The sequence below is a fragment of the Sorex araneus genome, chromosome 2 (genome assembly GCF_027595985.1).
Source record: "Sorex araneus isolate mSorAra2 chromosome 2, mSorAra2.pri, whole genome shotgun sequence".
Taxonomy (NCBI): domain Eukaryota; kingdom Metazoa; phylum Chordata; class Mammalia; order Eulipotyphla; family Soricidae; genus Sorex; species Sorex araneus.
The window spans coordinates 264403642-264475730 of NC_073303.1; the positions used below are offsets into that span (position 1 = coordinate 264403642).

Genomic DNA, 72089 nt, shown 5'->3' on the forward strand with positions numbered 1-72089 from the left:
ACCAACAATGATCTTATATAAAGTGTGGTCTTCTTTATAGAGCTTCTCCAGTTCCATGTAGAACTTCTCAATTTCTTCTTCATTGTAGTTGGAAGTTGGTGCGTAGATGACAAAGATAGAAACTGCAGGCAGTGAGCCACATCTATTCAAGTGTAATCATCCAATTCGGGTTGTTAGGCATTCGAATGAATCGATGCTCATCTCCAAGTTCGTGTTGACAAGGACACCAACGCCACCAACGCCTTTATTGTCGCATGTTCCAAGGAAGAATTCTTCTCCAGTGTCGAAAATGGCGTGATGTGATTGATGTCTCCTCGTTTCGGTCAGACCAATGATGTCATACTTGATCTTCTGCGCTTGCAACCATCAGGTCCTCGATGGATGCTTCTGATGCCAGTGTCTGTGAGTTGAAAGTATAGAGAATCATTTTAGTCTTTTTTTGTTTTGGCAGTCTAGTTCGTCCCCGAGATTTTTTCAGCCTCTCTTTGCTCATCTTTCTTAACGCTGCCGCTGCCATATTGGGGACTCTTTCAGTGACAGGTGAGTGAGGCCAATTGTTGTTACTGTTTTTGGCACATCGAATATGCGACAGGTAGCTTGCTAGGCTCTGCCATGTGGGCTCAATACTCTCGGTACCTTGCCGGGCTCTCTGAGATGGACGGAGGCTTTTAGGGCAGCCTCCAATCGACCTTAGAGGTGTTACCATGGTTCACACCAAATTTGAAACCTAGCAAATATGGTGTGGGAATAATAGATATTAAGTGTTTTATGGCTTCACGGCCGTGTGGTCCAGAGAGCAACCTGGAGTGTGGCGGTGGCTGGATAGTGGATGTAGTGGGGGTCTGCCACTGAGGTATTTATCTTGGGTAGGGTGGGGCGTCTGGGTTGGACCCCTCCCTCAGATGCCAGAGATTGGAGGAGGCAGAGGATCTTGTTTCCAGGTCTCGTTGAATATAGAGCTAAGGTCGCAAAGTTCTGCTTACCTGGCTTTACAGGGCTTCACTCCTGCGTGAGGTTCGGCCTAAGTATCTGGAGAGCAACCTTGAGGGTGGCGGTGGCTGGGTAGTGGATGTCAAGACCAAGATGACTGCCCTCTGACGTCCCGATGAATCTATCACATCCTCCAGAAAGGCAATGGAGAAAATTATTCACGACTTCTACTCAGATCTCTTTGACAGCCATGTCCACCTGCCCACATACCAAATTCCGCAGGATGGATATGTCATTCCCAACATTTTCCCTTCTGAAATCCGACATGCCATTTTGCTGGTAAAGATGCATACAGCACCTGGTCCGGACAAGGTCAGACCCGAACACCTGAAGAATCTGCGGCCAGTACTCATCAATACACTGGCCTGACTCTTCACACGCTACCTGTCTGAATGCAAGGTTCCGTCCCAGTGGAAAACCAGCAGGACAATTCTGTTGTACAAGAAGTGAGACATTCACGACATCAGCAACTATCGCCCAATCTGCCTGCTGTCTGTCGTCTACAAATTGTTCACTCATATCATCCAGAACAGAATAGGCAGAACACTAGATGAAGGACAACAATGCGAGCAAGCCGAGTTCCGAAGGGGATTCAGCACAATAGTTTATATCCACACAGTGACCAAACTCATTGAAGTTTCTCGAGAGTTCAAGATGCTGCTCTGTCTAACGTTTATCAACTTAAAGAAGGCCTTCGATTCTGTTGAGACTTAGTTATTTCTTCGTAAAATCCCTGACTGAACGTTTTCAGGCTCTTCCTATTCCTGGAGCAAGCAGACATCATTGGGCTGCACTAGCACGCGAAAGGGACAAATGGAGACGTTACTGGCGCCCACTCGAGCAAATCAAAGATCAACAGGACTACAAGTGATACAAGTGATAAGGTCTTTGAAATGCTACAACTTATCAGACTAGTATCCGTGGCCCTTTGTAGGATCTAGCAAGGTCATGCTGGGACCACCTCTGGGTGAGGGACCCCCTCTTCCTCTCATAGAGCTCTGTTGAGCTTCTCTTCACATCAACTGCCGTGCGTGATTGAACCCTGGCTAAAAGCCTGTGTACTGGCCTCCAAGACCTTCTTGTCACTTCCACATGTGTGTATTTTTATTTTACAAAGTTTATCTTGCTGTTACACAGTTGCTATGCACCCAAGTTCTGCCAGAGCTAGTTCCCTGCATTCTTCTCTCCGAATTCCTACTGCTCAACAATCTCTTCTCCCAGGGCCACGACCCCAGGCCCTCCTGTCACCCTCTCTAATCTGAATCCCTTGTGAGGCTAGAGACAGGGAAATACCAAAGTGGCTGGGTGGGGGTGCTGGGTGTCATTTTCACTTTGCAAGTATCAGAAGTGAATGTGATTTGGAAATCACAGAACTTCGCATGTTCATGACTGTGCATGGGAGAGGGAGGTGCCGCTCCCCATGTCCGTTTTCTTAGATCCTCCTATTATGGTTAAGTTCTGCACTGTGTCCCAAGGTGAAGACTAACCAATCCTTAGACATCCTGCCTTAAAAAATGTTCTCAAGTTGTTAGCTGCCACCCCAGACCACACAGGTATGAGAATGAGGGTAAACTGAGGCATTCGGTGGGAGCGTGTCTCAGCACTTCCCTGCAGGGGAGAACAGACAAGTGGGAATCAGCTGCAGGAATAGATCAGGTGAACCGAGGCTCTCGGTTTCCAAGCTGCGTGTAAGAATGTTCCACAGGATTTCTTTATTGAGCTTTACACCCCACAGTACAAGGAGGGTTTTGGAGAGAAGGCAGAACGAATGATTAGCGATGCTGTCGGCCAGTTTCTGGCAGGAATGTAAGGTGAAGGGATGATTATCCAGTCCAGAAGTGAGCAGGCCCTTCTCCTCAGGCTGCTGTGCAGTGGGGAGTGCATCTGAGTTCAAAGTATGTACTTGCGACAAGAGCTAAAATCTAAAACCTGTGTTTTTTTGGGACATATGGAGCAGCTTGATTTGGGTCATTAGAGAATCACAGAAAACACCACCTAGAAAGTCAAGTCCTTGTTGGCCTGGCTCTCAAGCTCATAATATACCTCTGGACATCATCTTAGCACACCAACATCTCTGGTCCAGAGACTCCCAGTTGAATCCCAAAATGAATTAGGCCATACAGAAATGTCTAGAACCCAACCATTTACAATCTAGGTTCAGAAGTGCGCGGCCGAGGTACCCATCATTTTAAAAATGAGCAATGGACAATAAATGGTGGAGAAATGGATGTTCGATCAAATGGCTGAATCTTGAACATGAAAGCTTTGTAACTGTATCTCACTGATTAGCTTGTATTACTTGTAGTGCCGTTGGATCTTCGATTTGCACGAGCGGGTGCCAGTAACGTCTCCATTTGTCCCTGTCGCGTGCTAGTGCAGCCCAATAATATCTGCTTGCTCCAGGAACAGAAAGAGCCTCAAATAATTCATTCAGGGATTTGACGAAGAAATCTGACCACCTAGTTGGTGGGCGGCCACGAGGTCTTATGACGTCCCGTGGAATCTAATCAGTAACATCTCTAGTCCAGCGGTCGTCTCTGAATCGCATTACATGACCGGCCCATCTGATTTTTGATGTCATGGCAAACAAGAGAGCATCCCTAATTATTGACCGTCGACGGAGGTCAGAACACCAGATTCCTTCTCTCACTTGAGTGAAACATGATACTCCCAGCATAGCTTTCGATTCCTTTTTGGGACACCCTAACAGCATTCTCATTCTGTTTGCATAGGGCCCAGGTCTCTGAGGCATATATTAGTGCAGGAAGAACAGTGGAATCGAAAAGATGTGCCCAGAGTCAGAGGTTCTTTGCTCTCTTAACCACCTCTTCAACGTTCTTGAATGCATTCCACGCTGCTCTCTTCCTCCTGAGCAGTTCTGGCAGCAAGTTGTTCTTCATGTTGATTTCTCGACCAAGGTATACATTGCTGCTGCATTTGGAGATGTTCGTTCCATTGAGAGCAAATGGAGCTTCATGGACAAGTTCATTTTTCATGAACATCGTCTTGTTGAGATTCATTCAGCTGCAATCCGACCTTTCCACACTCATGGTCGAAGTTGGCCAGCATTTGTGGCGCTTGGCTAATGTTTGATGTTATGAGAACGATGTCATCAGCGAAGAGGAGGTGGTGTAATGCTGACCATCTATATTCACTCTCATTCCTTCCCATTCCAGTCATCACATGATGTTCCCCAGGGCAGCACTGAAGAGTTTAGGTGAAATGGTATTACCCTGCCGCACCCCTCTATTTACATCAATGATCACTTCCTTGTAGAATGGTGAGATCCTGGTGGTGAATCCATAATACAGCTCGCGGAGGATTTTGATATAGTGAGTTTGAACGCCCTGTTTGGCCAGGGCTTCGATAACCACCTCAGTCTCAACAGAATAAAAGGACTTCTTTAAGTCGATGAACGTTAGACAGAGTGGCATCTTGAACTCTCGAGAAACGTCAATGAGTTTGGTCACTGTGTGGATATGGTCTATCGTGATGAGTCACCTTTGGAACCCGGCTTGCTTGCATGGTTATCCTTCGTCTAGTGTTCTGCCTATTCTATTCAGGATGACATGAGTGAACAACTTGTAGAGGACAGAAAACAGGCAGATTGGGCGGTAGTTTCCAATGTTGCGGGTGTCTCCCTTCTTGTACAAAAGAACGGTTCTACTGGTTTTCCACTGAGACAGAACCTTGCATTCAGACAGGTAGTGTGTGAAGAGTCGGGTAGCATGTGAAGACCTTATATCCCAAGGGAAATATAGGTCCTAAAACAGTAGCATTAACACAGTCATGAAGAAGGCTAATTCTGATTCACGGAATTAACACTGACCCAGAATATGAAATGTGCCCTCCCCCACTCCTCACACAGGGCTGACCTCTGGGCCATGGGAACTGTGCACAGGGACTGTGTAAACAGCTTTGGAGAAATGGCTGTCTGTTGATTTGGAATACCCCGCTGATTTGTTATAGATCTGAAAGTTCCTCTGCTTTACTGCCAAGTGTGGCCCAAGGCCATCGTGGTGAGGAGGAGGCTGACCAGAGGTGACCTGGGCTCAGCTGAGGACAGGGGTAAGCCACGGGGCACAGAGAAGACAGCCACGACCTGGGATAACATGATCACAGGCAGGGACCTGCCACACTGTCCGTGCACGTACAGAGAGTGTGGGCTGGCTGGTGGCTCTTACCCAGAAGCCACCTGGAGCTCAGCACTGACTGCGTTTTCCCTGTGAAGTCCCGAGGACAGCACTCTGGAGCCCTGAGCTGCCGAAGCTTCATCACCCTCCACCCCAGGACCTGCAAGTGTCTACCAGGAGCTCTAGGACAGAGGACAATGGAGGGACAGGCCTTATCTCTAATTGCGAAACTCCTGACTCAATAACTTGCCACCCAAACCTTCCTGAAAACCCCTTTGGAAATGTTCCCTTGATAATTTCCTGTTGCTATCCTGCCAATTACTCAAGTTGCAAGCTAAAGTCTACTTTTTCAATGTCAGGTGGAGATAATACCCTCTACTGTATTGCCATATCATGAGCAAACCAGATATTTAAATACAATTGTCAGATGTTGCATCAGAAGTTCTGAGCGTCTGACAATTGTGAGCTTTGTACGAATGGAAACTTCCACAGCTGAAGAATGTGTCTGATGGATTAAAATAAAATTGAGTGAATGTATTGCTTACTCCAGCAAATCACTAGTCTTCATGTGCTGAGCACTGAACATGTCATACGTGTGTTTACACTGAAAGCCTCCTGCCATGGGCCCACCTCTGATGGCCTGAGCTCCAAGGGGGCTTCCTGGGTTCCTGTGACTGCCTCTCTTCATTCCTATCCTATCCGCTCTTCATTCCTATTCCTATCCTGTCCAGGATAGAAATGAAGAGAGGCAGTCACAGGAACACATATGATATCATCCTACCTGCCCCCTCCCGCTCCCCCGCTACAGATGATATCATCCTTTCTGTCCCCCCACCCACAGATTCTCTCAGAGGTTGGCTTTAATTTCTCTGGGAAACAATATTTGGAAACTTTGTGCCCCTAATTCTCTGGGTACAATTCTTGCTGCTATAGAAGAGGAGGCAGACTTGGTCTGTTTAGGTTGAATCAATCCTCTTTGCGTGATCTCTTTGCATCACCTTCATAACTTGTCTTGTCTTGACCTTCATGTCTTGACTAAGGTTACGAAGGTCACACAAAAAATTATTGAGATATTGACTCACCTAATATTTAGGAATTGACACTTTACAAAATATACTGAAAGCAGAGTGTGATAAAAACTTCAGATACAACTATTAAAACTAGAGTAGACAAATCTAGCTAACATATCAGTTGTGGTCAAATTCACAGCTAGGATCTTCCTAGGTATCGGACAATGAAGAGACTGGAAAGCCCTGAAGACCATGTTCGGCATTTCAAGGGGGAAGCTGTCACAGGATAGAAATAAAGTATTGATATTTAAATGAGGGCTCCTATATAGCCCAGTATCTCAAAAATGACATATTTACAGTGACTTCCTGGAGTACTGTGCTACGAATATTACAAGGTAAGAGCTGGGTTCAGCAGAAACTAAAGAACCAGTGATGACCAATTCCTACCACAGACTCAGTGCATTGTAGGCAGCCCCCTGTCTTATTTTCATCTGCAACGCAGTCCCCCTATTTGTTGCAAATAAGAAATAAAATTAATCTAAATTAAATTAAAAGCTATTGATTAAATTTTTTCTTAATCCTTTCCATGCTTACTAGTAATAATTAGGACTGCTATAATCTTGAGTGTTTGTGCATTATGTGATGGTTTTGATCTAACAGAAAGATCAAATCGGATTATGTTACAGTGTATGTCAGCTTAGACTCATGTAAAATTAGTGATTCTATCTGACAGAAAGTTTTAGAGGTATCACTTGCATCACTTGTTATCCCGTTGATCTTTGATTTGCTCGAGCGGGCACCAGTAATGTCTCCATTTGTCCCTGTCTCGTGCTACTATAGCTCAATGGTATCTGCTTGCTCGAGGAACACGAAGAGCCTCAAAGCCTTTACTCAGGGTTTTGACAATGATGCCTGACCATCTCAAAAGTGGGTAGCTACGCGTTCTTTTGTTGTCTTGTAGAATCCAGTCCGTAACAGCACTAGTCCAGCAGTCATCTCTAAATCGCATTACATGTCCGGACCATCTGAGTTTTGATGCTTTGGGAAATGAGACAGCGTCCCTGAGTTCCTTTTTCTTGATCGTCGATGGAGGTCAGAACTCCAGATTCCTTCTCTCACTTGAGTGAAACATGATACTCCTAGCATGGCTCTTTTGATTCCTCTTTGGGATACCAGAATAGCGTTCTCATCCTGTTTTCATAGGGCATAGGTCTCTGAGGTGTATGTTATAGCAGGAAGAACGGTAGAATCAAAAAAATGTGCCTGGAGGTGGAGGTTCTTCATCCTCTTAACCACTTCTTCGGATGCTCTTGAAGGCGTTCCATGCTGCTCTCTTCCTCCTGCGCAGTTCTGATGCCAAGTCGTTCCTCATGTTGAGTTCTCGACCCGAGTACACATAGCTGCTGCATTCGGAGATGTTCGTTCCATTGAGAGAAAATGGAACCTCAGGGACTAGTTCATTTTTCATGAACATTGTTTTGGTGAGATTTAGCTGCAGTCCGACCTTTTCACACTCGCACTCGAAGTTGGCCAGCATTTGTGCCTCTTGGCTAATGTTTGGTGTTATGAAAACGATGTCATCAGCGAAGCAGAGGTGGTGTAGTTGCCGAGCGTCTATCTCAATCCCATTCCTTCCCATTCCATTCATCGCATGACATTCTTGAGTGTGGCACTGAAGAGTTTCGGTGAAATGGTATCACCTTGCCAAAGCCCTCTCTTTACGTCAATGATCACTTCCTTGTAGAATGGTGAGATCCTGGTGGTGAATCCGTAATACAGCTCGCAGAGGATCTTGATGTCCTGAGTTTGAACGCCCTGTTTGGCTAGGGCTTCCATGACTGCTTCAATCTCAACAGAATCAAAGGCCTTCTTTAAATAATCAATGTCAGACATAGCTGCATCTTAAACTCTTGTGAAATTTTGATTAGTTTGGTCACTGTGTGGATATGGTCGATCGTGCTGAATCCTTTTTGGAACCCAGCTTGCTCGCATGGTTGTCCTTCGTCTAGTGTTCTGCCTATTCTATTCAGGATGACTCGAGTGAACAACTTGCAGAAGAAGGATAACTGGCAGATATGGCGATAGTTGACAATGTCGTGGATATCTCCCTTCTTGTGAATTCCCTTCCCTTCCCACTGGGGAAGGGAATTGAGGAGTAAGTCAACGAGCTCATGAGGAAATGAACTAAAGAGCAAGCAAATGTAGAACCCTCAGGAGTGACCTCATGAACCCCTGTGAGAAGGAGTGAGGAATGAACACTTGAGGGAACAACCACAGAGCGACTCGTCCCTCATCAGGCAGCCCACCTATCTCCCCATGCTGCATTAGCTTTTAGCTGCTGGTTTCTGTGGTGCTGGGTCTCACACAGAGAGACGGTGGGCTGAGCTCTGCTTGTTGAAGACCTTCCTCACATTTGAGCAGACCACGGTGGTCAGTGCTCAGAAGTGGACCCATAGCTGGCCTCCTATTCTTGCCTGAAATCACCCACGCTTCCTCCCGGGCCGTGCTTCTGCTTCGCTTCCTCGGCTGCAGTGCTCTCCGCTCTTCTCTGCTCACTGTTTCCCTGGCCTGGAGGCTGGAGACCCCCGGACCTTTCTACCTGCTCTGGCAGCTTCCTTGATGAGGCCTAGGACGGGCAGAGAGAGAGGGTCGCCGCCAGGGGGCGGGGCTGCAGCCCAAGAGATGCCCTGGGGCCTTCCAGTCAGCCCACCTCAGGGAGACACTGCACCTGGACTCTGCAGCGTGGCCTGCATTTCGGCTGCTGCAGCTGTTCCATCCAAAAGCCTTCGGGTTGCGGCGGGGAGTGGTGGGCTTCACTCACCAAGCCCCAGGATTGGGTGGTCTGAGTTTTCGCCACTCCCTTGCGGTCTTGACACTCAACACAGAGGACGTGGAAATGGGTCCAGTGACTGTGGGCTCAGAGGGCGGGTGGGGCCAAGGGGGACCCAGGGTGTCTGGAAAGCAGGACCCCAACTACACAGAGGCCGGGCAGGGAGGCCCTCCCTTGGGACACAGCTCTGAGGTTTGGGGGGGGGAGGGTCTGGCCCAAACCTCACGGGAACCAAACAGGGTTTCATTCTCTTCCCACTGGATTCATCATAAATGACCCAAGAAATGCTGCACCAACAATCCAACAGTGGGAACACGTGTGCGTTGAGTTAGTCACAGACCAAAATCAGATTTATCCTCACGGGGACCAACCACCACACGACTCCAGTCATTTCCCTCCCCTGTGAGTCTGCCCCATCCTGCCCCTGTGAGTACTACCCTTTTTCTCCCCTGAGAGTACTGCCCTGTCCCTCCCCTGTGAGTACTGTCCCTTCCCTCCCCTGTGAGTACTGTCCCTTCCCTCCCCTGTGAGTACTGCCCTGTCCCTCCCCTGTGAGTCTGACCGTCCTGCCCCTGTGATTACTGCCCCTTCTCTCCCCCTCCCCTGTGAGTACTGCCCCTTCCCTCCCCTGTGAGTACTGTCCCTTCCCTCCCCTGTGAGTAGTGCCCTGTTCCTGCCCTGTGAGTACTGCCCCATCCCTCCCCTGTGAGTACTGTCCCTTCCCTCCCCTGTGAGTACTGCCCTGTTCCTGCCCCTGTGATTACTGCCCCTTCTCTCCCCCTCCCCTGTGAGTACTGCCCCTTCCCTCCCCTGTGAGTACTGTCCCTTCCCTCCCCTGTGAGTACTGCCCTGTTCCTGCCCTGTGAGTACTGCCCCATCTCTCCCCTGCGTGTACTGCCCCTTTCCTCCTCCCTGAGTACTGCCCTTCCCTCCCCTGTGAGTACTGCCCCTTCCCTCCCCTGTAAGTACTGCCCTGTCCCTCACCTCTGAGTACTACCCCTTCCCTCCCCTGTGAGTATAGCCCCATCCCTCCCCTGTAAGTACTGCCCTGTCCCTCACCTCTGAGTACTGCCCCTTCCCTCCTCTGAGTACTGCCCTGTTCCTCCCCTGTGAGTACTGCCCCATCCCTCCCCTGTAAGTACTGCCCTGTCCCTCCCCTGTGAGTACTACCCCATCCCTTCCCTACGAGTATGGCCCCTTCTCTCCACTGTGGGTACTGGCCTATCCCTCCCCTGATAGTACTGCCCAGTCCCTCCCCTGTGAGTACTGTCCTGTCCTTCCCTTGTGAGTACTGCCCCTTCCCTCCTCTGAGTACTGCCCTGTCCCTCCCCTGTGAGTACTACCCCTTTAGTATTTAATGTGTGATTAAATAATAGCTAAGTAGTAATTCCCAGTGTGTGGAAAAGTAACTGTTATTTTATCCTTTCCTAGTAGTCTTCTCAACAACATGGACTTAGGAAATTTTACAGAGATTTTAGAATTTCTTCTGTTGGGATTCTCAGAAGAACCAGAACTGCAGTCCCTCATATTTGGGATTTTCATCTCCATGTACCTTATCACTGTGCTTGGAAACCTGCTCATCATCCTGGCTGTCAGCTCAGACTCTCAACTCCACATGCCCATGTACTTCTTCCTATCCAACCTGTCCTTTGTGGACATCTGTTTTACATCCAACACTGTTCCCAAGATGCTGGTGAACATACAGGCACATAGCAAAACCATTACCTACGAAGGATGCATTGCCCAGATGTATTTTTCCATTCTCCTTGCAGGACTAGGCAGATTTCTTCTGACTGTGACGGCCTATGATCGCTTTGTAGCAATTCGTCACCCCCTGCACCATATGGTTATTATGAACCCTTGACTTTGTAAGTTGCTGGTTCTGGTGTCATGGTTCATGGGTGTCCTGAACTCTTTGTTAGAAAGCTTAATGGTCTTGCAGCTGGCCTTCTGTGCAGATTTGAGAATCCCTCATTTTTTTGTGAACTCAATCAGATGGTTCACCTTTCCTGTTCTCACATTTTTCTTAACAGCTTGGTGATGTATTCATCATCTGTATTGTTGGCTGGTGGTCCCTTTGCTGGGATCCTTTTCTCTTATTCTAAGATTATTTCTTCCATACGCAGAATCTCGTCAGCTCAGGGGAAATATAAAGCATTCTCCACCTGTGCATCTCACCTCGCAATTGTCTTTTTATTTTATTGTACAGCCCTTGGAGTCTACCTTACCACAGCTTTTACCCATAATCCAAAACCAAGTACAAGAGCCTCAGTGATGTACACAGTGGTCACACCCATGCTGAACCCCTTTTTCTACAGCCTCAGAAACAAAGACATAAAGGGAGCTCTGGAAAGGATCTTTGGAAGAGACTTTATACGTGGCCCAAATGTCCTAAGAATTTCCAGGAATATCAGGCTCAAAGCCTGAGTCAAATGTGGCAACTTGATTCTACTGTAGAGTAAAAACTTGTCTCTTCATTTCCTAGTTTTTCAACTCTTTTTAAAATCTGTTTTAAAGTTTTACTCTGGTTTATTTGTGATGTCTCTGATATTCAGTGTGTTTTCCTTTTTGCATATTTCTACACTACCAAGGTTATTGCACTTAAATCTTTAACAATAGTTTTCTCAAGCTAAATATATCAGTCTAAATATTTTTCATTTATTTGACTAAAAGAGTGGTCATGAATTATCTTACCCCTACAAAAAACTATGTATATAAATATACATTAAAGGATAATCTGAGTCCAACATTTTTCACTTTTGCAAGTATTAATCAAAATATACTGAGCCCTTAAAATTCTTCCTGGTTGTACAGACTTTGAACATTCTAGCTATTGGAGCTGGTCATGGTCATTTGTTTAATACTGTTGTCCCAAAAAGGGCACACAAACAATTGACTAAGAAAGAGGATCTTCATATGCAAAAAAAACAATCTCAATTGGAAAGTTTACCTGCTAACCAGTTTCTGAAGATGGCTAGAGGGCAAGCTTCAAAGAGAGAAAATGAGGTCAGAATTAGATGCAGCAACAGTTTACACATACTTAGTAAGCTTGGGAGAAAGTCATGCATATTTATTATTCCTTGGGTATGCATGACTGAGAAATGGAAAATAGACATACCTTGCATGTACAGAAATGAAGGAAAAATATAGGATGACATTACTTTGTCCTCTCCCCCCTTGCCACGAGGAGCTTGTCCCGGTTTTTCCCAGAGTTTAGGCTTACCCCAGTCTCACCCATCAAGGTGTTCCCGAATCTCTCCCATCCCTTTGTTTACTGTAATCACTTCTCTATGTTCTCTTCTCCAAAAAGAGTTACTCAGCTTCTCCCCCTAACCTGACTCTGCTAACTTATAAGGTCAGACCTTCCTAGGATACTGAACTTATAAGTTAATATTGCCTTTCTCCTCCCCTTATGCCTTTTGAATAATTTACTTTAAAGCAATGTCCTTATTGTATAGACACAAGAAGACAATATTATGCTTTTGTAACTTGGGATTTAATTGGCCTCGAATATTATTGCCTCCCAGGCATCTGCTTTCTCCACTTAAGCCTCAGTTGCCCTCAGTTCCTAGCACCCCAAAATCAGGGTCCCAAAGAGGGACGGGACGGATCCAGGGCAAGCCGTGAGTTATGTGCTACACTGGCATCGAGATGGGCCTGGCCAAAATGACTAATTCTTAACTACAAGTTAAGAGCTTGATCATAGACAAATGCTGTCATTGTAAGTAGCTGCCAAATGGGTCAGGCACTTGCCTTGTAAGTGGCTAACCCACGTTCAATTCCTAGCACACCATATGATGACTTGAGCACCATGAGAAGTGACCCCTGAGCCAGAGCCAGGAATAAGCCCTGAGCACCACCAGGTGTGGTCAAAATACAAAACAAAGAAAGGAAGAAAACGAAATGTTAAAGAACTGAGCAGGCCAAGTCAGCTTGAGTACCGAAAACTTGAATCAGCACAGTCAGAGAGTAACAGATGTATATGCTTATATGCATCTAGATACATAAATAGGCATACCAAGATGAGATATTGATAGATATAGAGATGATATCGTATAAATGATAGATAATATATAAATAGATTAGATGAGCTGATAGATGTATCAGATAATAGTTGGTATCTAATAGATAGATGTTTGATAGCTGTATCATCTACATACAATCACGTGCATATACAAATAGAAGGGACAAAGCATTCCATGCAACAGTATAGGAACATGCATTTTCTCATATGCACATAAAGCATCCTCCTTCCAGAACACATCATACTGATACAGCAAGAATTGAATGGTGGAGTGCCAGGTGAATTTAGTTGATCACTTTATATCTCGCCCATGGGATAGGTAGCAAATAAAAATAGATAATTGGATAGCTGGCAGTGGAAGGTGTCAACAGATAAAAAGAAGCCCCCAGGATCACCCCTCCATATGCCCAGGGAGACTGCATGATTGGGTGGAGCTCATGCACAACCAGACAGATGGCATATGCAGGCAGGGACAGATACTGAGCACAGGTGTCTTACCCACGTGCACTGTGGCTGTGACTGGAGGGGAGGAAAGACAGGTTGACAGGAACTGCTGGGGTACAGTTTTAGAGAGACCCAGCAAAGGTGGAGAGCACAGGGATCTTGCCCACAGCACTTGGCAGCAGGTTAGAGACTTAGAAACGCCAGGACAAGATGTCAAGAAGCCATTGCAGTACACATTACAGTCTGGGGAAAAAACAGGGAGAAGATTTCAGACAAGGAAACACACTGAACAGGGGCCATGCAAGGACAAGGAACCGTCATTGTACACTGCCCCACCAGAGGCTATCTACCTAGGTAAAAGTTCATTACTAGGATAATTCGGACTAGCTGATTGATGGTCTTCTTTAATATTTCTTTCCTGGCCTTTGTTCCTGCTGGAGCTTTTCTCAGAGGGGGTCCAGCCTTCTCTTGGTCCATCCTGGTGCCAGTTAAGGGCAGGGACTATCAGGTCTTAGTTCCTGTGTCCCGAAAGGTGGGTCCTGGCAGTCTTCCGGTTAGCGACAGAGTAGCTTCTTCAGTTCCTAACTCTGAAGTTTTCATTATGTCCTAAAACTGATTACTATGATGGGGGAAGGGAGGGCCCTTTAGTTAGCAGGGGACAATCAACATAGTCTCCTACCTGCTTTATTAACCTTCCAAGTTTTGTATGTAGCTCTTTCTTTTTTTTTTCTTTTTTCCCCCCTAATATGTAGCTCTTTCATACAATTCTCAAGAACCCACTAGATCAGTATAAATCCACTTCTTTTGTAACAATAAGGCATGGAAACATGCTTACCCTCACAAAAATGTATATGACAGTTGTTAAAGCACTGAATTTCATGTCTAGTATACCTAAACAATTAAGTCTGACAAAAGTATATCTAAAAGTAAAAGGCACATGTCAAACACAGACCCTTCACCTGTATAACCCTAGAATAGACACTAAATTTTTATTGTTCTAATATAGAAGTCTAGAGTCATTAAAATAATGTGTCTCCCCAGATAACTATACACAGGAATTTTTGAAATGTCAAATAAATTTAGAAACCCGAGACTTTGAAAGCAATAATACCTATGAACATGTTTCTTCTGATGCTGATGAGCCTTGGGGTGACTTATGTGAAGTGGAGAGGAGAGAAATTGCTGTTTTCTCCACTTCTTGCCACCGAAAGAACCGCTGAGAAGTCTAGGGCTTATTAAGCCTGAGATGACCCCCCTGTACTGCAGGACCTGCCAGTGCCACTAAGTAGCCATCAGGCCACACACCTCACATCCACTTCTTCCACACAGCACGGGAGTTAATCCCCACCACCCCGTCACCCAATTTCATAGGGAGACATGGACTTATGCTGGAACAAGACTTGCTTCTATTGGGAAAGTAAAGCCAGTCCTAGGCCTTACCTAGGCCTTTGGGGTCCTTGTCTTTCTCTCAGAAAAGAATTTCAGGAGGAGAGTGGCAGTGACGTAAGAGGTTTTATTTGGAGGTTTTCGAGGAAGGGGAAGGACTGAGAGAAAGAGAAAGAGTGTAACATGCATGAGAGAGAACTCGGGCTTCTCCAAAGATGGAAAGAGCACCCAGCACACGTGCCAGCATTAGGTACGAAGGAAGGTACACATTTCAAGAGCGAAGATGTGGGCAACGCAAATGCTTGGGCATCACATGAGTTTGGCCATGACACATGAACACAAGCAGCACATGGGCTCAGCTCTGGCAGGCATATGCATGTACTTTCTTTGTTCAAGTTGGCTTTCATAGGGTTTCTCCCAAGCTGCCCATGGGAGGTTTACTCCTTAGGCAAGAGTCTGTTGCTAAGGAGGTTGCCAAGGGGTTAGAGTTGGGAGTAGTTGATGGTCTTCTTTGAAACTCCTTTCTTGTCTCTGTTATGGTTGGAGCTTCTCTTGGAGGAGGGTCCAACCTTCTCTGGTTTGTGTTGGCACCAAGTAAGGGTTTAATCAGGCCTTAGTGGGTGCTGACACCCGTATGACTAGATGGCTATTACTTCCCAGAAATTCCATAGCTATGGGGGCCCTGCCCTATCTGCCTGCCTACCTGCCTCACTTCTATCCTATCTCTACACATTTGATTATAAATGAAAATAAATGATTAAACAATCATAACAAACATATCAATAATAATCTTACTACACGAAACAAATTGGTTTTGCTGTTCAGAATTCAGGAAGATCCTGGATTTGTACATTGTGGTATTTTCTCTCTCTCTCTCTCTCTCTCTCTCTCTCTCTCTCTCTCTCTCTCTCTTTCTCTGTCTTTTTTTTCTCTCTTTATATCTTTGCCCATATGGCAAATCCTGGCATGTTACTCATGGCATATTCAATATGCCAAAAAGAGTAACAACAAGTCTCACAATGGAGCCTACTCAAGCCAATCAATGAGCAACGGGATGACAGTGACACAGTGATACAGTGATACTGGGTGGGGCATGACAGGCAGGTTTGTCTCATATATAATCTTCACAGTGATCCTCAAGTGTTTTCACATTGGGCATGATATGAATTCATAATAATGTAAGCCCTCTTATCGTGAAAAATGTAATTTTACAGCAGCTGAAGACATAGTAGAGGGGTAAAGACAAATACCTTACACACATCCGACACTGGTTCCATCCTTGGCATTACATGGGTCCTCAAGAACTGTGTTCAAGGGACAAAGAGAACATCAAAAGAAAATAAAACAAAGCCTCTCCATGTATAAAATCCACAAAGAAATGTGATAAGACTGAAATAAATGACGGGGAGCTTCTGCCACTCTTCTCTGAGAACACTGAGGGTTGCTGCAGTGTAGCTGGGCTGGCTGTGCACCATGGGGAGCCTGAGGGAGCTGGGCTCCATTTCAGCCTCTCTGGCTCCTTGGGCCTTCAGGGTCACCGAGTCTTCAGTGGCACGAAGGGGACATCAGAGGCTTAACCACTTGCCTTGGTGGAAACCAGCCTGGGGATAAGCGGCAGTGGCCCGCCCAAATTAAGGGCAGATGGAAGGACAACTGGACCAGAAGGTTCTGAGAGGTTAAAAAGGACTAAAATTGCGCTGAGTCTGCAGGTTACAAGAGCAGGGCTGGTCCGAGTCAAGAGGCATAGAGAGATTTCAGAGCTGGATGGGGCTGCGATGCAGTGTCTATGGCGAGCCAGTTATGCCCATCACAGTCCACTCAGGTGGTCTTGCAGTGATGCACTGGTTTCCAGAGGGGCCAGGAGAACAATTTATTGTTGTAAAATGGGCATCTCCCAAAATTACCCTTTGGTGTGGTCTGTGGCAAAGACACATTTATATCATGGCACAAGATAATGACTGTCTGGTCCAGGGTATTTCCATCACTGGGACAAAACTTACCCACTGCTCTCCCCGCCATCTGCTTTCTGTGCCTCCCGAGTCTGGATGGCAAGACATGACGTCAGCCCTATGGAGACACACCCAGGTTAGGGGTAGTCTCCTGCCTGCATTTGCAAGTGTGTGTTCCTGCCCTGTCAGACTGTCCATTTGAAGCTCCAGTCACTTGCTTGTATCTTGTGAGACACCCACAAGCCAGAGTTTCTAGCAAAAGCCACCGGTTCAGTGTTGGAATACTGCAGACCACCCGGTGCCCTTGCTTTGAGGCTTGTGTAAAAACACAAAAAAAGAAAAAGGAAGGGGCGAGGGGAAGCTCCTCACCGCACTGCGCTGTGCATTGGGCACAGGGCAGTGGCGCTGACTCTCCAGCCACCCGCATTTGGTAGTCTCCAGCCACTTCCCCCACCCCTAGGAGGTTGATGGCGATACGAGGCAGGCAAAGGAAGGAACGGAGCCAAGATGGTTGGTCTCAGTTGCATTTTATTCCATTCCCATCTCCATTCTCCTCTGATTCTCCTCCTGCTTCTTCCTCCCCCATCCTACTTCATTCTCCTCCTCCTCTGGATCGGCCCTGGAACTCGCCTCCAGCCCCCTCATACAGCCACCTTTAATCCCCCCCCCTGGGGCTTATGCATAGGTGTGGTTACAATCAATAGGGGGTAAAGTTCTATCCCTTATGGGATGCTTTCACTAGGACAGAATCTCTCTCAGCAGGACATCCGCCCACGAGAGGAATCCCATGGGTGTGTTTCTCCTCTCTTTGTCCAACTAACATATAAGTATTCATATTATAAATCATTTTGTATGGACATAGGAAGAGATGCATTAAGCTTATAGAATTGCTCTCTGGGGGTCACCTTGATCTCAGACTATAGCGCTCAGGCCAGATTAGTCTTTCCTAGCCCTAGCAGGGTCCTAGTCTCCTCGTTGCTTCTGGATCATGACATGACATGTCCATGACCAATCTCTTAACATATAGTTAAATATTAGGTGCTTTGGCCAGGCCCATCTCGATGCCAGGGTAGTACATAACTCACCGCTTGCCCTGGGTCCATCCCATCCCTCGTCTGGACCCTGCTTTTGGAGGTGCTAGGAAGTAAGGGCACTGAGGCTTAAGTCCAGAAAGCAGATGCCCGGGAGTGAATAATATTTGAAGCCAATTAAATCCCATGTTACCAAAGCATATTAATATATGTCTTTCTCTGTCCACACAGAAAGGATATTGTTTTAAAGTAAACTATTCAAAAGACATAAGAGAGGAGAAAGACAATATTAACTTACGATACAAGTTCACTGTCCTAGCAAGGTCTGACCTTACAAATTAACAGAGTTTGATTAGAGAAAGAGCATAGAAGTGATTAAGGATAAACAAAGGAATGGGAGTGACTCGGGAGCACTTTGATGGATGTGACTGATATACCTAAGCTCCTAGTGGCAAGGGGAGCAGGACAAGCCAATGATATTCAACAGAGGCTTAAAGTCACAGAGTCCCTCCTCTACACGTAGAAAGGTGTTAAGTCCATTGGTGAAAATTTCAACACTATCCTTTATGCCTAAAAGTTTAGATATTTTTCCTTGTGTCCTAATAAACTCAAATCTATTAATCAGAAAGAGAAAGATGTTAAGTCAACCTCCTGGAAATGTTGTATTTACATTTTTAAAGGGGGGTAGTATGAATTTATGGGCACCAATCTCACAAGCAGTTCATTCACCTCTCACTGGGATTGTCTCATAACTACTTGGAACTTTTCTGGATGTACTTTCCACAGTAAGACCAGAAATTGGGGCACTTATTGGGAGCTCGAGATTGGGCATGTTCAGGGTGGTATGGCTATAGAGCTCATTACTGCACCATATTTGATGAGATTCAAATATGATGTGGATCATGGGAACACCTGTAAGAACGTTAGAGGTCGCCCTAAAAGCCTCCATCTCTCTCGGAGAGCTCGGCAAGCCACCGAGAGTATCCTGCCCTCATGGCAGAGCCTGGCAAGCTACCCATGGTGTATTCGATATGCCACAAACAGTAACAACAATGGGCCTCATTCCCCTGACACTGAAAGAGCACCCAATAAGTCAGCATTAAGAAGGATGAGCAAGGAGAGGCTGATAAAATCTCAGGGACAAACTAGACTGCCAAAACGAAGGACTAAAATGATTGTACTTTCAACAAATGTATGCTAGCATCGGAAGCATCCATTGAGGACCTGATGGTGCAAGCACAGAAGATCAAGTACGACATCATTGGTGTGACGAAGACGAAAAGGCATTGATCACATCACGCCATTTTCGACACCGGAGAATAATTTTTCCTCAGAACATGTGACAACAGAGGCGTCGGTGGTGTTGGTATCCTTATCAATATGAACTTGGCCATGAACATTGATTTATTTGAATGCCTAAAAACACGAATCGGATAACTACGCTTGAATAGATGTGGCTCGCTGCCAGCAGTTTCTATCTTCGTCAACGACGCACTAACATCGAACTACGATGAAGAAGAAATTGAGAAATTCTATATGGACCTGGAAAAGTTCTGTAAAGATGGCCACACCTTCTATCATTGTCGGTGATTTTAATGCCAAAATAGGACCGAGAAAGTCACCCAAAGAACTCCATATTGAGAACCATGGCCTAGAATGGAACGAACAGGGTGAGAGACTGAGTTCATCATGGCGACCAAGACCATCCACGGTAAATCACAGTTCCAGAAGGGCGAATCTAAACGTTGGACATGGGAGTATCCCAGTGGACAGTTCCACGATGAAATTGACCACAGCATATTCAATTGAAGGTTATGCCTGACCGATGTTGCTGTTGTCCCAAAATTCCAAACGGTATTGGACCACCATCCCCTTCATGCAAAATTCTAATCACAGAGTGGGGAGAAAGGACTGCAAAGTTTAAGTTTAAGAAGGAAATTCCCAGAATGACCAGTAACTTGGAGCTCTTTGACACTATTGCAGTGATGTGGGAATATGCTGTCGCTGAAAGCATCGATGAAGAATACCATTGACTGGTTCAGCACCTCCATGACTGAGCAAGGAATGCTGACAGTGTGAAAGCCACAAACAGACTCCTGTCTTCGGAAACTCTTGAGTTCATTCATAACGTGGTTTGGCACAAGCCTCAGGCAATCACATGCTAACGTCCGAGCTTGAAAAGCTGTGCAGAGAAATGATAAAGGAAGGCCTCAAAGAGAGAAGAGCAGCAGTATTGCCCAATGTGGCAAAAGCCAGGAAAGTATTTCCAACACCTGCCTGTTCTTCACCAACTACAAGACCAAGATGACTGGCCTCCGACGTCCTGATGGAACAATCACATCTTCCAGGAGGGCAATGGAGAGGATTATTCACAAATTCTACTCGATCTCTTCTACAGCCATGTCCCATATACCCAATATACCAAATTCCAGGATTGATATGTCGTTCCCAACATTCTCCTTTCCGAAATCCGGCACATATTCCCGTGTTAAAGACGCGTACAGCACTCGGTCCGGACAAGGTCAAACCCGAACACCTGAAGAATCTGCCACCAGTACTCATCAATACACTGGCTCAGCTCTTCACACGCTTCCTGTCCATATGCAAGGTTCCATCCCAATGGAAAACCAGTAGGACCGTTCTGTTGTAGAAGAAGGTAGACATCCACAACATCGGCAATTATCGCCCAATCTGCCTTTTGTCCATCATTTACAAGTTGTTCACTCAAGTCATCCAGAATAGAATAAGCAGAACACTAGACAAAGGACATCCATGTGAGCAAGCAGGGTTCCAAAAAGGATTCAGCACTATCGATCATATCCACATGGTGACAAAGCTCATTGAAATTTTGCGAGAGTTCAAGATGCTGCTCTATCTAATGTTCATCAATTTAAATAGGCCTTTGATTCTGTTGAGACTGAAGCAGTCATTGAAACCCTAGCAAAACAGGGCTTTTAAACTCAGTACATCAAGATCCTCCACGAGTTGTGTTACTGATTCACCACCAAGATCTCACCTATAAACAAGGAAGAGATCGTTGATGTAAAGAGAGAGGTTCGGCAGGGTGATACCATTTCACCGAAACTCTTCAGTGTCACCTTGGAGAAAGTCATGTGACAACTGGAATGTGAAGGAATGGGAGTGAAGATAGAGGATCAGCAACTACACCACCTCCACTTCGCTGATGACATCATTCTAATAACACCAAACATTAGCCAAGAGGCAAAAAGGCTGCCGACTTCAACCGTGTGGAAATATCAGACTGCAGCTGAATCTCACCAAGACAATGTTCATGAAAAACAAACTAGTCCCTAATGTTCCATTTTTTCTCAATAGAACGAACATCTCTGAATGCAGCAGCTATGTGTACGTGGGTCGAGAATTCAACATGAGGAATGACTTGGCACTAGAACTGCGCAGGAGGAAGAGAGCAGCTTGGAACACCTTCAAGAGTGTCAAAGAAGACTTATGTGGCCTCTCCACAGCTGCAAGAGCATGATTCCAGAGGCCAGCTAAACTCTTTTGGTACCAGCAGCTCCTTGCAGAATGTCTCCAGACTGAGAACTAAGCTGCTACCCCATGCCTGCCCAGGAGGGGAAAGTTTTTTTCTCTTGTCTTTTCCTTGGGGGTGGGGGGGTGGCGGGGGCTGGGAAGAGCATGGCGACTGCCATATTATGAGGACCACAGATGAGAGTTACATGCTTGTAATGATCCAATAACTTGAAGAAATTTCCCTGAACTTAGTTGCTAAAATATAGAAATCCAAAGCCGCGCAGCCGCTATCTCTTCACAACAGGTCTGACTCTAGTGGGGAACGCCTAACAATAATACTGAGGTTGTTGTTGAAATATTGAAAGTAAAGTAAAGAGAAAGTAAAGTGAAATTTATCAGTTAGGGGGTGGGGGGCAGGATGGGAGATATACTGGGTTTGTTTATTTTGGTGGTGAAATACGGGCACTGGTGAAGGGATGGTTGTTTCAGCATTGTATAACTGAGACTTAAGCTTGAAAGCATTGTAATTTTCCACATGTTGATTGAATAAAACAAAAAAAATAATTAATTAAATTAAAATAAAATAAAGTAGCCGCTAAAAAAAAAGAGTGTCAAGAAATGGTTAAGAGGAGGAAGGACCTCCGCCTCCAGGCATATCTTTTCGACTCCACCATTCTTCCTGCACTAACATATGCCTCAGAGACCTGGGCCATATGAAAACAGGACGAGAGCACTATGTGGGTCCATGATGACTACGTGTGCTGGAAGTTTTGTCAAACCACAGAGCTTGGCTCCTCACCAGGCTCACTGATTCAGTAGATTGGGCGGGTCCAACCTGTGCACTTCCACTGGGTTCTCATGCAGTGTGAAGGTGCAAAACAGGGACCACCTGTGAGAACCACCGAATGAATAGTTTTCCAGGAAGCAAAGGTAACCACAACACTGTCAGTAAAGACTATCAATCACTGGGCCAAATTATTTGAATTCATGATTTCCCTGGGCCTGGGTTTAAGGTGTTTTGGTCATTCGGGGATGTTTATTTGGAGTGAAGCTGTGTTATTTTCTCCCTCCCTTCTGGGAAAATCCAGCAGCTCCATGGAGAGAGGAAATCATACCCCAAACAGCAAGTTTGTGCTCCAGTGATTCGCAGAGGAAGGAGCCCCACGGCATCTGCTCTTTGGGCTGTTTCTGTCCATGTACCTGGTCACGCTCTTGGGGAACCTGCTCATCATCCTGGCCATCCTCTCAGATTCTCGCCTCCACATTGCCATGTACTTCTTCCTCTCCCACCTGTCCGTTGCAGATTGCTGCTTCACCTCCACCACCATCCCAAAGATGCTGGTGGCCCTCCACACACAGAGCAAAGTCATCACCTATGCAGGGTGCCTCGGCCAGATCTTTTTTTTCATTGTGTTTGGATGCCTGGATAATTTGTTCCTGACCGTGATGGCCTATGACCGCTTCGTGGCCATCTGCCACCCCCTGCACTACACAGCCATCATGAACCCCCTGCTCTGTGGGCTGCTGGCTCTGGGGTCCTGGGGCATCAGTGTTCTTGGCTCCCTGCTGGAGACCCTAACCCTTCTGAGGCTGTCCTTCTGTACAAACAGGGAGGTCCCCCACTTTTTCTGTGACCTCCCTACGGTCCTGAAACTTGCCTGTTCAGATACCCTTCTCAATAACATAGTCGTGTACTTTGTGACTGTCATCCTGGCAGTTGTTCCTCTCTCTGGGATCCTCTTCTCCTACTCCCAGATTTTCTCCTCCATCCTGAAAATCTCATCAGCTGGAGGCAAGTACAAAGCCTTCTCCACCTGCGGGTCTCACCTCTCAGTTGTCTCCTTGTTCTATGGCACAGGTCTGGGGGCCTACCTCAGCTCAGCAGCTACTTCATCCTCCAGGGCGAGTCAGGTGGCCTCGGTGATGTACACTGTGGTCACCCCCATGCTGAACCACATCATCTACAGCCTGAGGAACAGGGACATGAAAGGGGCCCTGCAGAGACTCCTCAGCAGAGCGGTGCCACTCAGGGGTGAGAACATTCCGGGCTGCAGGTGAGCAGCTGAGCACAGGCACCTCGCCTCCTTCACCCAGGATTTCCCCTGGTTTTACTTGTACTGAAGCATCTCTTCCCGCAGATCTGTTTCTGCCCTGTTTCTTCCCCTTCAGATCATACCTTGGAATGCCTTCTGCACTTTGGAACTGGTCGTTTTAGCTTCATAAGAGCAGAAACTGTTGCTTCTCTCTGTATTTGACTTGATAACAAAATGGACCAAGGGACTAGGGGACAGATCGGTGTCTAAAGCACCGACCTTCCGAGTGTGAGGCCACCGTTCCTCTCCCAGTGCTGCCACAGGCACCAAGGTGGTCCCTGCTGCTCGGCTGTCTGTGTTCCTCTGAACCACAGGCATTCTCCAGACACATCCAGCTAGGTGTGTGCAAGCACCACTAACGAGTGTGACCCCAGAGAGCACCACAATCAGAAGGTGTGCACGCACAGTGGCTGGAAGTGAGACTGCCAGTGAGCACATGTGTGAGTATCTGCAGAGCACCAGACAAGAATGTGTGCACGCACCACAGCAAAAGTGGGAGCAGCGCTGTGAGCACAGCATGGAGTCCAGACAGTGCCTCCCCTCCAGATGATTTCTCTGAGTCGCTGCCTGGTCCCCTGACTTTTCAGAGCATATGTGCAAAGAACCTGAAAAAGTTAGTGGCTGTGTTGCCAGAGAGTGTCACTGTATGATAAATTTCCCGTTGAGCACCAGTCTCACCATTTACAAGAACATTTATTGGCTTGTGACGTGTTGCCGGAGGGAACCAAAGTCAAAGTCTGCTCTTGGGGAACCACGTGTTGTGGTTGTTATTGTGCTAGAGAAACACATTTTTCCTGGATCTCTCCAGTTCCTTGCGATAATAAAAATCTAATGCATCTGCCAAACGTGGGCCCTGCAGTCCTTCCACCCCAGGGAAACCCTCAGCCCTTGCCCACCTGGCTGCATCCCACCAGGTTCCAACACACACATGAAGAAATGGAGACCCACTTGTGATCGTTTCTGCGCCTATGTCTCTATCACACCAAACACGAAGAGTGCATGTGTGTGTTCTTGATCAGGCCGACAGTGGGTCTCCTCCCAGCCCCCTTCCTGGCCTCTTCCCTCCTCTTTGAGCGGCAGAGCTGGGCCTCACAGGGCATTCTCGCTGCCTTCTCGTCCCCTGGACGCCTCCTTCTCTTGGGCCCTAGAGACTGGTAGAGCTCCCTCAGGCTGGTGGAGGACAGCAGGTCCAGCTCCCACTGGGACAGGTGCTAGGTGACAGCTGCTCTGATGGAGTTCCCCAGAACATTGGTCATTGTGTGCAGGAGGTCACTGGATGTGGGAGAAGATGCTGAGAATCCCCCAGACTTTGAGAGGGAAGGAGTCCAGCTGAGGTCCAGGGGAATTGAGCCACACTGCATTTGACTCCTGAGCACTTGCCCTCAGATATCTCCAACCTCTGCCCCCTTCCCTGGCAAACCTAGACTGCACCGTCTCCCTTACATTTGATGGTAGCAATGTGATGGCTTGTACGGTGTAAGTATCTGGTACAGGAAATGAGGAGTTGGGAGCTAGAGAAGGAGGAGGAGGGGCACCTGCATGGGCAAATCTGGAGATATGATGAGAGTCCACACTGCATCCTGTCACCCCCTGTTTTTAAAGCTGGCACTTAGAAAGAAGTGCTTCTGCAAGTCGGCCATGTCCCACTGCTCTTTTGGGACTTCTAGATGAGAGATGCAAAAGCAGGCCTTTTCAGCGGGGCAAAGGGCCTGTCACTAAACATCTGCGGGGTGGTGATTTGGGAGCTTGCGGTGGGAGAAGGAGGCAGTGTAAGTTGCGGCCTGTAGAGCACTCACAGAAAGCAGTCCATGAACATGATGAGCTATGTCTTCTGTGGGCAGATGGCATGAGCACGATGACCGTGATGACCAGCCAGGCCTGGGGAATCTGGCAGCCCAGTTACTTAGATCTCACGCACCTCTAACCATTGACATGTGGTGAGGAACAGCTCCTGATCTCTCTAGAAAACTTGAGTTTAGTTTTCAATGACAGAGAGAAGTGTGTTCCTTCACCATTCTATCATGGGTACATTCATTCTTGGCCTTGCTGTTTCCAGAGAAAAATGATAGTATCGAGATACCAGTGTGGACACTAGCACTTCTTGCACAAGAGCAGAGACTTGGAGACTCAGCATTTACTACACCCCTACTGTGTATCTTTATACCCCACACATGAGAGTGTCGTCCTGCATCTGCCTCTCTCCCTCTGACTAACTTCACTTGTATGATACTCTCCAGATCCAATCACAGAGCAGCAAGTTGCAGAATTTCATCTGTTCTTAGAGACCAGCAGTGCTCCATTAAATAAACATACTATGGTTTCTTAATAAAATAATACTATTAATTTGAGCTACACCACAAATCTTCACATTGATGTCTCAAAGCTATCATTTTTCTCTGGAAACAGCAATGCCAAGGAATTACTGTACTCGTGATTTTATAGTGAAGGAACACACTTCTCTCTGTCATTGAAAACGAAACTCAAGTTTTCTAGAGAGATCAGGAGCTCTCCCCCATTGCATACCAATGATTAGGTGGTGCGTGAGATCTAATTAAGGTAGCACATACAATCTTTGATCTAGAAAATATATATGTACATATAATGAAAATTTGGAGTAAGCTTCAAGGAGGTTAGAATTCTAGAAGGCAGGTAAGTTTGTAGAGAAAGAATATTAAAACTGAGGTCCACCCGACTTCTAACTTAGTCTCTTAGAGTAGAGAATCTTTTCCTTTGTGCTAAGACCAGGGTCCCATGAGGAAATGGCATGCTGAGAGGTGAGGATGACAATAGGAACGGTTCCTAATGAGCAGATATAGGTCTAGACAAACAGCAGAGCATGGACACTAAGGCTGTAACAAATAGCATACCTCGGCCCTTAGGACACAGAGCTCAGAAGGCTGCAGAATGGACACATCACAGGGCACTGGGCAGAGGCCCTCTACTGGGGCTGGGAAACAGCCACATGGAGGAAAACAAAGCACAGCACCCCAGAAAAGGAACTGGAGAGCCAATACAGATGGAGATACATGTGCAGTCTCTAGAGACAGGGAGGCAGAAGAGTCAACAGGGAGAAGCATGCCCTATTATTGAGGCTGCAGAAACAGGCCAAGCATAGTATTCCGTGTATACAGTATACATGGACCCTAGAGACAGGATACACAGAGTATTCAGTGTAGACAGTGTACACGGCCCCTACAGACAGGACAGTGTACTCTGGGTACACAGCATACATGGCCCCTACAGAGAGAACACACATTGTGTTCAGTATACACAGTATACATGGCCCCTAGAGACAGGATACACAGACTGTTCAATGCATACAGTATATTCGGTCCCTAGAGACAGGATACACAGAGTATTCAGTGTACACAGTGTACACGGCCCCTACAGACAGTGTATTCAGAGTTCATAGTGTACATGGTCCTGAGGACAAGATACCCAGTGTATTCAGTATACACTGCGTATACAGCCCTTAGAGATAGGACACATAATGTAGTTATCATATACAGACTACACAGTCATAGGTGCTGGAGAGGTAGTATCTTTAGTGTAGTCCCAATCCTTGTCCATGGTCAATGTCAAGGACTCCACAGTCAGGTCCCCGGAAATGTTCCAGTGACCCATCCACTTGCCCAGGCAGAACTCAAGGCTCATTAGCACACTTGGCGCCCCCTAGTGGCACCAACAAGCGCTGCAATTGCCTTAGGAACTAACTGGAGGGTTGCCTTGACCCTGACACTTTCTCACACACCCAATCAGGTTGCCACCATCCTCCCTCAGTATTGGTTCTAGACACTTGAGGTCAAATAAGTTCTCAAAATAATCTCTGGGCCTAAAAGGACAATAAAAATCAAAGCGTGACTTTAAAGCAGAGAGAGTGGAGCTGGGTTTTCTCGTTTGCATTCTCTGTGCAGTGCAGAGCGGCAGGATGCCTATTTGAGAAGAGTCTCCTGTGGGGAGGGTAAGATGCTCCCTCTATGTCTGGGCCTTTGATCTGAAGACTACAGAATGAGTCTTCAAAAATGCCCTTCCCTGGAGAGGACTGTCCCCTCCAAGAGTTTTTCTGACAGGAAAGGCTGATGGTGCCTGGCTGAAAGAAGGAGAAATATTCTATGACTCAAAAGACCTGATTCCCTTCTCTTCCTGGTAGGATAAACCTGAAAATTTAAAAGTGATGTTGATAAGTGACCACTTCCTGATAAGTCCTGAGAGTGAGAATTTGGGAGAAATAATTGAGGCTGGAGAGCAGAGTTGGCCTGAGGGTCTGATTCAGCTGCAGACACACTTCCATTCCTGTCACTAACAAGGCCAGAGAGCTCCGCATTCAGGGAATTTGCATTTTTGTGTGTCTCATAGACAGAAATAGGATCACTCAAATATTTTCATTGATTATAACTTTACAAGGTATATCATGAGGTGGGTCTCCAGAACTTCTGAGTAAGAGGTGCTGGAGAAAAATTCACCTGAGTTTGAGATCTTCTTCCCTTCCTCCAATCTCCAGTTACCCTCCTTCCCCCAAGTCTCTGTCTATGGTAGGTACATCGTACTTCCTTTCAGCACTTCGTTCTCCTCCATAGTGGCCACTTCCCTCCACCCGTGTCATAGAGTAGTCTTCCCTGGTTGTTGCCTTTGGGCGTTTGTTATTCCCCTACTAATGTTTCTCTCTATACCAAATTCGAGAGAGATCTGTGTCTGTCCCTCTCCCTCTGACTAACTTCACTCAATAGTAGAAAATTGTATGATTTTACTTTTTTTATGGATGAATATTGTTCTATTATGTTTTTATATCATAGTTTCTTTATCAAGTCATCTGTTCTTGTGCACTTGAACTGTTTCCAGATTTTTACTATAGTGCTGCAATTAACATAGGAGTTCAGGTATCTTTACTTCATTGTATTTTTTGGGTCTTGGGGCATATTCCAATTCTGGGTTGTATAGAAGCTCCATTCCTAGATTTTAGATAAACTTGTATACTGTTTTCCAAAAAGGCTAGATCAGTCACCATTCCCACCATCAACATTTCCTATCCTTTCTTAATCAAGTGTGGGGATCCAAAAGCACAGCTAGTGCCACATGCTGAGAAGTTTGTCCTGTCCTTTAGAGATTCTTTTTACTCTTCTTGCAAAACCAGTTCCAAGGCTATGAATTCCCCAAACTGTTGCTTGTCCATAAGCTCTGTTATTTTCCTTCAATTCTGAGTAATAATCTAGGTGGACAGAGTGTTCTTAGTGAGGAGTTCATGTCATTGAGTTTTTGTACTATATGTCTCCATACTCTTCTGACTTGCAGAGTTTCATTTGATAGAACTGCTGTACATCTTATGGAATTTCCTTTTATATAAGTTAATTGTTTAACTTGCTATTTTCAGTATTCTGTCTTTACCTTTGGATTTTTGTCATTTTGAGTATAATGTGACATCATCATAAGGGGAAAAGAAGAATCTCTTGCCTACACACCTGGCTGTCTTCCCCAGGGCCACCTCAGAGGGGATGGGCTCCAGATTCCCTCCCCACCCCGAGCAAAGCTCCCGGCGGCCAAAGACCTCCGGAGCCTAGCCACAGCCGTACTCAAGGCCCCTCTCCACATGTTTGGATGAGCCTCTACGCTTGAAGGGATCAGCAGAGTAACCCAGGTGTGTGGGACCCAGGGCTGAGACCTCCAAGGCTGCTCGGATTGGGACTAGGCTTACTCTTACCAGGTTTCCCATTTCCCAGTAGCTAGGTGGTCACACCCAGGGACTGCCCCTGGAGCCATGTAATCCTGTCAATGGCCAGCATCCAGAGACTTAAAAGCAAGCTCCTGGAAGCGGGCGGTCGCAAAGTGGCCATGCAATATCTTATAGCCTACTTCTCCCTCTGGGAGAACCTGGCAAACTACTGGGAGTTTCCTGCCCAATGGGAGAGCTTGACAAGGCCCCCATGGTGTATTAATATGCCAAAACCAGTAACAAGCTGGGTCTCATTCCTCTGACCCTGAAAGAGCCTCCAGTACGGCATCGTTGGAAGGATGAGTAGAGAGAGCCTTCTAAAATCTCAGGCCTTGGACAAATGGAGATGTTACTGAGACGGCTCGAGAAATTCGACAATCAATGGGATGATGATGATGATGATGATGATGATGATGATGATGATGAGATGTGTGTGTATATATACATATATATATATATATATATATATATATGGGTCAGGCAAGCTGCAGAGAGTATCCCACCTGCTGGGAAGAGACTGGCAAGCTCCCTGTGTGTAAAAAACTAAAGCTCGCTGAAGGGTGTGTGCACTCGCAGGCTCTCCTGAAGGCTCTGTCTCACCGGCCACGTTCAGTGCTCTGGAACCGCAGTGTATGGACTGGATCAGGAGGACCGTTAGACGAGGGCAGGCGACGAAAGGAAGAACGAGGACCAAGCTGGTTGCTGATTAGTTACCGTTTTTTCAATCTTCCATCTTTCTCATGTCCCACATTCCTAGCTCTGTCCTTTCTCTGGATCTACTGCCGCCTGGATCCTCCTTTACTAGTCTCTCCCCCAATTGTCTCTCCCACCTAACCCTCTAGGCTAAACACAGCCAGGTAGCAAAATCATCATAAGAAAGCCCTTCCTGAGGGCTGGGCATTCCAAAGCCCTTCTGACTCTTAAGGTGTTTTTCTTCTTTCCTTAGTCTAAGAACTTATTCACATCTGAATACTAGTAATTTTTGTATGGACATACCAAGAGATACATTGAGGCTTACAAGGCTGCTTTCCTGGCAACATCTTGCCAGACTCAACTACAGCACTCAGGCCAGATTAATTATTCCTAACCCTAGCAGGGTACGAATCTAGCTATCACTGTTTGGATCATGACAACATTTGTCCATGACCAAGCTCTTAACTTATAGTTAAGCATTAGGCACTTTGGACAGGCCCATCTCGATGCCAGGGTAGCACACAACTCACCGCTTGCCCTGGGTCCATCCCGTCCCTCGTCGGGACCCTGCTTTTGGGGGTGCTAGGAAGTAAGGGCAGCTGAGATGCCCAGGAGGAAAATATCATGTAGAGTCAAATGAGTTCCAGGTTACAAAAGCATAGCATTTGCTGAGTCTTCCTGTGTCCATACAAAAAGGACATTGCTCTGAATAAACCATGCAGAGGACTCAAACTAAATAAACTATGCAAAGGACTCAAAGGACTCAAACTCAAACTACTCAAAGGACTCAACTTAAATAAACTATGCAAAGGACTCAAAAGAGAAAAACAATATTGACAAGTCAACAGAACACTAAGAAAGAAGCTACAAATAAACACAGAGGAATGGGAGCACTGTGATGGGAGTAACCCAGTAAACCTAAACTACCTGAGTCTATGTTATCCTACACCCATGGCATATTTGATATGCCAAATACAGTAACAATAACAGGTCTCATTCCCTGACCCTGAAAAGAGCATTTAATCGTTGGGAAAAACTAGTAAGGAGAGGCTGCTAATATCGCAGGGCTGGGAAGAAGAGAGATATTACTGGTGCCCACTAGAGTAAATCGATGAACAATGGGATGACAGTGATACAGTGACAGTGTTCTTTGAGTTTTCATAATTGCGTCCATTTTCACAGGGACAATTCAGGTCTCTTGGAATCTCAGTGCCTTTAATCCTCATATATGGGAATTTCTTTTTCATGATCTTTTTAGCTATTGTTTCTTCCTGTTCTTCAGAAACTCCAGTGATTCTTATATTGTTGAACTCATAGCTCTCTGGCATGCTATTCATTTATTTTCAAATGATTTTCTGCCTCTGCTGTTTCCTAGTTATTTCCTTCTCATCTTGGATCTTTTGCTCAGATTTGGCATTCTGCTTTCCAGAGCTTCAATCGACTTTTTTCATATCACTTACTATGTTCTTCATTTTGATTATGGCAGGTTTTCCATTTTATTCTTATGCTTTTCTTTTGTTTCATTTTGTTATTTTGGCTGCACCTTGTGGTTCTCCTGGCTCTGTGCTCAGAGATTACTCCTGGTGGGCTCAGGGGACTGTATGGGTGAAGGATCCAATCTGAGTTGGCAGTGTAAGGCAACACCCTACCCACTGTGCTATTGCTTGAGCCCCTTGACTGGTACCTTCTTGCGCTTTACTGATTGCCTGTTCTATAATTCCTTTGAACTCATTGAGCATCCTCATAATGGTGTCACTTAAAACCTTTTCTGAGGATTTACTGGTGTTGTTTATGTCTTCAGTGATATTATTTTCACTTATTGAGCTTGGTGGGCTTCTCTGTGTTTTCCCCATTGGTTTCCAAGTGTTCTTTTTGTGCTGGGGATGTCTTTTTAGTTAGACGCCGATCCAAATCCCCCAGAAGATGCCAAGGGATTAGGCTGGTGTTGCTTCTTTTCTCTGCTGATATTCACCAAATGACAGGATGGAAAACTGTGAGCAGCACATAACTTGGTGAGTAGATCCATTGTGTGGCCATGCGCTTCAGGAACTGTGGTGTGGGCCATTTAAATAGTGCGGGTGTTGTTGAGATTAGCTGGAGCTAAGGTCTCTGCTTCGTATTCTGAATTAGGTCCAGTCATATCAGCTGGAAGAAAACCTCACCTGGAATGGCAGATCAGCAGTCACCAGTTCAGGCACTGTGGTATAGAACCATTTTATATGGTGCAGTCTTCCTTTTAAAATTAATTTTGAGGGCCACATCCACAGTATTTAGGGGCTACTTATGGCTCTGTTCTCAGGGGTGACATCTGGGGATGTTCATGGACCACATATGGTGCCAGGAATTCAAACTTGGGTCATTGGGTATGAGTTAAGCACCTTAACACCTGTTTTTTCCCCCCTCAAATCCTTATTTTAAAGAATTTTTTAGCAATATTATGTCTTAGATAACATGTTTCAATAGTGCTAAACTTTATAGTTTTATGTACAAAGCAAAATGCCCAAGATAGTCCACCAATTTCCTATATGATATTGCCAGTTCACTTCATTTCTCTCCTCAGACCCACCTTGTAGGATAACATAGCCTCAGGTAGTTTAGGTTTATTGGGTTACTCCCATTACAGTGCTCCCATTCCTCTTTGTTTATTTGCAACTTCTTTCTTAGTGTGCTGTTGACTTGTCAATATTGTTTTTCTCTTCTCCTTGAGTCCTTTGCATGGTTTATTCAGAGCAATGTCCTTTTTGTATGGACACAGGAAGACTTAGCAAATGCTATGCTTTTGTAACCTGGAACTCATTTGACTCTACATGATATTTTCCTCCTGGGCATCTGTTCTCTCTACCTAAGCCCCAGCTGCCCTTACTTCCTAGCACCCCCAAAAGCAGGGTCCCAACAAGGGATGAGACAGACCCAGGGCAAGCAGTGAGTTGAGTGCTACCCTGGCATCAAGATGGGCCTGTCCAAAGTGCCTAATGCTTAACTATAAGTTAAGAGCTTGATCATGGGCAAATGATGTCATGATCCAAACAGTGATAACTAGATTTGGACCCTGCTAGGGTTAGGAGTGATTAATCTGGCCTGAGTGCTGTAGTCTGAGCCTGTGGCGAGATGTTGCCAGGAGAGCTGCCTTGCAAGCCTCAATGTATCTCTTGCTATATCCATACAAAAATAACTAGTATTAAGATGTTAATAAGTGTTTGGATTAAGGAAAAGAAAAACACCTTAAGAGTCAGGAAGGGCTTTGGAATGCCCTCAGGAAGGGCTTTCTTATGTTGATTTTGCTACCTGGCTGGGGGTAGCCTAGAGGGAAGGTGGGAGAGACAAGTAGGTGGAGAGACTAGTAAGAGAGTGGCAGCAGTTGATCCAGAGAGGCCAGAGCTGGGAGTGCGGGAGATGAGAAAGATGGAAGATTGAAAAAACAGTAACTAATCAGCAACCAGCATGGTCCTCGTTCTTCCTCCGCCTTTCCTTGGCCAACGGCCGTCCCGATCCAGCCCTTACACAGCGGTTCCAGAGCACCGAACGCGGGTGGTGAGACAGAGCCACCAGGAGAGCCCGTGAGTGCACACGCCCTTAAGCGAGCTTTAGTTTTTTACAACACCCCATACACCTACTTTCCTCACTATTCAGCAATTTCAGTTTTGTAATCAAAGCTCAAAGACTTTCATTGTTCTATTCCCTTGTTTTGTTTCTCTGCGAAACAGAGAGAATGGGGATGTCTTGTATTTTTCCTTCTCTCTGACTTATTTCACCAAACATGCCCTTCAGTTTCATCCACGTTTTGTCTTTTCTAATAGCTTCATTGCATTCAGTTGTGTATATAAACACCATAACTTCTTTATCCTCTAGTTTGCCATTGGTCATTTGGATTGTTTCCATTGTACTAATCAATGCAATTAACACAGGTTTGAATTTATCTTCTCAAATTAGTGTTTTTGTGTTTGGGTACTAAATATCAAGAAGTGGAATTTCTTTATGGTTTTACCTTTCTAAGGGCTTTCCATGCTGTTTGCCATAGAGTTTGGACCAGAGGTCATTCTCACTCACAGTGAATCAGGGTTCTTCCTCACCACATGCCTGGTTGTTTTGTCATTTTGATCTATATCTTTCTCACTGATGTGAAATACCTCATTGTCACTTTGATTTTCTTTTTCTGATAATGTCTTCAGTGTACCGAGTGATGTGCACTTTTCCATACACCTGCTGGTCCTCCACATGTCTTCTTGGGGAAGTGTCTCTTCATCTTTCTGCCCAGCGTTTGATAGGGTTACTAGAATTCTGTGCTGTTGAGCTTTGTGAGTGTCTTGTCTACTTGTCTCGAATACTCGCCTTTACCTGATGAATGGTATGGGAATATTTCCTCCTGCCAGAGTGTGTCTTTTATTTCAGCCTGAGTTTCTTTCACCGCATAAATACTTTAATTTGAGGTGAGTAGAGAGCTAGTCAGTGAGTGAGGTGTTTGCGTTGCACACAGCAAACCTGGATTTATCATTGGCATCCCATATCATCCCTCAAGCAATGCCAGGAGTAATTTCTGTGTGCAGTGGCAGGAATAACCTCTAACCATCATTGGATGTGGCCCCCCAAAAAATCTTTGAATCTGACATAGTGCCAGTTGTTTATTTTTGTTTCTGTTATCTTTGCCAATGGAGTTAAATCATTAAAGACACCTTTGAGATGTATTTCTGGAGGACTCTGCTTAATTTTTTCCTCAATTTGTTTTATATAATCTGGACTAATTTTCAAGTCTTTAATCTCAGAATTAGCTTTGATGGATGGTGTGAGATAGGAACTCAGTTTCAGTTTTTTTGTGTGTGCTATTAAGTTTGCCAACACTGTTTGTTGAAGAGATTTTCTTTGTAGCCTCAGGTATCTTAGGTATATTTGGGTTGCTTCCATCACAGTATTCCCATTTCTCTGTGTTTATTTGTAACTTCTTTCTTTGTGTTCTGTGACTTGTAAATATTCTTTTTCTCTTCTCCTTGAGCCCTTTGCATTGTTTATTCAGAGCCATGTCCTTTTGTATGGGCACAGGAAGATAGTAGTAAATGCTATGCTTTTGTAACCTGGGAGTCATTTGACTCTACATGTTATTTTACTCCTGGGCACCTGTTCTCTGAACCTAAGCCTCAGCTGCACCAGCACCAGCAAATGCAGAGTCCCAAGGAGGGACAGGATGGACCCAGGGCAAGCGGTGAGTTATGTGCTACCCTAGCATTGAGATGGGCCTGGCCAAAGTGCCTAATGCTTAACTATAAGTTAAGAGCTTGGTCATTCAGGAGGTCTACCCCACAGCTTAGAAACTGGCCTCACAGGTTGGGCGAAAAGGCAGCTGAGATAGAGAAGGGTACACCAAGTAGAGGATGTTGGGAGGACTCATTTGGGTTGAAGGATGCATGCCAAAAGTAGACTATAGACCAAACATGATGGCCACTCAATACCTCTATTGCAAATAACAACACCCAAAAGGAGAGAGAACAAAAGGGAATGCCCTGCTGCAGTTGCAGGGTGGAGTGGTGGGGGACGGGATGAGGGTGGTGGGAGGGATATTGGCAACATTGGTGGAGGAGAATGGGCACTGGTGCAGGGATAGGTGAACAATCACTGTCTGACTGAAATGTAAACACGAAAGTTCATAAGTTTGTAATTGTACCTCATGGTGATTGACTAATAAAAAATTTGTAAAAAGAGCTTGGTCATGGACAAATGCTGCCATGATCCAAAAACTAATAACTAGATTCTGATCCAGCTAAATTTAGGAATGATTAATCTGGCCTGAGCGCTGTATTCTGAGTCTGTGGCAAGATGTTCCCAGGAGAGCTACCCTGCAAGCCTCAATGTATCTCTTACATAGTTATTTAATACTAAAAATAACTAGTATTAAGATACTGATGGAGTTTTTGGACTGAGGAAAGGAGAAAAACACCTTAAGAGGCATTTTGCCTGTGGGCTGTCAGGAAGGGCTTTGTAATACCTCTAGGTGTGTTTCCTTTGAACCTGGTGGGCCCTGAGGAAGGGCTTTCTTACGTTGATTTTGCTGGATATAACTTGGGTCCAGAGAGACAAGTAGTGGAGGAGAGACTAGTGAAGAAGATGCAGAATCCAGAGAGCTGGGATCCAGGAATGAGGGGCTAGGAAGGAACAGAAGCTGTCAGAGTCAGAATCCAAAGGTTTGAGTCTGAGTCAGAATCCAGAGAGGACAGAGCGAGCTCAGGCTACAAAATGGAGCACAGAGATGAGCAGGAGAGACAGGAGGAGACGGGAATGAGGAGCAGTGTGAGACTAGAATGGGGAACTCAGAGAGAATGGGCCAGGTGCATGGAGAGAATGAAATAAATGGCAACTGATCAATCAACCGGCTTGGCCTTCGTTTCCTCTTCCATCTGCCCCATGTCGTGGGCTGCTTCGGCTGGGTGAGCGGCCTGGGTCTGATCCAGAACCAGGCTGGGCAAGAGGAAGAGCTGTCCGGGGCCTCCCCCGGCTGCCCCTGGCAGATTTTATTTACATCTCCCTAGCTGATTTTTCTAAGTTCCAAGCAGGAGGGTGCCTTCTTTATTAAACTTGATGGGAGAGGGTGGAGCACATGCTTTGCATGTAAAAGATGGGGGTTCATGACCAGGAACACTTCTAGGATTGCGTGCCGAGTACTGAGTGTGGTCCAATCAAAGAAAAAACTAGGAAGATTCTAAAATTATTTAGAATTTTAACCTAGATTAGTCAAATCAGCTCAAAGAGGAAACACAGAGAGGGACATTTTCACTCACCACTTTGAACTCGCCTAGAATACTGTGACCTCCACCAGCTCCTGCTTTTGTAGGCATGCAGGTCACAGGAAGCTAGAACAAAGGGATTGCTGCTGCATGTTGAGAAAGGCTCAGATGATGTGATGCAGGAGAAAAGTCTTTCCCACTGTGGATGCAGAGGCCGGAGAACTGCCTGCAGACCAGTAACATTCCCTTTCACCTTAACTTAGTGCAAGCTAGAGGGAAGCCAGGAGGCTAACATTCAGACATGAAGTGTTTGGAAGGAGTCAGAGGGAAAGCAGTGGCAGGCCTGGTGTGGCAACAGACACCTACATCTAACACCAATGGCATTAGCAAGCTTGGGAAATCTAGGTCAGAGGAACGCATCAAACTAAGAGTGTTGACAGTTTAAGTATACCCAAGGAAAGTGAGATAAAATCATGAGGAAGGAAGAAGGTTTTGCCACACAGGCATGTGGGTGCCACATCCCACGTGGCTATCAGCACATAGATAGATAGACAGACACATGAGCAGGGTCTGCTCATGTTTCAGATGCATTATGCAATCCTTGAATCAGTTGCTACTTTTACTATTAATCTTGGAACCATATTTTAGTTCAAAGTTGCCCAATGATCACATTATTAGTGAGTCTTTCATCTACATTTGTCCTATTACTCTGTGTTTAGTACATATATAGGATGATCCATTATTATTTCTATGCAGTGGCTGTGCAAAGAGCATCATGGCATGCAAAGCTCTGTGCTTTGGGCTGATTTGTATTATCTTTGCTTACTATATTTATGCACCAATGCCAGAGAACATTGAAGAACCTTGGAAAGTGGGACTCATAGATGCTGCTATAAAGACAACTTCATTTGTGGTAAAAAATTACAAATATTTGGCTGTTATAAGCTTATAGTTTGTAAGTTACAAGTACTATAAACTATTTTCAATTCGTATTTTGAAAGAGACTTTGGTTTTCCTTTTAGAAAACAACAGTTAAATTATGTTTGTCCTTTAAATTTAGTACATTAACAAATACATTTAATGATGTACAAAGCTGAGGGAGATAAATATACATGCTTGCAAATGCCTATCTTCAAAGATAAGTCTATATTTGGAGAATTGTTTTACTTAAAGGAAAATTGTATGACTGTTAAATAACTTGATGATCCTAAAATGTCTTCTGTGCTGATTTTTGTTTTGGCTTTTTGTTCATTTGTTTTGGAGCCACAACCAGAGGTTCTCGGGGCTTACTCCTGACTTTGCCAGGGGTCACGCCTGGCAGTGCTCAGGGGATGATATGTAATGCCAGGAATCAAACCAGTGTTGGGTGCATGCAAGGCAAGCACCTTGACTGCTGTACTATCTCTATGGTATCCTATATCCCATATTTCTGAAAAGAATAGAGCCTCACATGTTCCCTAAAAACTTAAAATGCATGTTAACTGTGTTCTTAATATTTCCATATATATGAGTGTCTTTATGTTATTGTTGTGGTTTGGGGGCCACACTCAGAGGAGCCCTGTGTTCTATCTGTAGGCATCGCTCCTGGTGGTGCTCAGGGAACCAGATACGGTGCCAGGGGTCAAACTGGGGTTGTGGTATGTAGGTAGGGCAGTGCATTTAAACTATCTCTCTGGCTCCTATTAAGAGGCTTCTTTCTAAAAATTTACTTTTTACTATATAAACATCTTCTTTTTCAGGAGTTTTCAAATTTTTCATCTCAGAAATTCTTTCCTTAGTGGGGTACATCTGGTAGTCCCCAGAGGCTAGTCTTGGCTCAGTGTTCAGGTATGACATTTGCGGTGCTCAGGGAATCATATGCGGTGCCAGGGATTTGAATTAGGGTCGTGGTTGCATGCAAAACAAGCGCCTTATCTCCTCTACTATCTTTCCAGATTTTCAGAAATTCTTTCTTTCTTTCTTTCTTTCTTTCTTTCTTTCTTTCTTTCTTTCTTTCTTTCTTTCTTTCTTTCTTTCTTTCTTTCTTTCTTTCTTTCTTTCTTTCTTTCTTTCTTCCTTCCTTCCTTCCTTCCTTCCTTCCTTCCTTCCTTCCTTCCTTCCTTCCTTCTTCTTTCTTTCTTTCTTTCTTTCTTTCTTTCTTTCTTTCTTTCTTTCTTTCTTTCTTTCTTTCTTTCTTTCTTTCTTTCTTTCTTTCTTTCTTTCTTTCTTTCTTTCTTTCTTTCTCTCTCTTCTTTCGTTTTCTCTGTGCCATCTGGTTGGGTTTCCTCCTAACTCTGCTCTCAGGGGCTATCTGGTGTGCTGGCGACCAAACCCAGGCCACATGCAATTGTGAAATTACTCCAGCCCCTCAGATATTCTTTATATTCTATTGAGTATCTCAATGAAATGTTTATTTTATTTATTTATTTTTGGTTTTGGAGGCATACCTGGCAGTGCTCAGGGATCATTCTTGGTGACTTGGGGGACAACCTCTGCTTCCAGGAATTGAACCCAGGTTGGCCATGTACAAGACAAGTACCCTACCTACTGCTATTGCTCTAGCTGGTGGGAATGCCGACTGGTTCAGCCCTTTTGGAAAACAGTGTGGACGTCTCCAACAATTAGAAATTGAGCTCTCATTTGACCCTGCCATACCACATCTGGGAATATATCCTGGAGGTGCAAAAAAAGTACAGTAGAAATGACGACTGCACTTGTATGTTTATTGCAGCACTATTTACAATAGCCAGAATCTGGAAAAAACACACCCGAGTGCCAGATAACAGGTGACTGGTTATAGAAACTTTGGTACATGTACCAGGAGCTTGGCTCCAAGGCTTAGAAGGTGGCCTCACACACTGGAGGAAGGGGCACCTCAGATAGAGAAGGGACCATCAAGTAAAGGGTGCTAGGAGGGCCCATTCAGGATGGGGTATGCAGGCTGAAAGTAGACTACAGACCAAACATGATGGCCACTTAATACCTCTACTGCAAACTACAACACCCAAAAGGAGAGAAAGAGCATAAGGGAATGCCCTGCCACAGAGGTGGGGAGGGATAGGGGGTGGACAGGGTGGGGGTGCCGGGAGGGATGCTGGGACCATTGGGGGTGGAAAATGGGCACTGGCGGAGGGATGGCACTCGACCATTGTATGACTGAAACGCAAGCACAAAAGTTTATAAGTCTGTAAATGTACCTCACGGTGATTCACTAAAAAAAATTCATCGTCATCATCATCATCATCCCGTTGATCATTGATTTTTCTCAAGCGGTCTCAATAATGTCTCCATTCGTCCTAACCCTGAGATTTTAGATGCTTTGCCACAGCATCCTAGGTTCTCTCAGAAAATTTTACCAACCATCAAGGGCATGAAGCCATATCTGGATTGTGTTTCAGGCAGTTCCTAGGAACAGTTCTTAGTTGGCTCAGTGAAGATGGGATTCAAGACAGAAAGTGCTCGCACGTGGGCAGAAGGGTGGGAAGAGCTCATTTCAGGAGAGTGAGGCCTGGGAGAGCAGTGGTCCAGAGGGTTCCAGCCCAGCTTGAGGTTGTGAGCTCAGGCCCTGGCACCGTGTCATTCCCCCCACACGACCATAGCAGGGTGCGGGCATGGAGCTGCACCCCCCACAACCAGCGAAACCCTGAACCACTTTCAACTTTAACACCAAACACTGACACTGTAGTTTAGGTGCCAGCACTTCTACCAAGGTCCGTGAGAGGCTGGTCAGTGATTAAAGGCTCCCCAGTCCCTCAGAACAGACTCCACCTGCTCAGGAGCCACTTTTGACCTCATACCCCCAGAGTGATCCCTGGGTCATCTGGAGTGGCACCATGCAGCGCCAGGGATTCGCAGTAGGTCGGCCAGAGTAGCTTCCCACAAAGCTGACCTCTCCCTCTCCGACTTTCCTCGAGCTGACCCTTTGTTTGTTGGTAGCTTCCTGTTTCCCTGGAAGCTTCTTTTTAAGAAAATTTTTTTTGAATTTTATTGAATCACTGTGAGATAGTTACAAGTTTTCATGGATGGGTTACAATCACACAATGATCAAACACCCATCCCTCCACCAGTGCACATTTTCCACCACCAATATTCCGGGTATAACCCCCCCCTTTCGCACCCTCCCCCTGCCTCCATGACAAACTATATTCCCCATACTCTCTCTCTACTTTTGGGCATTATGGCTTGCAACAGACACTGAGAGGTCATCATGTTTCGTCCATTATCTATTTTCGGCATGCATCTTCCATCCCACCTGGTTCCTCCAGCCATCATTTTCTTAGTGATCCCTTCTCTATTCCATCTGCCTTCTCCCCTCTGCTCATGAAGCAGGCTTCCAGCTCATGGGGCAATCCTCCTGGCCCTTGTTTCTACTGTCCTTGGGTGTCAGCCTCATGTGATATTATTCTATACTCCACAAATGAGTGCAGTCCTTCTATGTCTGTCCCTCTCTTTCTGACTCATTTCACTTAGCATGATATTCTCCATGTCTATCCACTTATAAGCAAATTTCATGACTTCATCTCTCCTAACAGCTGCATAGTATTCTATTGTGTAGATGTACCAAAATTTCCTTAACCAGTCATCTGTTTTAGGGCACTCGGGTTGTTTCCAGATTTTAAACCATCTATCTTATGAGGAGTTAGTATCCAAAATATACAAGGATCTCATGTAACTTGATAACAAATGAATAAAGTAGATTTCTTTAATGGCCAAAGGGTTTGATAAAATTTTTTCCCCAAAAGATATGTAATTGGTTCACAGGTAATTGAAAGGTTCCCAAAAGTTGTCAGGAAATGTAAATTCAAACTATAAGGATTTGTGATTCCTCTCATATCTGTTAAGACAACTGTTAACAAAGAGACTGAAAATGACAAGTGTTGACTCAGATGTGGAGAAAGGAAATCATTGTGTTTTACTGATAGGAATGCAAGTTGGTACCCAAATATGGAAAAGAGGATAGAGGTTCTCAGAAAAATAAAATGAATAGGTACCCAGCAGTCACTCCTCAGAGTATATACCCAAAGAAAATGAAGGCACTATCTCAAAGAAATTTTAAAATGGGACAGAGAACTCAGAAACGTGACTGGGGAAATATGATATATTATTTATTGCAACACTATTCACCATAACATACATCTGGATACTACCTGTTACAGATGAATCCATAAAGAAGAGGTGTATATGTAATAGCACAGAGGATATGGCAAATGCTACCTTGCATGTGGCTGACCTGGATTCAATCCCTAGAACCCACGTGGTTTCTTGAGTCTGTCAGGAATGATTCTTGAGTGCAGAGCCAGGAGTAACCCCTGTACACCACCAGGTTTGGCCCAAAAAACTAAAAGAAAAGAAAAAAATGGAAAGTACTTATTACCTATATTCATGTATCCATGGTATGTAATAAAACATCATTCATATAAAAATAAAATGAAATTTTGCAATTTCTGACATGATGAACATGGTGGTAAGTGAAATTATTATCATTATATATTTAAAATATTTTGATAAAATAATTATAATTATAACATAAAATAATTATAATTATTACTTAATTATACTAAGTGAAATATCCAGACATAGAAAGTATAAAAATTCATGATCTCCGTTATTTGTAGATCTATGTCTGTTATGAAAGTAGGAAGTGAAAGGCAATGCTAGTGTTAGGGATTAAAAACAACAAGATGCTGGACACAGGGGACAAGGCTGAACTTACCAGATTGCACTTCTGCAGAAGAACAAATCTAAAACAGCCAAACTGCGGGGAGAGTTCTTCACTTGCAGTTATTGTCACACAAAAAGGGAGACTTTAAGGAGGATATGTCAGTTGATAGAAATCCTTGACTATGTATACCAAATTACCATGTAACATGCCTTAGATATACATGATTATATTAAAGATAAATTTTATCCCCTAGGAATTGGTGTCATTCCTGCAGTCATTCTCTAATTGATTTCCAGCTTCTAGTCACAGAAGAGAAAGTACTTTTTTATTATTATTATTTTTTTCTTATATTGAATCACCATGTGGAAAGTTACAAAGCTTTCAGGTTTAAGTCTTTCAGTTATACAATGCTCGAACACCCATTAAATTCATTTCAGTTATACAATGCTCGAACACCCATCCCTTCACCAGTGCACATATTCCACCACCAAGAATCACAGTATAACACCCACCTCCCCCCTACCTCCCCAGTCCCCCACCCTGCCTGTGTAACTGGTAAATTTCACTTTAGAGAAAGTAGTTTCTATAATTTCAGGCTGCTTTGTGATTTAGCTTAGTGAGAAGAATGGGAGTTCTGCTGTTGTGTGCAAATGTTGTACACATATCAACGAGATGAAACATTTCTTTACATTTAATTTTTTATATACCCTTAAAGATTTTTATTTTTAAATTTTCAACTGCCAAGTAACAAGTATTGATGTCACAATTATATGAATTATCATTTTCCTTTTCAGTTTCATCTCTATTCATGTCATTAATTTTGTAATTAATAAGTTTGCATTCATTTTACATTACTATCTTGGTGGATAGATTGTTATAATTATGTAATATATTTTTATTCATGAATTTTTTTCCTGGTCAGGCATGTACTTTGTCTGATATTATACAAGCCTCTAGAGTTTTCTTTTTAATTATTATTTGCATCCCACCTCACCTGAGAATGGCCTATGTCAAAAACCAACAGAAATACAAGTGTGGGTGGGATGTAGAGAAAAAAGACCCCTCTTATTCTTTTGTAGGAAATGTACAGCTGTTATGGAAAAATAGCACAGAGGATTCTTAGAATACTGCCCTATGATCTAGCAACTATGGTCCTGCATCTTTACTCAAAAACATCAAAACTCTATTCTGAAAAACTACATGCTTACTTATGTTCATTGCAGGATTATTTATAATAGTAAAGATAGGAAAAAATCTCTAGAATAAATAACAAATAAGTGGATAAAGAAGACATCATATATGACAAAGCAGAATATTACTCAATTATAAACGATGAAATCTTGACTTTTGCAGCAACAGTGAAGGAACTGGAGGGGGTGTTAATAAGGGAAGTAAGTTAGAAGGATAAGGACAAGCACCAGATCATTTTTCTTGCTGTTTCTTTATGCTTGTCATTTCCTATCTGTCTCAATCCCATCTCTCTTCCTCCAGTTCTGTCAATATGTAGCACACAGCGATATTCCATCTTTCCTTGTAGATGAAAAGTATTCCTTTGTGTGTGTGCTGAGAATCTGGGGTATGCCCAGATCATGGCTATTGAAAACAATGTTGTAATGGACATAGGTTGCATATGTATTTTGAAAAAGACACCCAACTAATTGGGAGGAGTATTTGTTCATCACACATTAGACAAAAGTTTAATATCCAGGGTAGATAAAGAGCCTGGTGTTACAGCCCTGACGAGTGGCCAGTCTTGTGGTTGCCCCACATCTGCTCAGCCCAGTGGTGCATGTGTCAGTGGTGCCACACCCAGTGACACCTGGGATCCATGCAGGACCAGCGATTGAGTCCATTCTTGCCCATGCTACATATGTGCCCAACTACTTGGGTTGTCTCCATGACCCTATTCTTCCTTTCTGAAAATAGATTTATACACGTTTGATATTGGTCAAAAAATTTTACTATTTGATTTTGCTATGGCAGTGTATGTTAACGGAAAATATGGGTCTGATAAGACAAGATCAAGTATTTTCCACATTTGTGAAAGTGGACTACACATCACCAGTGTCAGATTCAAACATCACAGTGACAGACACCACCTTCAGTGGCAATCCAGTGCGCTTGTACCTGCCCAAGAGGAAATCGGATAGTAGGCGACCAGCTGTCATCTACATTCATGGCGGTGCCTTTGTCCTGGGAAGTTTCAGTAAGTATTTTTGTATAAGCAAGAGTATGTGTGTATCGTGTCACACATATTTAGAGTCAAATACTTGTGTATATACACATGTATATGAACAGGGAAAAACATTTGTTGACATGAATTTTTTGCTAGTGTGTGTTTATATCTCAGCAGAGAAATAGAGTGTGAGTCATGAATCATACATATTTCTTGATGTACTACTTGTCAAATAAAATCACAAAAATATCAGATGAGATTGGTGGTGGGTGTAATGTGGCAACATGTCTTGAAGCAGTGTGAATGTACCCCAAACTAGTGTCTTCACAATAAAAATGGGGGTAAAAAAACCTTTATTATCAAATGAAATAATGGTTACAGGGTAACTGAGAAATTCACACAGTAAAGTTAAATTAATTCAAGTAGCTAAGTTTGAATAGGATCGGGATGACTGCTCAGAGAAAGCGAGAAAAATTACAGACCTTGTATGATCAAGGCTCTAACTTGAATCTCCAGAGCTAGAAGGTCCCCTAACACCCCCAGTGAAGCATTGGTGACACTACACTCACCCCCATCCCTCCGGCCTGAGCAGAGTAGCACTCATGGCTTGGTCCCAGCACCAGAGGTTCAGGCCACCAGACTCCTGTGCAGCCGGCCTGGGGTTGTGTAAAGGCCTCAAACAATTAAACCATCCAGCAACAGCTCTTAAGAGAAGGTCCTCATCCTGAAGTCTGTGCACCTGCAGCCAGTTCCCCTGCTTTGGCAAGCACACAGAAACTTTCTCTAGTCCTCCCCTGCATACCTCAGACTTCCCCAATGGTCTTGGGAGGGCATAATTGGTGCAGCAGGGAGGGAGCATGCCTTGCACGCCCAGGACCTGAGTTCAACCCCTGACACCACATGCCCCCACTCTCTGCACTGCAGACGGTAGGCACACAGCGCTCTGCTACTGCCACATTGATGATGGTCCCCAAGCATTGATTGATTCTCAGTCATTAAGCCTTTACTTCTTTCTACTCACGTTGTGGGAAAATACTGGTTCATTTTTGGATCACACATGGTAGTGTTCATTGCTCAGAGGAGGCCACACCTGGCACTGCGAAGGGACAAAGAGGTACCGGGGGACCAGACCTGGGTCTTCCCCATTTGGAACATGTGCCCTACCCATCTGAACAATCTCCCAACCCAAAAAGACATTTTCATCTTTTGGCAAAGTCTACCTTGCTTGGGATTCTATTTCCTCCTCTGTCATTATTTGGCTTAATGGATATTCTCTTTCATTCTTCTTTCTACAATCTTGTCCTCTCAGATGACCCCTATACTTGTTACTTCCTCTTCTACCTTGACATCCCTGAGCCCCCAAACCCTCTCTCTACTGCTTCCTCTTTCGCTCTCTCTGTTCAGATGACTTCCAACAGGCTTTAGACTCTGTTTTCCCACTTTGAATAATTCTATTAACTAGAATTTGAAAATGACCATCCCTTCTGATCATTCTCTATTTCCTAGAAATCTAGGACTTTCTTTGGACTGACTTGTTTCTCCTCAGAAATTCCTTTTCTTATATTTGTGCATTTATCCTTAAAGCAAAACAAATAAAAGCAATAAAGGTGCTGTCCCGGGGTCCACCCTTCCTTTCTTTCCATCCCTGAAGAAACTATTTGATGTTCAGACTCCTATGTTGCTGCTTCTCTACTTGTCTACCACTTGTCAAGGTCACCCCCTACTTTTGAAGGTCACCCCCACCTCTGATTCCCAACTTGTGACATGCAACCAGGATTGTGTGTATTATTGAATTTTTTTTAACATTCACCACTTGTTGACAAAGAAATTCTTGATGTTATACCAAATATTGATGCTTGTGTGCTAATTCTCTCCTTGCTTCTACTTCTTCTTCATGGTCCAAATTCAGTATATTACACTATATCTGTTCCATGAGTATGAGTATTCCATGCATTCTAAGACTATTTTTTTTGTTGGTGGTGTGAGGGAATGATCAGAGAACTCACTCTGGTTGTGCTCAGGGAACCGTGTGTGGTGCCAGCAATCAATGAGGGTCTGCCAGGTGCAAAGCAAATGCAATAAGTGTAAACCAATGTGGAACAATAAACAATAAAAACAAATAATAATGATAAATATAAGCATATGAATCTCTCAACCCCAACTACCATATTATCTCTCCAGCCCTCAAACTCTGATGTTTTAATCCCTTTGGTAGTGACTTTCCCCATCTGATAGTATCATCAGATCTTCTGTCTTTGAACCCCCACACACTTAAAGGGCAGTGGGAATATGGGGAGTCCACCATTTAGTAATGCCCTATGTTTCAAAAGTGTAGGTTGTTCCCTACTACTTTCAATATTTGTGTGTCTGTGTTTTAAATTTCAGAGCTGAGCGGTTACGACTTCCTGAACAGATGGACGGCGAACACACTTGATGCTGTTGTTGTGGCAGTGGAGTAAGAACCTGGTTTTCCCTTGTAGCTATGATGCTTTTCCTATGGCAGAGGGTTGGTTCCCACAGCAAGCCATCCAGGTCTCATAACATACCTTATATTTCAAAGCAGTAGTTTAGAAAGTAATTAATTCTAAACTTGATTAGAAAAATATTCAAACACAGGCAAAATTGTTCACTGGACTTCTGGAGAGTAGCTTGTAAAATCATACAAGTTCAGTAATGTATGTTTTGCTGTTTACTTCCCTTCTTTTTTCTCCTTTTGTTCTGAAGCTACAGACTATCACCCGAATACCAGTTCCCTGTTCCCCTTGAAGATGTCATTTCAGCAGTCAAGTTTTTTCTACAGGATGAAATTCTTGAAGCCTATGGGGTGGATCCCACCAGGATCTGTATTTCGGGGGACAGTAGTGGGGGCATGTTTTCAGCGATAATAACTCATTTGGTATGCTTTCCGTACTGGATATGTTCACAGGATTCACTGCAGATCTAGAACGAAAGTGTTGTGTTTTGGTTACAACATTTTATGGTCTCACATTTTAATCATTTCCTTTTGCATAATGTTATCTTTTGTTGGCAGATATGGCTTTAGTGATATTGTAAGGACACTATTTTCCTAAAGCACTCTTTTACATAACTTGGTTTGAAGAAACTAGAACAATTTCCAAAACCTTGTCAAGGTCATTTAATAATAAATTAAATATTATTTAGTGTGATTGAGCATTTGAGTTTTTCTGAGTCAACTGAGAATTCTGTTTCTTTAAGTTTAGGTCTTTTAAATTTTTTTTTAATTTAATTAAAGAACTGTGATTTACTATTAATAGCTCCATTTTTTACTTATAATATTTTCAAGTATAAAGTCTTCCAAGTAGAGGGGTTATTGTAATCCATGTTTGAACCTAATGACATATTATGAGTTAACACTGAGTCCATGTGCTTTCCTCCGCTAAAAATTTTAGAGAAGTTCTGTTCTCTGATAATTATTAATCAGACCTATTATTTAAGTCACTATAATAAACAAAGAAAAATGGCCTGCATTAAGACCCTTCAGTTTCTATACATTACTTTGCTAATTCTAATTACACTATTTGCTCCAGAAGAGTAACTGGATATCAGTAATACTTCTGTCAACATGGCCCAGTTTTGCTTTCTGAGCCACACTTGTGAATGTTGATGGACTATTCCCATATCAGTGCTCAAGGCTTGGTCCTGGAGATGCCTAGGTGACTAGAATCAAACCCAGGGTCTGACATGCAAAGCATGTGCTCCGGCCCTTGAGCCACTCCCTCTTGCTCCTAATTCCATATGAATTCAGCTATCATGTGAATTTGATATTGTATTACCATAATTATCTTTTCTTCTTGGGTAAAAATTTTAGAAAACTTGTTCTGTTCTCTGGTAATTACTAATAATAGCTTTGGTGGTCTATGTAAATAAACACACAAGCATGTGCATGTGTATGTGTGTCATTGTTTCACTGATGACAATGGGATGATTTTAATGCCATCTAAATAATGTATAAAAATGTGAAAATCATCATGAAGAACACTATCAATTTTATAATAGTTTACATTGTAACTGCTCATATGGTTGAGGCCGTTGATTCCTGTTACTCATTCACCTTTTATTGTTTGTTTTCAGGTACAGAATGATGCTGAATTTAAAAACAAATTTAAGGCACAAGCTTTACTTTACCCAATCTTACAGATTGTTGACCTTTTGTTGCCATCCTACCAAGAACATCAACACGGTCCGATTCTTCCTAGAAAAATGGCTCTTCAAATGGGAAGCCTGTATATCTCTAAGGACAAAGCTCTTGCCCAGGCAATGATATTAAATAACCATATGCCTTTGGGATCAAGACATCTGCTCACATTGGTGAACTGGAGCACTCTCCTTCCTGAGAATTATAAAAAGAATCATGTATATACTGAACCAGTTCTTAGCTCTAACTCTTCATATCCACAGCTTTTGAATTCTTCACTATCACCCTTGTTAGCCAGTGACTCTCAGCTACAGAATGTACCATTGACGTATGTCCTTACCTGTGAACATGACATCCTACGAGATGATGGACTTATGTACATCACACGTCTTCAAAACCTTGGACTTAATGTCTCTCATGATCACATAGAGGATGGAGTTCATGCAGCACTATCATTCACAAGATTTCCATTTTATTTACGTGTGGGCATGAGGATGAAAGAGAAATACATTAGGTGGTTAAAAGAAAACCTATAAGAAGTACATGAAACTACCCTGTCATGTCATTAGTATTATAATTGCAGAGGTTATATCTTGGCACTTCTGGGAAAAAGCAATAAAACAATGTGTGGCAGTAGTAGGAAGAAGGAATGTTAGAGGCAAGAAAACTACAATCAATAATATTTATTTACTTAATGCAAAATCTGCTATAAAATATAACACTACAATTCCTTTACTTATAGAAGGGAAAACACATTGACTGTACATCCTCAAAACCTTAAAATTGTCTGTAACTCAAAAGTTTAGAAATCTCAATACTGACATTAAAGGAGACCATTTTGTTGATTTCTATGTACTGCTTATTAATCCAAGTTCTCCAGCCAGCCGTACAAGGCTGTCAAGATTTTCTATTGCTTTTCATTTCTGCATGAAATTTAAATGAATGATGTGAGCTCCTTGGGATACTGCTCTTTGAATGTGGTTATTTGGTGGTCTTTCCTGAGGCTAAGTTAACTTGGTGCTGAAAGTATCTATGTATCTCTTGTGAATTTGGTCATGAAGCTAACACCAAATGATGTTTTGTTTTGTAGCTTGAATGTTTTTGTAACCTCACTACATAATCTGTTCACGCTCCTTTCAGTGCATATCAACATCTTATTCTTTCTGACACTGAAAGATTGAGTTGCTGCTTAAGCTCAGATAGTATTAACTATGGGGCAGGAATGACAGTACAGTGGACAAGGCATTTGCCTTATATGTGGCTGACCTGGGTTCAATTCCCAGCATCCCTGACATACCCCAGAAGTAATTCCTGAGTGCAGAACTGGGAGTAACCCCTGAGCTTCACTGGGTGTGATCCCCCCACCACAAAAGAAAGTATTGACGATTGTTTTTTCTTTCAGTTGACCTATCATAGATATGATGCTATAAAATGCAACAACAATCTAGTTATATAAGTGTGAGAAAATGACAGAGCAATATTATCTTAGTGCAGAACTCATAGAAAATTTGTATGCCTGAATTAACTACGAATTATTTATCTTGGCTGTATGGCAACATAATAGATTTGTTTTATAAACATTATCTACAGAAAAAGGTTTTAGAGTAATCCATAATTCATGCATATATTGCTTATTCTCAAAACATCATTTACTTATTTATTTAAATTTTTATTAGCGAATCACCCTGGGTACAGTTACAAACTTACGAACTTTCGTATTTGCATTTCAGTCATACAATGTTCTTTTACCCATACCTCCACCAGTGCCCATTCTCCTCCACCAATGTTGCCAATATCCCTCCCACCACCCTCACGCCGTCCCCCACCTCCCCACCCTGCTTCTGTGACAGGGCATTTCATTTTGTTTTCACTCCTTTTGGGTGTTGTAGTTTGCAATTGAGGTATTGAGTGGCCATATTCGGTCTATAGACTGCTTTAGTCTACTTTCGGCACACATCTTTGAACCCGAATGGGCCCTCCCAACATCCTTGGAGTTCCCTTCTCTATCTGAGCTGCTTTTTCCCTCAGCATGTGAGGCCAGTTTCCAAGACGTTGAGCAGAGCTCCTGGCCCTTATCTCTACTACTCTTGGGTGTTAATCTCCCATTCTGTTACTTTATAATCCACAGACGAGTGCATCTTTCAATGTCTGTCTCCCTCTGTCTGACTCTTTTCATTTAACACTTTCCATGTTGATCCACTTATATGCAAATTCATGACTTCATCTCTCCTAACAGCTGCATAGTATTCCATTGTGTAGATGTACCAAAGTTTCTTTAACCAGTCATCTGTTTGGGGCACTCTTTTGTTCCCCAGATTTTGGGTATTGTAAACAGTGGTGCAATGCACATACAAATGCAGATGTCATTTCTACTATACCTTTTTTTGCATCTCTGGGGTATATTCCCAGCAGTGGTATTGCTAGATCAAATGAGAGCTCAATTTCTAATTTTTTGAGAAGCATCCATATTGTTTTCCAAAATGGCTGGACCAGTTGGCATTCCCACCAGCAGTGAAGGAGAGTCCTTTTCTCCCCACAGCCACACCAACATCGGTTACTTTTGTTCTTTTGGATGTGTGCGGGTCTCTGTGGTGTGAAATGATATCTCATTGTTGTTTTGATCTGCATCTCCCTGATGATTAGTGATGTAGAGCATTTTTTCATGTGTCTTTTTTTAAATTTTTTTAAATTTTATTGAATCACCGTGAATAGTTACTAGTTTTCATATTTAGGTTACAATCACACAATAATCAAATGCCCATCCCTCCACCTGTGCACATTCCCCACCACCATATCCTGGGTATACCCCCCTTTCCCACCCTCCCCCTGCCTCCATGGCAGACAATATTCCCCATACTCTCTCTCTACTCTGGGGCATTATAGTTTGTGACACAGACACTGAGAGGTCACCGTCCCAACTGGTTCCTCCAGCCACCATTTTCTTAGCGATCCCTTCTCTATTCCATCTGCCTTCTCCTCTCTGCTCATTTGTTAGGGCAGGACTGCCCTGGGCGGGGCCAAAGACAATGAAAACCGTATATTCTCCACTTAGGCCTCTGCTATCTGCTTGCTCCAAGAGGAATGTGCGGGCTCCTGAGCTACGACCATATAAGGGTATAATTGAAACAGATAGCCTCCCAGGCCCAGGCTCAGCCCTTGGACCCCTGCAGGCGCTTATTCAATTGTCACCCATAAATCTATAGGCTGGACAAGCAGATGGGCCTAATGGGATTGCAGGGAGAGGTATGTCAAATTATGAACTTATTGGCTAGGGGATGTGCGGGCTTTCGCGCTTTCGCCATAACGGCCGACATGGGCTTATATAAGTAACCCCTGCACCCTGGGTCAGGGCCTTGCCTCGCACATGGGACCTGCGTGTCACTGTGTGCGTGTGCACGACACTGGCTAGCCAGCTTAATAAACTACCCTCTTGCTGATTGCATTCCTGCCTGGTCCTTGTCTGCGGTCGGAGATCCAGATTTGTGTCCTAACACATGAAGCAGACTTCCAGCTATGAAGCAATCCCCCTAGCCCTTGTATCTACTGTCCTTGGGTGTCAGCCTCATGTGATGTTATTTTATACTCCACAAATGAGTGCAGTCCTTCTATGTCTGTCCCTCTCTTTCTGACTCATTTCACTTAGCATGATACTCTCCATGTTTATCCAGTTATAAGCAAATTTTGTAACTTCATCTCTCCTAACAGCTGCATAATATTCCATTGTGTAGATGTACCAGAGTGTCTTTAAGCAGTTATCTGTTTTAAACACTAGGGTTGTTTCCATATTTTGGCTATTGTGAACAGTGCTGCAATGAATATATAGGTAAAGATGTCATTTTTACTGTGTTTTTTGCTTCGTCGGGATATATTCCCAGAAGTGGTATTGCAGGGTCATGTGCCTTTTAGCCATTCAGATTTCTTCTTTGAGAAGTTCCGTTCATTTCCCCCCAGCCTGCCATTTTCTGATGGGGTTAGATGTTTTCTTCTTGTAGAGTTCAACCAGTGCTTTGTATATCCTTGATCACTTGTATCACTTGTAGTCCCGTTGATCTTCAATTTGCTCGAGCGGGCGCCAGTAATGTCTCAATTTGTCCCTGTCGAGAGCTAGTGCAGCCCAATGATATCTGCTTTCTCCAGGAACAGGAAGAGCCTCAAATCGTTCATTCAGGGATTTGACGAAGAAATTCGACCATCTAGTTGGTGGGCGGCCACGAGGTCTTCTGATGTCCCATGGAATCCAGTTGGTAACAGCTCTAGTCCAGAGGTCATCTCTGAATCGCATTACATGACTGGCCCATCTGATTTTTGATGCCTTGGCAAATGAGACAGAGTCTCTGATTTTTGACCATCAATGGAGGTTAGAACTCTGGATTCCTTCCCTCACTTGAGTGCGACATGATATTCCCAGCATAGCTCTTTCAATTCCTCTTTGGGATACCCTAACAGCATTCTCATCCTGTTTGCATAGGGCCCAGGTCTCTGAGGCATATGTTAGTGCAGGAAGAACGGTGGAACCGAAAAGATGTGCCCGGAGTCGTAGGTTCTTTGTTCTCTTTACCACCTCTTTGATGCTCTTGAATGCATTCCACGCTGCTCTCTTCCTCCTGCGTAGTTCTGGCACCAAGCCGTTCCTCATGTTGATATCTCAACCCAGGTACACATAGCTGCTGCATTCAGAGATGTTTGTTCCATTGAGAGCAAATGGAGCTTCAGGGACCAGTTCGTTTTTCATGAACATCGTCTTGTTGAGATTCAGCTGCAATCTGACCTTTCCACACTCGTGGTCGAAGTCAGTCAGCATTTGTGCCGCTTGGCTTATGTTTGGCGTTATGAGAACAATGTCACCAGCAAAGTGAAGGTGGTGTAATTGCCTACTGTCTATCTTCACTCCCATTACTTCCCATTCCAGTCGTCGTATGATGTTCTCAAGGGTGGCACTGAAGAGTTTAGGTGAAATGGTATCACCCTGCCGCACCCCTCTCTTTACATCAATGATCACTTAATTTGCTAATCTCAACATTTGTTAACTGTTAACTGTTTCCATGCAAATGTTTGCTTACAGTTCCTAGAGCAGTTTGTTGGTCCGTTTTCTGCCCCGAGGTAGGTCTGGAAAACATCTTTCAAAGCAGCCAAGCAGTTACAAAGGCAAATTCAGAGGTTAAGCAGGAGTTTTTAACCCTTAGCCTGCCTTCCTCTTCAATCCCCACTTCTTGTAGTGAATTATCTCTAATCTTAGAGATTGTGAAGGGGGTCATCTCCCTTTGTCTGGATATGCCACTAGTCGATGTTATTCTGATTCCAAGAGGGGAGACAGCTTTTTTATTCCATCCTCCATAAGAGCAGTTGGTGTGTTCAGGATCACATTGTGAAGACCTCTCCACAGAGGTTCTCGGGTGGCAGCTTTTAATCACCTGATTCAAACCAGATGTCTCAATGCATACGGATGAGGAGTTCACTCTGGCAGTGTGCTCCAAGCCCCCATGGATCTGGGCCTTGATACCTGTAAAGGCTAGTAATAACTGGAAGAGAGAGACCATTCATTCTGGCCTACACTTTCTTTTTCTGTAGTGGGCTATTAATCCCATGATAAAACAAGAATTGAGAGCTGTTATGTAGTAAGAATGAATACTTAGAACCGGTTTAGATCTCCACTCTCAGTTCTTCAATCAATTTACAGGTTGGGGGAAGCAATTGATACTTTAAGCTGAAGTTCCCCTACTTTGGTAAAGCTCTGGCCCCTGCTTTTCTGGCCAGGCTGGTGATATCATGCACAACATTGAGTATCTTTGTAGACTAGACAGCTTATTTTACAGTCAGCAAAACACATTTTACCTGAATTACCCAAAAGGGATACCTGTTCAAGATTAGAATACATTTACTAGATCACTCTGTAGAATTTCAATCTGATTCTTTAAAAAGCAAGTTACAGAAACATGGTTTTCTCTCCACCTTCATTTTAAAATTTGCCTGATGGCTTAACAAATCTGACTTGTTCTTTCTCATAAACACAGCAAGATTGGAGAACTTTCCATTTGGGGTACCCCACTATTTACTGAGAAGTCCTGGGGTTGGCTAAAGACAGGAGGCATACCAATAATGACATTAATCTTATGTGGCACGTCAGAGTTACCCAGGCCTGGCCAAAAGTGTCCCATGATGAACTGGATGGCCTCAAGCCTTCAGGTTGAACTGGAGGTGGCCTTGGGCCTCATTTTCCTTAGAGGCATCCTGGCAGAAAGGAGGCCATCCCCTCCCTACTTCAGGGCTGGGAGAGATCCTGGTTTCCAGAGTCTTTCTTGATGCTGAGAGTAGGCCAGGCTGTGTCAGTCACACAGATTTCTGGATTCCTCATTCTCCATAGCAGTGATGATTTCCATTCTTCCCTTGTTGCTTTAAAAACAGCTAAGTTCCTCATTAAAATTGGCTGAGGCTTATAAGATAAAGCCTTGCATCCTCTGAACTGTTATTTCACTTTAGTTTTAGGCGCTACTTCCGAAGCTCTTCCTAGATAGTACAGATTATGAATTTCAGAAGAGTTACAACTGTTAATAACCATTACTGTTCTTCCAATAAGAAATCTAGATTGAGAATTTCAATTTCTTTGTAGGCGCCACATTCTGATTAGAAATCTTTGTTTAAACCTGATCTAACAAGTTCCAAAGATACTTAGATCTTTTAAATTGCTGGGATACATATCACTCTGACCTCCCTTGATTTTGTTTGCCCAGGTCTAAGAATTACTGACTTCAAACTAGCTCTAACACTCGAGTGTTCCACAGACAGACAGACAGACAGACAATAAACATCACACATACATGTGCACAAATATATACTTGGTTGATCAATCTGACCCTTCAAGAATGGCAAGGAAAAAACTGCTAGACAGAGAAAGGAAGGAACAGTCCACAGGGCAAAGTGAGCCCTGTCGACCGATTGGGAACATTGCTCCCTGTTTCTCTGCCTGACCAGCCAGTTTCCTGCTCATTAAAAACAGGTCAAGAAAGCACTTTTGTTGATATACGCTGGCAAAACAAATTATGACAAAGTTGTTGAAACCTGAGGTTGTCAGATGTTACCATTTTAAGGTCAAGACTACTTTTGAGGCAGGGAGCTAGTCTCTTCTTATCAATCATGGGGATAGACTGCCTTCCTTTATAGGGGGAGAGATTATGAGCCTCAGACCAATGGGCTAGGGTTAGGGACAGGGGAGTTGATGTGTTTTGTCCCATCTCGAAGTACAGGAAGATTCCTGCGATCAACAAACCTAGAAGAAAGTAGGACACAAGCGCTTGTCCCTTAGGGGACTTCAGAAGGAGAGAGAAATAGTAATAAGATCAATAAGGTGGGAAGGATCCTCCGAGAATGAAGGATAAAGATTGGAGGAGGGAAAAGGCCAATATTGAAGAGTTGGCATTCACCCGCCTGCCCCATCAGGGATGCCTGGACCAAAAGGGCCTAAGGGGAGAACAACAGCCTCTGCCTCATTTCGATCTTCAGGGGATCAGTCGGCCCGCCCACGGGTCTCGTAAGCTGGTCCTGATGGGGAAACAGAAGAATCGGGAGGCGGTGCAGAGGCAGAGAAAGGGGAGTTTTAGTTGAGGACACAGAGGTTGCTGTGGAGGCTGTGGAGCAGTCAATGTCTGAATTGAGGTAGAAGCAGAAGCAGGTATGGAAGTCAGTATGCCAGAGGGGGGTAAGAAAGGTTTCTGGATGCCCCTCTGAGCAAGGTTTATAAATGATTCCTGTCACCTGCAAAATTAGGGGGAGGGGGAGGTGAAAAGACTCCTCAGGGAGCCAGAAGAAGGCCATTCGGCAGAACAAAGAGTTAACTATGAGAGAGAGAGAGATTCTGAGCCCTTGAGCAGACTTCAGACCAGTGAGAGAGAGTCAGAGACAGTGGGGTGGAGGTCGACTGTCCCATCCTCAGGAGATCTCTGTGGAGAAGGAGTCCGAAGGTGATCCAACCTAGAACAAAACCAAATGCCAGAAGGAGAGAGAAATAGTAAAGCGGCCGATGTTCAGATTTCCTGGGGTAGACCAGACGTAGATCCTCCGGATCTACCAGATAGGAGGCAGCCAGGCATCCCTGGGCCTCCTTATCTACCCTTTGGGGCATCCCTCAGGGCTGCAGCCAGTGTCACTGGACACGTTTGTCAGACACAAAGCTACTTCAGATCCCAGGAACGGTATACCACAGATACAGAATAATTGTGCACATAATAGTAACAGTACCGAAGAAAAAAATAGGCGCCAGTACTTACCCAAAAGAGAAGCTCGGGACTGTCCAGTCTGGTATCTCTCAGGCAGAGTCAGATCTCCGTGGGACCTCCAAATGTTAGGGTGAGCAGACCTCTGCCCGGGAAGGCACGGAAAAACTTCTTGTAGAATGATGAGATCCTGGTGGTGAATCCACAATACAACTCATGGAGGATTTTGACATACTGAGTTTGAACACCCTGTTTGGCCAGGGCTTCGATGACCGGCTCAGTCTCAACAGAGTTGAAGGCCTTCTTTAAGTCGATGAATGTTAGACAGAGCAGCATCTTGAACTCTCTCGAAACTTCAATGAGTTTGGACAATGTGTGGATATGGTCTATCGTAATGAATCCCCTTCAGAACCCGGCTTGCTCACATGGTTGTCCTTCATCTAGTGTTCTACCTATTCTATTCAGGATGACATGAGTGAACAACTTGTAGACGACAGACAGCAGGCAGATTGGGCAATAGTTGCCGATGTCATGGATGTCTCCCTTCTTGTATAACAGAACAGTCCTACTGGTTTTCCACTGGGATGGAACCTTGCATTCAGACAGGTAGTGTGTGAAGAGTCAGGGCAGTGTATTGATGAGTACTGGCGGCAGATTCTTCAGGTGTTCGGGTCTGACCCTGTCCAGACCTGGTGCAGTACAGGTCTTTACCAGCTAAATGGCATGTCGGATTTCAGAAGGGAGAATGTTGGAAATGACATATCCACCCTGCGGAATTTGATACATGGGCAGGTGGACATGGCTGTTAAAGAGATCTGAGTAGAAGTCGTGAATAATTTTCTCCATTACCTTTCTGGAGGATGTGATAGATCCATCGGGACGTCAGAGGGCAGTCATCTTGGTCTTGTAGTTGGCGAAGGACAGGCTAGCACTGGGAATACTTTTCCCAGCTTCTGCTGCACTGGCCGACACTGCTGCTCTTCTCTTTTTGAGGTCTTCCTTTATCGCATCTCTGCAGAGCTTTGCGAGCTCGGACGTTAGCTTGTGGTTGCCTGAAGCTCGTGCTAAACCACGTTGATGAATGAGCTCGAGAGTTTCTGAAGACAGGCGTCTGTTTGTGGCTTTCTCACTCTCGGCACAGTCATGGAGGTGCTGAACCAGTCGATAGTATTCCTTGTCGATGGTGTTAGGGTGAGCAGACCTCTGCCCAGGGAGGCACGAAGAAACGAGACCGAGACAACTCTTTCTGCAAACACACGGGATTTATCCAAGCCTATATGTCGGTGACCCTACAGCGTGCCTGAAAGCCGGCACAGCTGAGGGCCCCAAACTCAAAATTCGAACAGTTTTTGGACCGTTTTGGAAAAAGAAAAAAATGGGGATCACACCTATTGGATCAAAGGGAATCACACATATTGGATTAAAGGAAATCACACATATTGGATCAAAGGGAATCACATCTATTGGATCAAAGGGGATCACACATAGGTCACTTAATTTGCTAATCTCAACATTTGTTAACTGTTAACTGTTTCCGTGCAAATGTTTGCTTACAGTTCCTAGAGCAATTTGTTGGCAGGAATGATTATTCTGACCTGAGAGCTGTAGTCTGAGTCTGCAAGATGTTTCCAGGAGAGCTGCCCTGCAAGCCTCAATGTATTTCTTACTGTGTCCATACAAAATAACTAGTATTAAGATGTTAATGAGTTCTTGGACTAAGGAAAGGAGAAAAACCTTAAGAGGTATTTTGCCTGGTGACAGTCAGGAAGGGCTTTTGGAATGCCCCTAGGTTGTGTTGCCTTTGAACCTGATGGCCCTTAGTAGGGGCTTTCTTATGTTGATTTTACTACCTGACTGTGTGTAACCTAGAGGGCATGGTGGGGAGAGACAAGGAAGGGGAGAGACTAGTGAAGGAGAATTGAGCAGCAGAATCCAGAGAGAGGAGAGATCAAGAGCTGGGAGAGAAGCAGAGAGAGACAGGAGTGAATGGAATAAACGGCAACTGATCAATCAACTGGCTTGGCCCTCCTTTCCTTCTCTGTCTGCCCCATGGCCCGGCCCGCTCCAGATGAGTGAGCGGCCCGTGACCGAACCCAGGGAGCTGATGGGTAGAGCTGCCGGGGCTATTCCCCGTTCGCCCCCTGGCAGATGTTTTTTATAATCAAAGATTAGATGATCATATATTTAGGGGTGTGTGTCAGGATATTCAACCCTGTTTCACTGCAGCTCTGCCTTTGTTTCAGTACCATGCTGTTTTAATTATTACTGCTTTGTAGTAGAGATTGATGTTAGGGAGTGTGATTCCTCCTATTTTCTTTTCCCCCAAAATTCACCATCATCACCACCATCCCGTTGATTGTCGAATTTCTTGAGTGGTCTCAGTAATGTCTGCATTCGTCCTAGCCCTGAGATTTTAAAAGCCTCACTTCACTCGTCCTTCCTAATGATGCAGCATTGGAGGCTCTTTTAGGGTCAGGGAAATGAGACCCATCATTGTTACTGGTTTTGAATATACCATGGGGAGTTTGTGAGACTCTCCCATGTGGGCAGGAAACTCTCTGTAGCTTGCCAAGTTCTCCCAGAGGGAGAACTTTATCTTCTCCCTGACCTTATCTCATCCTTATCTCATCCCTGACCTTAGAGGGAAGGCTCTTATTTTTTCCCCATTGAGGATAATGCTTCCATATGTTGGATATCAATCCTGAGTGTATTAGGCTTCGAGACTTAGTCTGGGATTTATGGTAAAAGCCTTACTTGCTCTCAGAGCCCAGACAACTTAGTGTCAAAAGCTTTGCTTGCTCTCAGAGAACAGACAACTAAGTGTTAAAAGCCTTGCTTGCTCTCAGCCCAGAGAACAAGTGTTGAAATCTTTGTCTCTTACTGTGTTTATCCAAACAACTGTAAGTATTGGTAACTTATATAATTAGAGGGAAACATAAAAAGCAATGTAGTTGTCTCTGGGAGACAGTGTCTTCTTGCATTGGTCTCCCCAAGAGAATTTCCTCTTCGAAATTTTTATCTATGTAAATGACCAATCACACCTGTCCTTACCTCAAGCCCCCTTCAGATGTTCTATAAGTATGCTAGCAACCTTGCATTAAATGGGCCATTTTCACCATCAGACTGTGGTCCCCAGCCCCCCTGTCTCCTTGTCTCTCTGTGTCTCTGTTGGGGAGCCCTGGGGAGGTGGGGAGCCGGGGGGGCTGGGAGGTGGCTCAGCGCCACCAAATGCACACATGTGTCCAGCAGCAGCAGCCCCCGAGGGTTATTTTGTGAATTTACAGCCATAGGCTTGTGGTAGATGGCTTTGACAATATTGAGGAAAGTTCCTTCAATACCCATTTTCGTGAGAATTTTCATCATAAATGGGTTCTGGATCTCGTCAAATGATTTCTCTGTATCTATTGATATGATCATATGATTTTTATCTTTTCTTTTGTGGATATGATGGATTATGTTGATTGATTTTCAAATGTTAAACCATCCTGTATCCCCAGGATTAATCCCACTTGGTCATGGTGTATGATCTTTCTGATGAGTTGTTGGATTCTATTTGCTAATATTTTGTTGAGGATCTTCGCATCTGTGTTCATCAGGGATATCGGCCTGTAGTTTTCTTTTTTTGTAGTGTCTCTGTTTGCCTTTGGTATTAGTGAGATATGTGCCTCATAGAAACTGTTTGGAAGAGTTTCTGTTTCTTCAATTTCCTAAAAAGCTTGAGAAGAACTGGCAATAGAACTGCATTATATGTTTGGAAATATTCACTAGTGAATCCATCTGAACCTGGGCTTTTGTTTTGGGGAAGAATTTTGATTACAGTTTAAATTTCCTTGCTATTTATAGGTCTATTCACATATTCCAGATCTTCTTGGTTTAGCCTTGGGAGATTATATGAATCCAGGAATTTATTCATTTCTTCTACGTTCTCATGTTTCATGGCATACAGACTTTCAATGTAGTCTCTGATGATCTTTTGAATTCCTTTGGTTTCTGTTGTGATGTCCCCTTTTCATTTCTGATTCAGTTTATTAGGGATCTCTCTCTCTCTTTCTTTGTAAATCTTGCTAGTGGTTTAATAATCTTGTTTATTTTCTCCAACCTCTTGATTTCATTGATCTATTGGATTGTTTTTTAGGTTTCCATATCGTTGATTTCTGCTCTAAGTTTTATTATTTCTTTCCTTTTTCCTGGTTTGGGCTCCTTTTGTCGGTCATTTTCTAAGATCTTGAGCTGTGAAGTCAAGGTTTTTATGTGGAACCTTTCTCCCTTCCTGAGAAATGTTTGCAGAGCTATAAATGGCTTTAGCTGCGTCCCACAGGTTCTGGTAGCTCATGTCTCCATTCTTATTTTTCCAGGTATCTTTTGATTTCTTCCTTGATTTCCTTCCTGACACACTCATTCAACATTGAGTTATTTAATTTCCAGGTCTTTGATTTGATTCTCTGCATCTCTATGTGATTAACTTCTATTTTCAGTGCATCATGGTCTGAATAGATAGTAGATACAATGTCTATCTTTCTGTCTCTGTTCAGGTATGTTTTATGGCCAAGCATGTGATCTATTCTGGAAAATGTTTCCTGTGCACTGGAAAAGAATATGTATTTTTTCTTTTGGGGAGGGATGTAAAGCCCTGTATAGATCAATTAGTCATCTCTCTTCTATTTCTTCCTTCAAAGCCAGTGTTTCCTTGCTAAGTTTTAATCTTGTTGATCTATCCAGAGGTGATAAGGCGGTGTTAAAGTGTCCAACTACTATTGTGTTGCCAGCAATGTCCTCCTTAAAATCTGTTAGCAGTTGTTCTAAGTATTTAGCTGGTCCCTCATTGGGTGCGTATACTATTAGGAGTGTGATTTCTTTCTGCTGTACATATACCTTGATTAATAAAAAATGGCCTTCGCTATCACTTCTAATTTTTTTCAACCTGAAATCTATATTGTCAGATACTAGTAAGGGCACCCCGTCTTTTTTGAGGGAATTGTTTGCTTGTAGGATTGTTTTCCATCCTTTGACTTTGAGTCTGAGTTTGCTCTGACTGTTCAGATGTGTTTCTTGTAGGCAGCAGTATGTTTTATTCAGTTTCTGAATCCATCTTCCCACTCTGTCTCTTAATTGGTGCACTTAGACCACTGACACTGAGAGATTATTGTCATGGGGTTTTGTGCCATCTTTCTGTTGGTGTTTGTTGTGCTCATAGGGGTTTTTCTTGCTTTACGATAGTCCATTTATGCAAAAAAAAAAAACAACAGTAACAACAAGTTTCACAATGGAGACGTTACTGGTGCCCGCTCAAGCAAATCAATGAGCAACGGGATGACAGTGACAGTGACAGTGACAATAGTCCCTTTAGTCCTTCTTTTAGGTTTGGTTTTGAATCTATGAAGTTCCTGAGCTGTTGTTTATCCATAAAATAGTGTATCGTTCCTTTGAGTTTGAGTGAGAATTTACCGGATAAAGTAATCTTGGTGAGGTTTTCATTTTATTGAGTTTTTTCACTATATACCACCATTGTCTTCGGGCTTGGAGGGTTTCCTTTGATAGGTCTGCTGTAAATCTAAGTAGTGCTCCTTTGTGTACGATTTTCTTCTTTGACCTTGCTGCTTGCAGTATTGTGTCTCTATCCATGGCATCCATCATTCTGACTATGATATGTCTTGGAGTTTTTTTTTAATTAGGGTCTCTTTTAGCTGGCACCCTTCAGGCTCCTTGGATCTGGATGCCCACATTCTCCAGCTCTGGAAACTTTTCAGCAGTGATATCTTTAACTGTGGCTCTTTCTCTTTTTTAAAATTTTTTTAAATTTTATTGAATCACTGTGAGATAATTACAAGCTTTCATGCTTGGGTTACAATCTCACAATGATCGAACACCCATCCCTCCACCAGTGCACATTCCCCACCACCAATATCCCGGGAATACCACCCCTTTCCCACCCTCCCCCTACCTCTATGGCAGACAATATTCCCAATATTCTCTCTACTACTGGGCATTATAGTTTGCAACACAGACACTGAGAGGTCATCATGCTTGGTCCATTATCTAATTTCGGCATGCATCTCCCATCTCAGCTGGTTCCTCCAGCCATCATTTTCTTAGTGATCCCTTCTCTATTCCATCTGCCTTCTCCCCTCTGCTCATGAAGCAGGCTTCCAGCTATGGGGCTATCCCCCTGGCTCTTGTATCTACCATCCTTGGGTGTCAGCCTCATGTGATGCTACCCTATACTCCACAAATGAGTGCAGTCCCTCTATGTCTGTCCCTCTCTTTTTGACTCATTTAATTTAGCATGATACTCTCCATATTTATCTATTTATACACAAATTTCATGACTTCATCTCTCCTAACAGCTGCATAGTATTCCACTGTGTAGATGTATCAAAGTTTCTTTAACCTAACTGTGGCTTTTTCATTTTTGGGGGTTGCCTCCCTGTCCTTCTGGTACTCCAGTGATTCTAATATTGCTCCTTTTGGAATCTTCCCCTAGGTCTCTGTTAGCCTTAGATCTATTTTGAGGTCTTTTTCCATGTTTGTTGTTACCTGTAGGCTTCCTGCAGTTCATCTTCAAGGTCGCTGATTCTGTCTTCAGCTGTACCCATTCTACCGATGAGGGCACCCACTGAGTTTTTTTATTTCATCTACTGAATCTTTTACTCATGACCCTTCTGTTTGTAGCTTTCTAATTTCTGCTCTCATTTCTTCCTGCATTTTCTCGGCTGCTCGTTCTACTGTTTCTTTCATGTCTTTTAATTTACTGGATGCCTGTTCCACCGTTTCTTTGTGTTCTTTAAACATCTTCAACATTTCTTCTCTGAATTCTTTATCAGAGAGATCAAAATGGTGGGTAACGCCTGTTGAGGCTTCTGAACTCTATTCTTCATTCTCTCCTCGTGGTGGGGATTTGCATTTTCTTCATGTTGTGGTGGTTGTATGAAGGTGGAAACTTCCAGTTCACTATCACTATTCTCTCTTGCTGCAAGAAAGGATTCTGGATGAGCTCAGTTGATGGTGGTTAGCTTTTTCCCCTTCTAGGATACATCATTCCTCTCAGGTGTTCCTCTGTGAATTATGTGAGGCCTCTAGTGAAGCTTTCAGAGGATGTGATATTTTATATAGGGCTTGTACAGCTTGTTGCGTTCACTGGCATTTTGGTGAAATTGGAATAGACTAGTGGATTACTAGCCTATTGTGTTTGAGATAGCTAGGATGTTACTCACCGAGTTAGGTGATGAAGATTGAGATGTGACTCCAGAGTGCTGGGAGTGGGGAAAATAACTGCAGCTGCCTGACAAGGCCATGCTCACTACCATGGAGGCCACGCTCCATGCCACGCTGTTGGTGAGGTGCTGGTTGGGGGGGGGGGTGTCACCCACCTGGGACAGGGAGAAAGCTGGAGGCAGTGCTGCAGGATTGCATGGCAGTCAGGATGGCGGACCGGGCTGCTGGGAGGGTCCGGATCTGAGGGGTTGGCTGGGTCGTGGGTGACGGAATGGGTCTGGTCACCCAACTGGGCGGTGAACTATATTCTTATCTTAATAAACCATCTTGGGTCATGCAGAAGTAATCTTGGGAACAGGGAAGAAAATCTATGATAACAGCTTTCACACCAACAGATTCTTATTCGGTACAAGACACCAAAGCCTTCCTGTCCTAGTGAACACTTGTTACTCTGTTCTATTTTAAAGCAGACAGGTATATAGGAAAGGGCCATGGCAATGAATTCCTGGGAAATAATAAAAATAATAGCCCCGAAGCTGCCAAACGCTCATCTGTAAGTATAGGAACTAAGGCCTGAGAAGTCCTTCCTGATGCCAACAACAGACCAAGAGAAGGGAGGGCTGGACTCCCCTCCAAGAGAAGGTCCGGCAGGAGCACTGGCCAGGAAAGGAATTTCAAAGAGGACCATCAACCACTTCCAACTCTCCCCTCATGGCAGCTAACACTAGCCACGGACTATTTCCCTGGAGAGAAGCACACTGGGGGCAGGTTGGAGAAACCCTGTAAAGGCCACTTTGAACAGAGGAAGGAAGCACATATGCTGCCCTTGCCCATTGCTGCTTCTGCCCACGTGACTGAGCACATGTGGCACCTGAGCATATGAAATCCATGTTTTTTCTTGGGAGCATCTCTCTCTGTCTCTGTCTCTGTCTCTCTCTCTTTCTCTCTCTCTCTCTCTCTCTCTCTCTCTCCCTCTCTCTTCCTGAAAGCCTCCAAATAAAATCAGTTTTACTTCATTTTATTTGCTTTATTTACTTCATTAATTTATTCATTAATCTGCTCCTGAAATTCTTTTCTGCGAGATAGGACAAGGTACCTGGAAACCCTGGGTAAGCCTAGGACTGGCTCTCCTTTCCTGCAAGGAGCAATTCCTTGACACAGCCCGAGTCCAAGACTCCTCGAGAGATCAGGTGGTGGGGATCAGCTCCCATGCAGACTACAGTCGGACATCATTGTGGCTTGAGGGCCACCCGGTGGCACTGGCAGGGCTCTGGTCTGTGCTATACAGGGACCTATCACAGACCTTATCAGTCCTAGTCTTCTCGGCGAGTCCCGGGGTGGCAGAGGTGGACCAAGAGAAAAGGACTGTCTCTCTCTTCCCAGCCCCACATAAGCCACCCAGGGGGTCCCACTGACTTCATTTTGACAGTGGTCCTCATAATGGCTTGAAGTGCAATCTTACTGTGGAGCCAAGTTATGTCCGTCTTATGGTGATGGCAGCCGTTGTGTCATACGCTTGTCGATTTGTACATCGTCCTGGAGGACTGTCTATTCTAGTCTTTAGGCTGTGTTCATCAGTTTGAATTTTGGTTGCTCTTACTGAGGTGTACATTTGTTATATAACTTAAATATTAACCACTTATCAGATATATGATTGGCAAATATTTTCTTTCATTACAGTGATCATCTTCTCTGTTGTCTCCTGTGACACACAGACAGTTTTGAGTTTTAGTTTGGTGTATGTCTATTTGCAAACTTTGCTTTTGTTTCCTGTACCATTGACAATAAGTGCATGAAAGTGTGTTCAATAAATAATTGCTAAATCCAATATCATAAAATTTTCCTTCTATATTTTCTTTTGGTTTTATATTTTTTGATAGTGAGGAAATGGGGATTTTATCTACAGCAGCAAGTGCAAGAGGCTTCTGGTCAGCAAAGCCCTCCACCGCCAGCTGGCCAGCAGTGGCCAGGAAGCCTGAGGCTCTCCAGCTCTCACATTCGCCACACTCCTTCCACGTCACTTCTGAACAACAAAAACAAAACTGAGGGTTTGGGGCACAAAGAACAAGGTTTGTTTCAGTTATTCCTGCCACTTGGTACAGACTCTGCAGCTCATCCTGGCCAGAGAGCCCAGAACCACCTCACACAGGAGGTGAGAACAAGGCGTTGCCTGTCCATCACCCCTACCAGGCCAAGGTGTCAGCAAAAGTGACAGCGATGGTTTCAAAAGTACACCCGAAGTACACTGTATTGGCAATGCAAAATAAAACGCTGCAATTGGAGAATTTTCCCGGAAAATGTGGACCGATCAACGGCCCAGAATCACTTGTGTTGACCTTGAGTCTATTAAAAGTTCCATGTTGATTGGTAATAGAACTTGAATGAGACCCTCATGCCCAGTCCTTTCTGTTTGTTTGGTTTTTGTTTGGGGGCCACACCTATCAGTGCTCACAGCTGGCTCTGTGCTCAGGTATTAATGCTGGTATGCTCAGAGGTCCATATGGGATGCCAGGGATCAAACCTGGGTTGGTCCTGTACAAGGCAAATGCCCTCCATGCTGCACTGTCACTCCAGCTCCATGCCTAGGCTTTTGACCCAAAGCCTGGCACCTCATAAAAAAAACAGAGCTTATTAACATGTTTAGCAATACATTACATTAGTCTGAATTTTGACTATTAGCTAAAGTTTTGAGCTTCTTCTTAGAGAATATTGCAGCTCTCCACCTTAGAACCTTGTTTTCATTAGACAAGGTGAGTTCCAATGATCAGGGCTCAAGGTTGATACTTGCATCACAGGTGAAGAAATTTTGTGCGATTTTTATCTGCACATGAATGAAACAGTGAAATTTGTCTCACTTGTAAACTTGTCAAACAAGCTCCCGCACACTACCATTTACAACTAAAAGTTAGCTTTCAACTGTAAGATGCGCTTATAACCGAAAGGTTCTCGGTCTATATTCGTTCTTCTGTCTATTGCTCCAGATTGATAGGTAAAACTAACCTTGGCACTTTGAAGAGTTTGGATAAAGTAACATTATGGGATCTAAATCTTCCTGTTTCGGATTGCTTTGTGTGCTCTTTACCTATTATTTCTAAACACCCATACCAAGCAACATTGAAGAAAGCTGGAAAGTAATGGCCTTGGATGCAAGTATTAAAATGTATACATTTATGGTAATATTAACATTTTATTCCTGGATATAGAGATTTTTTCACTGAAAATCAGTCTATTTAAACATTCTACTAACTCGCTTTTTAAATAATTGCTTGGTTTTTTTATTAGGATAAATTAAGAACTGGTTGCATCTGTGCAAAAAATGAAATATAACTTTTGATGGCAAGAAGTTACGTCTCCATATATTGTGATGTGTGCAATACAAACTACACTGTTGGGGAGAAAGGTTCTAAGGATTATTTGATAACAGCTTAAGGGACAGTGCAGTTCTGTGATTTTGACATAGATAAATGCATTACTGGGACTTGTTCTTGTTTGGTATTGTTGGAGGGGTCTGACTGTGTCTCTGTGAGAGGCCTTCGCTGGCCAGGATTCTGACTCCAGGACTCAACGTGCAAGGAAATGTGTCGGCCAAGAGAGTGAAACTGCTCTTGTATCTTTGATGACTCATGCAATTTTATTTTATTTTTTTTAAATTTTTATTAAATCACCATGTGGAAAGTTACAAAGTTCTCAGGTTTATATGTCAGTTATACAATATTCAAACACCCATCCCTTCACCAGTGCCCACATTCCACCACCAGAAACCCCAGTATACCCCCCGCCCCCACCCCCTACCCCCTACTGTATAACTAATGAATTTCACTTCATTTTTTCTTTACCTTGATTACATTCCATAATTCAACACAAAACTCACTATAGTTGTTAGAGTTTCCAACCAAGAGAGACAGACCTACTACATTTGATAATTAGTTTTTCATTGCTGGAAATGAAGAAATATGTAGCCCCACTGCTACAAGTACATAACTCTCTCTCTCTCTCTTTTTTTTCCTTTTTCCTTTTCCTTTTTTTTTTTCTTTTTCCTCCTCATCCCCCTTCCTGCGCCTCATAGTATGGTGTACGCCACGCCGCGTCGGCCAGCATGGGGCTTTTGCTTAGTTCACAGTCCAGAGGTGGCTGCTACATTAAAAACCTTCAATATTTCAACAAAAACTTACTGTTATTATTTGGAGTTCCCCCCCCCAAGTCAGACCTGTTCAAATGGAACCGTTTCACATTGCTGACAATTATAAATGTTAAGTCGTGTGGACACGGTGGATTTCTGTATAAAGTCCAGGGAAAATTCTGCCAGAAATTACATAGCCCAGCTCACAGTCCCAGTGCATTGCTGTAAGAAGTCTTCTGAATTCAAAGTCTTTAGGCGCAGAGGGTCCGATTCGCGCTCAGCGGCTCCGGATTTATCTGGGACTCATGCAATTTTAAAGCTCAGAGTGATGGGTATCGAGACGATAATCAAAAATCAAAACAAAATAAGCTTCCAAGCCCACACAAAGTATTCTCTAAACACTGCTGGGAATGGCCCAAAATCCAAACAAAAAAAGGTATCAGAATGGCTCTAGCAGAACATACAACTTTAAAATTTGACTTTTACTATCACAGTTACAATTATCTTCAACATTGTCCAGCGTTATGAAATCATGTATTTTATGTAGTTGATAAAATATTTTATGATATTTTATGTAATTGTTTGGAGTGCACTTTTTCTTTTATTTTCTCAAATATGTCTAATTTATTTTATTTTTTAATTGAATCACCATGAGACAGAGAAGTATAAAGCAGTTCATGATTGGGAGTCAGTCATACAATGTTCCAACACCCATCCCTTCACCAGTCTACATTTCCCAGAACCAGTGTCCCCCGTTTCCCTCCCACCACCTCCTCTGCCTCCCCCTCGGTCCCCGATAGCCTGCCTCCATGACAGGCACCTCTCTTCTCTCTCACTCTCTCTCAATCTCTGCCACGCCCTTACTAGGCATTATGATTTTCAATACAGATAATGAAAGCTTATCTTTATAATAGTATATCCCTTACCTACTTTCCACACTCAGTTCTTGTTCAGAGTGATCATTTCCAACTATTATAAGTCCCTTCTCGGCAACAGAAAATACGTAATAAATAAGAAGCAAGGCAATTTGTCAAAAATAAAAATTTTAACAGCCAATTCACCAAGAGAAACATTAACTTACTTTACCCATTTATCAGAAACATTAAGGAATATTCCATTTGATGATATCCAATTGGCATGAATATACTCAAGCACTCTGACTATTGAAGAATATTTAACTAATAATAACAATAACTTTGTTGATTACTTTCATTTTATTGTTTACTTACAGGTTCCAGGCACTTTTCTCTGTGTATTAAAAGCCTCAGTTCAATTAAAAACAAACCATTGGGCTGGAGCAATAGCGCAGATGGTAGGGTGTTTGCCTTGCACGCGGCTGACCCAAGTTCAATTCCCAGCATCCCATATGGTCCCCCAAGCATCGCCAGGAGTAATTCCTGATTGCAGAGCCAGGAGTAACTCCTGAGCATCCCTGGGTATAACCCAAAAAGAAATAAAATGAGAGATTTTATTATTATTATTTTGATATAGGGACACCTGTGGTTAGGGCTCACTTCAGGCTTTGTGCTCAGTGATCACTCCTGTGTGTTCAGGGAACCATATTTGGTGCTACAATCAAATTTGGGTCTAGCACACTGAAGGCAGGTGTCTTACTCACTGTACACTCTGCATTTTCGTTATTTTCAATTTTGTGGATAAGAAAGTAAGTAAAGAGAGATATTAGCTTCAGGTCCATCAGTGATGATATAAGAAGGTAGTGTAGAAAAAGGTAGGTACAGATTTGACTTTGGCACTTATTGGATGAGACTTGTTTCTGAATACTTCCTTATCATTAATGTGTGAAAGTTAGAAGTGGTCTATCGCATGGTAATCTCTTCATGTGCTTGTGTTAATTGCAGTGATCAAGACTGTTTAACATAATTTCAGCAGTGTAATGTTTGAGGCTTTGCTTTGGCATAAACTGTCTCTGGACATCTTCTAGACAAGCTGGTCAGAAATATTAGAGAATTTTCTTGTATGACATAAAATGGCATTTTGGTGATGGGGTAGAGGCGAGTGAAGGACACAAGTATGCTTGGAGTTGCAAACAAGGAAGTTTGAATTACTAATAGTGCCGTTTTGAAAAGACAGAATTTGAACCTAATAAAAAGTAATAAAGATAGAGATATGATAATATGACTAAAAAGAAAGGAATTAAAGAGTATCATCAAACCAAATGACGGTTTGGAAAAAAGGTTCATAAAAAGAACCTGAGCATTTTTCAGATAATAGTTCACAATTAAGGGGCCGGAGCGATAGCACAGCGGGTAGGGCGTTTGCCTTGCACGCGGCCGACCCGGGTTCGATCCCCGGCATCCCATATGGTCCCCCAAGCACCGCCAGGAGTAGTTCCTGAGTGCAAAGCCAGGAGTAACCCCTGAGCATCGCTGGGTGTGACCCAAAAAGCAAAAAAAAAAAAAAAAAAAAAATAGTTCACAATTAAGGTCTAATTATTATAGACATTTAAAAAACTGACAGCTAATGGCAGCATTCGAATGGCATAACTGTTAATTTCAAGCACAGAGTAGCTGAGATCATCAAAGGCAACGATTCTGTGAAATAAGATCTATACAGAGTTTTTTGGAAACAATTGTTACAAACATTCTGGTTTTGGGGTTTTTTTTTTTTTTTGCTTTTTGGGTCACACCTGGCGATGCACAGGGGTTACTCCTGGCTCTGCACTCAGGAATTACTCCTGGCAGTGCTCAGGGGACCATATGGGATGCTGGGAATTGAACCTGGGTCGGCAGCGTGCAAGGCAAACGCCCTACCCCCTGTGCTATCGCTCCAGCCCCAAACATTCTGTTTATTGTGTCTATCTATGATATTTTCTTTATATGAATTTGGAATATTTAAAGATGAAATTGTTTTTGTTTTGCATTACAGGCTACGTGCTTAGAAAATATTGGCATTATGAGATTTGAAGATTTTTTTTCCATGCTAGTGAGGCTGGACTGTATTCAGCCCATTCTCAGATGAGAACATCACAGTTCCTGATTTGATATTCATTGGCATTCCAGTACGTCTGTATTTGCCGAAGAGAAAATCAGAAATCCCAAGAAGGGCTGTAATTTATTTTCATGGTGGTGTTTATTGTTTTGGAAGTTTCAGTAAGTTTATCACATAAGGAAAATGCCATTTTTTTATATAAGAATGATTTTATGTGAATATGCACAGATATATTTACATGTAGGTTTACATACTCACATGAGGTAGGTTATAGATATTATATACTGTGAATTCAGGTGTACAATGGGTTTGGTGGCTAAGTGTAGCCTCTCCAGGTTCGGAATAAAGAGACGGGGTGGGAGGGGCCATTGATGGTCAAAAATGACCCATTTAATTCAGAACTGAATAGCAAACTTATAGAGCATGGGGGTGGGGATTGAGGTATAGGACAGCACACAGGTGTAATTGACCATTTACAGTGGTAAAGCATTTCAACAGAGGCAATTCTCTTGGGGGAATTAATTACTCAAGGAAACACTTTGTCTCCCAGGGCTTATACTGAGAAATTCGTCCCAGGCAACAAGCATCTATACTGCTTCTCTTTTTCCCTTTCTGCTAGCATATATTAAACAATTAAGCTTACTTCTTATTAATATTTGCCATTATTTGGGTAAAAAAGTAAGAAATATAGATTCCGAGACTTAATTCTCTGGGATCTGGGGGGGGGGCAGGTGCAAGAGCTGACTGAGCTTTTACCATAAATCCCAGACTCAGTTCTCAGACAATGGTTTAGCTTTTCCTACTCCAAGAGGTCATGTCATTAGGTCATTATGGCTTGTATCAAGATATGATTTATGCTTTCCTCACTGTCCCATTTTGATGCGGGGGTAGCTTTTCTGCTTTCCCCGGATCCATCCAGAGGTCTCTTGGTGGGACCCAGCTTTTTGGGGTGTTAGGAACTACAGTGACTGAAGTCTGAGTCGAGTAACTATGACAATTGCCCAGGAGTAAATATATTACAGAATGAATTAACTCCCAAATATTAGGAGCATACCATTAAAGATCTTTCTGTGTTTAAGCAAAGAACATTGCTCAAAAGTAAAATATGAAAGGTTATAGAGGAAGAGAAATCAAGC

The 72089-nt window shown here is 43.7% G+C and overlaps 1 protein-coding gene and 3 pseudogenes across 1 annotated transcript; all 4 read left to right on the forward strand.

Moving 5' to 3' along the window:
- The first annotated feature begins 10410 nt into the window (after positions 1–10410).
- On the forward strand, positions 10411–11390 carry LOC101555875 (olfactory receptor 7A10-like; annotated as a pseudogene).
- A 10994-nt stretch (positions 11391–22384) lies between these two features.
- On the forward strand, positions 22385–23347 carry LOC101556139 (olfactory receptor 7C2-like; annotated as a pseudogene).
- Positions 23348–37267: 13920 nt separating this feature from the next.
- On the forward strand, positions 37268–49001 carry LOC101553227 (arylacetamide deacetylase-like 2). The gene is made up of 5 exons (XM_004602896.2): positions 37268–37405; positions 44117–44339; positions 46695–46764; positions 47034–47205; positions 48402–49001. Exons 1-5 carry the CDS (start codon positions 37268–37270, stop codon positions 48999–49001), a joined length of 1203 nt encoding a protein of 400 aa, XP_004602953.2.
- Positions 49002–66919: 17918 nt separating this feature from the next.
- Positions 66920–72089, forward strand: part of LOC101556416 (arylacetamide deacetylase-like 2) — a 26851-nt pseudogene continuing 21681 nt past the window's right edge.

Bases quoted from the DNA above. Each gene is read 5' to 3' on its own strand.
- LOC101553227 (XM_004602896.2), top strand. From the start codon at position 37,268: ATGGCATGCAAAGCTCTGTGCTTTGGGCTGATTTGTATTATCTTTGCT. The intron at 44,340-46,694 runs GTAAGTATTTTT...TTTAAATTTCAG, and splicing joins CTTTGTCCTGGGAAGTTTCA to AGCTGAGCGGTTACGACTTC. The intron at 46,765-47,033 runs GTAAGAACCTGG...TTTGTTCTGAAG, and splicing joins GCTGTTGTTGTGGCAGTGGA to CTACAGACTATCACCCGAAT.